The following is a 72,089-nucleotide window of genomic DNA, read 5'->3' on the forward strand; positions in this document are numbered from 1 at the left end:
TCCTGCAGTCTCCGCCACCCATTGGAATTCTGGGTTGAGCTCCCAGTGCTGCTGGGGCAAAAAAATTGTTGTGGGTGGTTCTGGGTACATGTCGGCAGGCCCCCCTCCCTCCGTGAAAGCAACAGCAAAAATCGTTTCTCACCTTTTTTCCTGGGTTACCTGTGCAGAAGACATACCACGGCAAGCATGGATCCCACTCAGCTCACTGCCACCGCATGTCTCCTGGGTAGACGTGGCACTGCAGTGCTATACAGCAGCATCCCCTTGCCTTGCCTTGCGGATGGCAGATGGTGCAATATGACTGCTAGCAGTCGTTGTCGTCCCATGGGTGCTCCTGGCTGACCTCGGTTAGCTTGGTTGGGGGCACCTGGGAAGACATGGGTGCTCCGGGCTGGCCTCAGTGAGGTTGGTCGGGGGCGCCTGGACAAAAATGGGAATGATTCCAGGTCATTCTCTTCTTTAAGTTTCATCTAATGGAGATTCAGTCCTGCCTGGAATATCATGCCAGCTGGAGGCTTCTGCCTCAGGCTGCTCTCCCAGTCGGCAGCACCACGCGGTCGCACCTACCCTAGCCTACCTCTTGCTCTCATGGCTCATGAAGCCTGGACAGTAGTAAGGAGTAGTTCAACTATAGGCTGAGCAAGTGCATAATGGTGGTAGAATGTGCCTTTGGATGTTTAAAAGCTCGCTGGCGTAGTTTACTGACTCGGTTAGACCTCAGTGAAACCAATATTCCCATCGTTATTACTGCTTGCTGTACTACACAATATCTGTGAGAGTAAGTGGGAGACGTTTATGGTGGGGTGGTAGGTTGAGGCAAATCTCCTGGCCACTGACTACATGCAGCCAGACACCAGGGCAGTTAGAAGAGCACAGCAGGGCGCGCTGTACATCAGAGAAGCTTTGAAAACTAGTTTCATGACTGGCCAGGCTACGGTGTGAAAGTTCTGTTTGTTTCTCCTGAATGAAAACCCGCCCCCTTGGTTCACTCTACTTCCCTGAAAGCCAACCGCCCTCCCCTCCCCCCTTTGATCTCCACTTGCAGAGGCAATAAAGTCATTGTTGTTTCAAATTCATGCATTCTTCATTAATTTGTCACACAAATGGGGGGATAACTGCCAAGGTAGCCCGGGAGGGGTGGCAGAGGATGGAAGCACAGGGATGGGGTAGTTGTAGGGGCACCCCCTAGGATGGCATGCAGCTCATCATAGAAGTGGCATGTCTGAGGCTCTGACCCGGAGCGGCCATTTGCCTCTCTGGTTCTTTGTAGGCTTGCCTGAGCTCCTTAAGTTTCACGCGGCACTGCTGCGGGTCCCTGTTATAACCTCTGTCCTTCATGCCCTTGGAGATTTTTTCAAATATTCCAGCATTTCGTCTTTTGGAACGGAGTTCGGATAGCACAGATTCGTCTCCCCATACAGCAATCAAATGCAGTACCTCCCATTCGGTCCATGCTGGAGCTCTTTTGTGATTCTGGGAATCCATGGTCACCTGTGCTGATGAGCTCGCCACGCTGGCCAAACAGGAAATGAAATTCAAAAGTTCGTGGGGTTTTTCCTGTCTACCTGGCCAGTGCATCTGAGTCGAGAGCGGTCACAATGGAACACTCTGGGATAGCTTCCAGAGGCCAATACCGTCGAATTGCATCCACACTACCCCAAATTCTACCCAGCAGGGTCGATTTCAGTGCTAATCCTCTCGTCGGGGAGGAGTACAGAAATCGATTTTAAGAGCCCTTTACATTGACAAAAATGGCTTCGTCGTGTGGATGGGTGCAGGGTTAAATCGATCCAACGCTGCTAAATTTGACCTAAACTCGTAGTGTAGACCAGGGCTAAAAAACATGGACTGAACAGAGACTCTGTATTTATGGCTTATTACAACAATCTGTAACCTACTAACAGGTCACTTAGAATCATCCCTTAGAATATGTGCTAATTGCTTGTGCTAAACAATCTGTTCGACCTTGCATTTTGCTGTGATGCTGGGAGTTCCTTTTCTAAAACTGAGGAAGAGCTTAGTGTGTCTTGAAAACTTGTCTCTCTCACCAACAGAAGTTGGTCCAATAAAGGATATTGCCTCATGTGCCTTGTCTCACTACTTTAGGATGCAATTCATCCAGAGAAAAGGTCCCCTACAATATCTGAAGTGATACATGACATAGAATCTTATGCAGGTCCTCTACATGGTGGGGAGGGGTGAAATTAATTCCCTGACCACAGTAATTACAAGGCTTAAGGCTTACATGGGACTTAAGTGGAACATACGAATTGTGAAAGTGTACTTGGTGAAACTGTGAGTTGTAACTATATGGGTTCCAGGATAGAAGAGAGACAAGGTAGGAGAGGTAATATATTTTATTGGACCAACTTGTGAGGGTGAGGGTGACAGAGAAAGAGAGAGAGAGAGAGAGAGAGAGAGAGAGAGAGAGAAAAAATCTTTTGAGCTTACACAAAGCTCTTCTTTAGGTCTTATGTTAGCTCGAATGTTTGTCTCTCACATGAGCAGAAGTTGGTCCAATAAGAGATATGATCTCCCCAACCTTGTCTCTCTACTTGGTGAAACTGATATTCAATCAGTGTGCTATTTATGTCATGCATACAACAGATTTGCTTCATAATTTTCTAAGCAAAGTCTATAAAACAGTGGAAGCACAAAATGCCCATATTTAATCTCATTTTGCAGCTGGTGGAGAGCTTTTGATTTTTACAAAAGTACAAATAGATCCTTCAAAATAAGCCTTAGCTTTTCAAATGTCTTTTTAATACTACAACGTATATTTGCACTTCGGATAAAGGAAGAATGAACTAAATTGTGTTATAAATTATAGTAATTTAATGCAGCATACTTTAATGTTAATAAAGTGCACAGCATAGAATTATGGTGATTAACTTAAATTCCAGAAAAGTTGTGTCATTAAAGAGACATCATAATACTTTATGTAATTGGTTCTTACTCTCGTATAAAAATCAGCTTTTAAAATGCACAAAATTGTATTAAAATGAAAGCTCCAGTTTAATGAATATATGTACATCTTTAACTTCCAATTGTATTTCATGAAGGTCTAATTTCTTCAATGCTAATGTAAAAGTGACTAAAAAAATCTGTCACTTTGCTACAATAAAATTACATTTGTGAATAGGAAAAAAAATAAGTTATTTCTTCTTCTTCAGGTATTTTTTTATTGTGGTTAAGATCCTCAGCAAAACAAATAAGAATTATTTAAAAGAAAATTGTAAATAATTCTATAGCAAGCAGGCTTTAGCACTTCTTACTCATATTACTTACAATCTGAGTTTTGCATGAACCACGAGAGCAGGATTTAATCCATTTTAATTACAGATGGTCCCAAAATCAGAAGCATGAATCTGAATACCACCAATCTTTGTAGAAGTTTTAGATTCATCTTTGCAGTTAGCTTTTTCTCTGAACCAAATGAACTGAAATAAAAACCCCAAAAACTTCCTTGCTCCCCAAAAACTTTAGAAAAAAATTCAGATCCAGATTCAAACATATGACTCTGGTCCATCACTAATTATGATAGGCTTTGTAACTTAATTTCAGACTAAAAATGCTATTGATGGGCAAGTGTTGGTACCGTTGAGTCATAGAAAGTGTATGACTTAGTGATGCAAGTTTTATCTGATTTAATGAAGACAAGAAGCTGAACCCACTCAAAATGTCAATGTTAAATGAATGTCAATGAATTAGATTAATCCTAAACTCAAATTGGAATATCATGTTTTCTAAATCAGGTGAATCATAGAATATAGATATTTCACATCTGTTCTCCAAAGACTGTGACTTGTAGGGTAAGAGAAATAAAGATTTCAGTTAATGCTACATTGTATATTGGTTGCTGCCTCATTTTGAGTTTAATGATTAGAAACAAGCCATAATACCCTGTGAGAGATAACTCTAATGGCATGCCACACTTTTTGAATCGTGCCAGGGTGACTGGTTCATTTCTCCTGTGTCTGAGAAACGTAATTTCTGATGAAACCTGGTGTTATTTAGGGTTAATAGAATTCTCATCTCATTAAGTGTTTGTGAATTATAATTTTCAAAATAACTAGTTTTTTGAGAATTATCCACAGATTTTTTTTACTAAAAGATATCATCTCCATTTTCTTTGCCATTTGCCTAAAATTGATAACATGATTTTTCAAAAAGTTATGCTCCACCATAGAAATATTTTCAGCACCTCTCTCAGTAGTGGCCCTAATCCTTCAGCAAGTTCTGCACTGGTGGGCCTCTGCCAGTGAAATAAATGGCTCTCTGCACAGGCACAAGGGTCATGTGTCTGTACAGTGCCTAGCACAATGGAGTTCTGGTCCATGACTATGACTCCTAAGTATGACCAAAACACAAATAAAAGAACCATAATATTTGCAAATGCCTACTTCTGTTGTTGCTCTGGAGCATGGAACTCCAATTGTCTGAATTTTGGATTCAGTTGAAAATACGTGAATGTTGCAGAGAGTATTCTCATATCATACCTGCCTACAAAGAGAAATTGAACAATCAAAGGTTTTCCTTTGGACTGAAATCCCCACCTTCCCACCCTCAATCTCCGTTTTCCCTGCTGAGTTTTTCCTCCACTTAAAAATGTTCCAGGAAGTATTCTTGATTTTAAATCTGAAAAACATATTCCCTCCTTTATGGAAATATGGAAAACAGCAATGGGGAAGAATTTGTGATCTTTGCAACCAGCTGGAACAGGGCCCGACTGCCTAGTCAACATCACTTTCATGGTTGTGAAATTCATAATACATACAGCCACGCAGCACCAGAAGTCTAGAGATTTTGGAGGTATTCTCAAGAACTGACGAAATTCTCGGTCAGTGTCAATGATTTGTAGAGGAATTGGTCCATACTGTTGGCAACAGATTCACAGTAAAATTACCTATTTTATAAATTTAGCTCTTTCTGTGTGTGCATTAACTTCTGCAAATTGCAGTTCCTTCAAATTCATGTGTTATTCAGAATTACGCCACACACTTTTTGTGAATTTCTTTTCACTGTAGATCAGGAACAATTCAGTAAGTATTAGATACCCAGTATTCAAAATCTGAACACATAAAACAGAAGTAGAGAATCTTAGAAAGCTTTAAACGTTGCTGATTCTGGGACACAAGGCATTATGCACAAAGACTACTGTAAGAACTCCTGGTGATTTCAGACTAGTATAAATTGAATTTTCTATTAATAGATTCACACAAAGTAATTGCACATCTATGTTTGGTCTGAGCTGTGGTTATATCAACAGCGGAACAAAAAAATGATGTTTTCGATTTGGTAGCCTAGCCATAATTTTTTTAAAATTGTTTTGTTTTGAAACGAAACTGTATTTTTTTGGTTTTGCTCATCAAAATGAAAAACTAGGACAACCCACAAAATCTTTTGGGTGCGATGAAATATTTTCAATGTCAATGTGTTTGTTTTTTTGGCCAAAACTATTTGCTGAATTTGCCAATTGTTTTGGTACCCCCCTAATATGCATTTTTCAGCAAATTTAATATTCACCAAAAAATGCCCAGCTCTAGTTATATCTGTCTGGTTTATTTAAAGCAACTTTGAGAACCTTATTTCCCTGCTGTGTTAATGTCCCATTTCTAAAAGACCAACTACCTTTACTTTTCCTCAGCACACAACTAAGAGAAATACTCACAGCAGTGCAGAACAGAGAAATTGGTCTTTCAAACAGAGGGGTTTGTGATCTAGGCAAATGACAAGGGACCATTCTGTGTACTGGCACCTGAATTATTTAGCCATCACAACCTGGCTCTTCTGCTAACGGTGACTACTACATAGATTCTACCATTAACAATTCTTGTGATTTTATTACAAGGCTCAAAATATTTGGTATTTTTCCTAAACCCACTTTAGTCCTGAGTCCTGAGATTTCATGAGAATTTCAGCTTTCATTTAAAAAAATAAAATAAAATAAAGTTTCTAACCCTCATGACAGGAGAAACAAGTTTCAAAACAGGAAACCTCAAACGCTCAAAAATCAGAAGGCAAATAAAATATACTTCAAATTTACTATTTTTAATCAAATCTCATGATTTTGTGGGGCCTGATTCATGAAGATATGGCAATACTGAGATGTTACAGCCAGAAGGGACAACTGACTCCCTGCATACCAAACACTGGAATTTCACCCCAAAATTTCTGTATTTTAGCCCAAACATGTAACCCTGAAATTCATTTTTTTCAGGCACCAGAGCAATGAAAATTCAATTGTTTGAATGTTTGCAAAAAACACTCATACAAAGAGTGGCACAAACACCACTGAAGCAAATTCATTTTTAAATGCCAGTGAATACTCACAGAAACATACTTGTGTTAGTCATCTGGTTCTACTATTTGTACCACAGCCACCACCTATGGCACTGATTAGAAAAACAGATTGGTGGTTGGGATCCCTGAAGTGTGACAGGAGGACAGAAAAAAAATCTATTAGTAATAGACCAGAGTGGTATTGAAAATTGAAAAAAAAACAAAAAACACATTTGTCCACAGTCAAAATATTTAGCCTTTTCACAAATTTGAACCATCAGCCTATTGCAGGTGAAAACTGTCATTTTAGACTATTTAATTTCAGAGAGCACAGAGGCAACAAAACTAGAGGAACATATTGAACACGGGGCTGTCGTGTTAAAGAGAACTGAGTTATGCACACCTCCTACAAAAACTCTCTGCATGAGTAGGAGGCATATTTGATGAATGTAACTTGACAACCAAAGTACTGACTTATGCATTAGTGTAGCTGCAAGCACGGGTTAGGAGTGAACAGATATACATAAAAAGTTAAATGTGGGTAAGGGAAAATACTCATTATGACCCTCATAAGAATGAAACCTTATTAAAGATTTTTGGTTATAGCTCATTGAGCCTGAAGTAATTAGCATTAAATATCACTTAGGGAAATTGCTAATCTGTGATATCTGACATGGTAAAAGAATTCATTCAAAGCTTTGAGATTCAGAACTTTCCTTTGAAAAACTGTATGATATTTAAAATCTGGTGGCAAGTAACCCATATACTGAAATACATCCCTAGGATAATGGAGTGTTGGACAGGACTTCCAGCTCCATGGCAAAACAGGGCTATAAACTCAGTCTCAGGCTATGTCTACACTAGCACTTATGTACAACTTATGTTGCTCAGGAGTGTGAATAAGCCACCCGCCAAATGACATAAGTTGCACAGATAAGTTGCACTGGTGTGGATAGCGCTATGTTGGTGGGAGAGCTTCTCCCATCGACATAGCTGCCACTGCTCGTTGGGGGTGGACTAATTAACTTGATGAGAGAGCTCTCTCCCATTGCCTTAGAGCAGCTACATTAGAGAAATTAAAGCAGCACAGCTGCACCGATGCAGCTGTGTCACTGTAAGCTCTCTAGTGTAGCCATACCCCGAGTGTGCACAGTTTCTCGTAAACTGGCCAAGTGCTGTAAGACAGTGATCTCATTGTAAATCCCTGTAGACTGACTGTTCCTATCAAAATGTCCAAGACTGTGGCCAGCATCTGCAACAGAGTGAAGTGGTAGGGCAGCAGGGTCATGGCCCTATTTATATCTAGGCCAGCCTGAGAAGCTGCTTGCAGAGAGGAGCATACATTGCACCACCTTAAGGGCTGTATCAATCGCTGTGCTCCTTAATGCCTCTAGGGGAACTGGAAGGCATTATGCACTGCCCCTCACAAAGGCCAATGCCATAAAGAGGCATTTGATCCCAGAAGGAAACACTTGCAACTTGGTATTCCTAAACTAGCATCTGAAAGGTAATTAAAAACAGTATTAATGCACTTGAGTTAAAAAACCCTTTACTGAAGAGTCAGCTTCTATTTTAGAACATAAATTTACAGCATACGAAAAACAGATCACCTTTGATTTAGAACAAAACTGGTAATTCTGTTTATTGGAGGGAACATTGTTCTGCATATGAAGTATTCATCTGAAAGTTTAAGAGCCAGCAGGTGAGGCTGATTTAAATCTTTAAAAGTGTTGCATGGGATTTTTACTGTGAGACAACTATTACAGAAATCTACATATATGATATTTGTCCCACCATATAATCATTTTCCAATTGTTAATGAAAGGGCACCCTCCAACTATTTGGGAATTTGGGTTCTGATTAGCATCCAAAAGTTACATTATTTAAATTATTTCCAGCTTTTGTGCAGATCTCACTCTCCAGTCCCCACATAACACTATTCTTGCAGCTCCTCACTACTTGATGGCAGGTATTTTCCAGGTAAGAAGCTATTCAGACTTCGATTCCCCTTCTGTATTTGTTTCTTTTAACAAAGGGTGACTGGATGGCCGCAGATCTCATTGGCATCATTAAGGGTCCAGCTATTACAACAATAGAAATAGCTCATTTTAGGGCTTCAACTAGGTCTTTGGAAGGGCTTTCTCAAAAACTATCACAGGTTTTTGGGACTAGGCCTGTTTTACTTTTGAGAGTAGTAAACCTAAATCCTGGTCCTACTGACATCAGAAGCAAAACTCCCATTTTCTTTAATGGAACCCAAATTTATTCTCAGTGTTAAAAGATGTTAGAATATCAGCAGTACTGTCTTTTCCATTTTAATTCACCAGAAAACTAAGAGCAAATGAGATTTATCAAAAACCAGAATTGTTTACAGGTCCATACCACAGTGACTCATAGGAAGTTTGATGGTTTTATTGTTGTTTAGACTAACAAATTAAATTAAAAAATGTAATTTCAAAAAATTAAATGTTACTGTTGGAGAAAACAATTCAGTTGACTCCATGGAGACAGACTTTTCTACATCTTCTTACTGATGTTTAATGAAGGCTTTTGTCTACACTAATCTAAACTCAGATTTTCCAAAGTGACTAATGATATTTGGATGCCCAACTTCAGTCATCTTTAAGGGGCCTGATTTTCACAGGGAATTTCTGAATTCAGACCCATTTAAGATGTCACAAGTTGGACATAGAAAATCATTAGTCCCATGAATTACAGACATTACAAATTCTCAAGTAAGTTGGTATCAAATTACTTTTTAAAAAAACTTTTGAAATTGACACAAGTAATACTTACCTGATATTTGGACACCACTTAAATTGTTTGGAAGGCAATGATAATAACATTTTAGATTCTTTAAATACATTGGAAAATAATAGTGTGTGGAAACATTAAAATAAATTACAAGACAAGGGCCTGATCCTGAAAATACATATACATGTAAATAATGACACTCATGTGAGTAATCCTGTTGGCTTTACCAGGACCACTCATGTGCAAGTAAGTATTTAAGTATACTTATAGCATAAGTAGTTGCAGAAGCAGGCCATACAAATAAATTAGCATCATTGTTGTGATATTCAGGACATTTCCCCAAACCATAAAATAAGCTTTTCCACTGAGGAACAGAGAACAAGTCTGTCTTCTTAAATGTAGGGTCCTGTGAACAACCACTACATTTCTTTTTTTTAAACAGCACCCATCTCTGATGTATTATACAGAAACACTTGAATGTTGCAGTTGCTGGCTTTATGCAAAGACCATTTTAAAAAGTTATCCATGTACCTGGTAGCATTTATTTAGGTTTGATACCTGCAGGGCAAAGCCTTCTTGTATTATCTTTGACATTTGTACCACATCATTTTCATGTAGGGAAGTGGCAGGCTAATATAACACCATGTCATGACAATGTAATGACACCAAGGGCTTGTTTAGGGTCACCACATGTTAGGCCAGATCCTTAGAGGGTGGATATTGGCACTGTCCCATTGAAAACAATGAATCAATTGAAATCAACTACCTGAGGAGCTGGTTCTTTGATTTTAGATGTGCAAAGTATGAACAGGCTAAACTATTTTAAATTTAGGGGAGGAGGTTTGCATTTTATAACACATGAAAACAGACCCATTTCCTTAAAAAATATATTGACACTTCCATGGTGGAAATTCTCATCCCTTATAGCAGTTAGAAAACAAACAAACATTTCCAAGCAAAAAGTGAGTCCATTCTCAGAAAATGGTGGTTTCAAAGCCATATTCCAAACTGAGACATTGAAAGTCCAAAATTGAAACTCTGCAGGCATTTCATGTGAAAATAGTTATGTTCACAGAAAAGCAAAATTTGATTGGCACAAAAATGTGAAATAAATTTGATTGGCACCCAAAGTGAAATAAAATGGCAAAAACTTCTATGCAAAGTGTCCCAGAAAACTTCCCACAATGCCACTGTATCAGCCCAAGTGGTTGAGAAAGAGTGAAGCTCACCTCTTACTATGAATATTAGCTCTCTTTTCCCACCATTTCTCACATGAAACTAACTTGGAGGGTGCATTTGAACTGAACTTTCCCTAAAATCAGGGCATGGAAGTAAAACTGCCATGCAGCCCCTAAATTTCAAGTTTATTTCTTGTCCCTCTATAGGCTTCAACCAGGCCAGCAGCAAATTAGAAGTCAGCAGATTGAAGAACTTTGAAATATATGCTTAAAACAAATGGTGTCTTCTTAAATATAATCAAATGTCATTAATGATGCATATGTAGGTATTATGTCTCACAGAAACAAGAAAGTCTTACGTAGCCTCAAGATAAGCATAAAAATGTGACTCAAAAAGGTCACTCCCCCCCCACCCCGACAATAGCAGAAATGAGCCACTAGGTAATTATAGAGCAGAAAATGTAAAGCCCAGGAAAATCCTTTTGAGATCTGCTATAGATTTTCCAAATTCCTGAGAACTACTATACCAGGTCAGTACCTATATGTATTACTCACCAGGAAAATCAACAGATAAAATGATTACTACAGCTTACTAATTCAAAGGATAAAAGTATATATTGCCACAGCCAATCCAAAAGCACAGGACTTTTTCAGGGTCCCATCAAGGTGAATAGCAATTTTGCCACTGACTGCAATGGGACCACAAAGATGATACACAATAGCTTGCAAAATACCTTCAACCCACAGTTTGTTAAAAACAAATCTCAGTATCCTGCATCACTTTCAAAACAATACTATTTACAATCCTGGAGCTTTCTGCAGGGGATTTCTTGTTCTGGAAGTGAGTTCCATTGATTAACACTGAGTTCCCGTAAAAGAAGTCAGGCAAATTTTTAAATGTAAAATCATTTAAATGTATCTTCATTTAAAAAGAGATCCCTACAATTAACATGTAGCTAGACAGGATTACAAAAGAAAGAGATGGAAGGAATTAGAGCCCTGCTTTAGAGCCCCGCTTAGATAATAGCCAGCCTAAGACAGCCAACTGTCAATGTATATAAAAATAAATAGACACCACTTCAGCCCTGAATAAAGTGATCCTGACCATCCAGGAAAATGCAGCAGTCATGCAAAACATCCTAAGTGCCAAGTCATCTAGTGCCTATGGAAATCAATAGGAATCTCTTGGTCTTCAGAAGGAGTTGGGTCAGAGCATAATGGCACTATAACAAACTAGGCAAGGAGAGGAAGGATAGCCCAGTGGTTAGGATCCTAACCTGGACCCAGGTTCAATTCCCTGTTTTGCCACAAACTCCTTGTATAACCTTGAGCAAGTCAGTCACTTAATCTCGTTGTGCCTCAGTTCCCCATTTGTAAAATGGGGATAATGGTACATATATGGCTCAAGGATCAGGTCCAAGTTCTCTATCTATGTGGGATTTATATATTCAGTAAAAGTCAAAGCAACCCCTGAAAACATAACAGTCCCTGCATCACTTGCAGCGCATATTATTTTTGAGTCACAGGATATTATGTTGATGCTCAGACATGACCGTGACTGTACTTTATAGGGACAGTGTGAGGATAAATACATTCAAGATTATGAGGCACTAAGGTACGATGGCAATGAGGGCCATATAAGATTCTATATGCCTGCGTGCTTACACATTATTGCACCACATATCAGTTTTCCTACTACCATCATAGGAATGACTTAATATAAGTGGTATTACTTCCTGTGCACCTCATTTATCTGTATAACCTTAGGTATATTCCATATACTTCACTGTTTACCCAATAGTGTGCCAATCACACATACATTACTAGGGTAAAATCATGTTTATTTCTCTCTATAAAGCGAGTCCCCTATCAGACCTTTACCAATGTACACTGGGACTTTAATCTCTTCCAAAAGCAAATCTCTTGTGATGTCAGATAACAGTTTCCCTGTTGAAAAAGTCAATCTGGGCATCTGGGTTCACTTTTGCTTTTAAAATTTCAGTTGTTCACCAACAGAAACACAACCAAGAACAGATTCATTTGAAGAAGAGAGAGAACAGATTTTAACCAGAGATACCATGATCTATGAAGATGACATTTGTATGCCATATACTCATGTTTAACAAGGATAAATGACAGACAATAAGGAAAGCTAAGGTGCAAATGTAGCAAGGATTATGACAGATTATTATAATAAAGAGCTAGAATAACAGCATTAACCATTAGGCTTAAAAGAGCTACCGCTCTGCCACCACCAGCAGAAAAGACAGCATGGGGTCAGATACCTCTGGTTGTATTCAACATATCAGTGAGCAATTATGTGTTAGAGCAGAGCTCAAGAATGGTTCTAAATTTAGCAACTGCTGACATAATGGATACAAATGAATCAATATATCAAAAGAAAATGGAGTACCATCTTTTGATGTTTAATACCATCAATTCTTGATGTTTAATACCATCAATTCTTGAGCTATGAGCTTACAAACACATGCATTGCAAAGCCTAATTGCCTTCATTAATTCTACCCCAGGAGCTCCTTGTTAGGTTACTAAAGAGTAAATTAAGGTGTGACTTAGACTGATCAAGTATCTATATCCAAGCCAGCACTTTCACTCAAGTGGAATGCATTTTCACAGAAAATTTGAAAAAAAATGGAGTAGTAGCTATGGGAACTCTGACCAAACCGTCAAAAAAGCAGCTGTCTCTGCAGTCCTCCTGAGCCACCACCACACAAAGAAATGCCTAAATGTCACTTGCTGCAGCACAACTCTCAGGCATAGGAGTTCCTGAAATATCTTGGAGTGGTTCTGGATCATAGCTTCACATACCACCATCATTTGACGAAGACCACTACCAAATTAAAAACGAGGAATAATATCACCCAAACACAAACTGAGAACAGTTGGGGAACAGACACTCAAATCTTGAGAACAGCCATCTTGGCCCTCATCTTCTCAGCAACAGAATATTGTGTGCCAGTATGGGGAAGTAGTATACAAATGAAAATGTTTCAGTGTATAGTTGAATACTTCTATGAAAATTATCATGGGAGTTTTGAAGTCAATACTGACTGCTTATTTTCCTATCCTCATGCATCTGAACCCCAACCCCCGAAGATTGTTGGCATCCTTTCATCTGCGAGAGACAGTGGGAATTGCAGCCTATGATGTAGATGGTTTTCAATGTCTCATGTGACTGAGTAGTTCAATCTGAGACTTGCATGATCTTTGGCAGTTATTGCAAATAGTATATTGGTTGGAAGCTGCTTGCTTCCTACAGGCTTTCTTCTCTTCAAGCTGTAGGAGCCGGCTTCTGTCATGGACTTTGATACCCTGATGGAGACGATGGCGCCACTTGTTCCGAAGAGAAAAGGCAATAATATGAGAACATGACCCTATGATAACAAATCCAGACTTGTCCATCTATGAATATCTCTGACCCCATCTCCAAACAGCATTAGAACCTCAAACAGGTGTGGAGATTAACTACTACATAAATGGAAAAATGAAGGATGGCCCAATATGTGAATATGGAGAGGACATCCAAACCACGGAACATCTAGTGAACTGCTGCTTCTAATTGCACTAATATTGATACACATGCAGGAATTAGTATGCTTAAAGCCATACAAAAAGACACTAATGCTTATATAGATGGAGAGTAGTGTTTCTGACAACTAGGAAATAGCTACAACAGGCTTAAATCGACAGAAAGCTATTAAATTTGTACACAATATAGCAGAAGAGCTACTTCAGAGTTCTGCTTTAAAAGACCCTAAAAGTAAACCATACCCACAACCCTGTGGGAGAGAAATCAATCCATTACTAATCTCTGTGTTCCATAAAGGGTTGTCAGGCTTATTCAAAGTCATCCTACTTTCCCTGAAGCAAAGCAATAAGTCTTTCAGTTGCAGTAATACGCCCAAAGTCCTGGATCCCATATCCTTCTTTGGGAAGCATTTCCAAAAATAAGTCTCTGTGTAACATGCTGGTAAGTATCTGATGTTTTGTCAAGCCTTTTTGATTTGAGGAAAGCAATCTATATGGCCAATAAACCCCTGCAAAAAAGCTCCTGGATCTGAAGGGAATAAACAGTTCAAAAAGTCTTGTAATTTTAGAAAATTTAAGTTCTCAAAAGAATCCTCATGATTGTGCATGACCCATCCTGCCAGTTCTTTGCTGCTTTGAAAATCTGAGACTTACTCCAATACAGGAAGTTGACTAAAAAGTCATATAAATACATCTATGAAGCAAATCTCTTCTGCAATAACATATTGACACCAACCATGTCTTTTCCCAGTTAAGTTTCCAATCTCACTTTGTAACAGAGATATCCATTTCCACATTTCATTTAACTCTTATAATCTAATCTGCACTTTTGTCATTGAGGGAACCCTCTAAAAAACAATGGAATGAATTTATCCTAAAAATAAATATATGGGGGACTTTGCATGACATAATTTGTCCTGGCCTGTTGAGGCAAAATACACAGGGCCAGATAGTAATCATTTTATGTTGTGGACTAAACTGTCATAGCACTTTTTCAGGCACACAAGAAATAAGGAGGACTAATGCCCCTGCTCCCCACATTCAGATTGTGACACTGGCTACAGATGGGAGAGCAGGTGCTACCTCCCTGTTGTAAGTGAACATGGAGGGGTGATGGTGGAGAAAAGCAGGAAGTGGGAGGAGCAATGGCTCTGTTTTGCCCCCATCCCTATGTGCAAGTGAAAGTATCCAAATGGGCATGGGGAGGGGGAGAAAGGGGTAGACTGCTCCATTAAAAGAGTAAAGTAATTTACTCCCCAGCATCCCCTCATCATCCAAAGTTAATTGGGAGCAAGGGAGGCATCATTCTCTGTTCTTCTCCTACATGCTGCCCTGCACCTAGAGTAGATTATAAACTGACCATCTAGTCCTGTGTGACCTTGGACAAGTCATTTTGGCCTGATTTTCAGTGGTGCTAAGTTCCATAGTTTCTACAGACCTCAACACCACATTATCTCCATATGTCCATCTGTAAAAAGAGGGTAGTAAGGATTACCAACCCGTATAAAATGCTTTAAATGAAAATCGCACCATAACTGTTAAGCAGCATTATACTTATGACTAAAGCAAGCAGAATTTGGCCCAAATTGGGATGTATGAAGTTGTCAGACATCAGAAGCAAATCACAAGATCACTGCACAAATTCAGCTGTATTGGCCAGAGAGTAAGGGCAATGTGCAAGAGGTCAAACTATGATCATGATGGTCCCTTCTGACAAAGTCTCCGAGACCTACTTCAGAGGGGAATGGAGGCAGGAAGCAGGCCTGCACCTACTTTTTCCTGCATATCAGGACCCCAAATCCTCTTTTCCAACACAGATACAGAGCAGTACCGCAAGATAACTGTGCAACCACTGCTATTCCAGTTTATAGTCTGAAACAATGGCTGTAGGCCACTGATCTCATGGCCAATTTTGCCCTTTCCATCAGCCCATGTAATTTGCATTTTTCAGGCCAACCTTGGGCTTTAAGCAGTGCATAGGACTGTGTGGGACTTACACACCAGAGATTTACCCTGAAAGTACGTAAGAAAGATGAGAAACTTGTCAAACAAGTAGAGTTGCTGAATTGTCATTGCAAACACTCGGGGCATCAAGAGACCTCTAAATTCCTAGCACAATTGCTGCTCACCTTCATATTAACTAATTAAATACTGAACACTCCCATGGATGAATTTAACCTTTTCATTGGTTTTCTTCCATTTCTTAATATTCCTCATATGCATCTGCATAATATTTCCAGACTTAACTTTACATTTTAAATAGATTTTATTACATTTAATTGAAATTATTTAAATTTGTTCTAACTCTCGCATTTGGTTCCAACTTCAAATATAAAAGCCCTGTATCTGAACATTTACTTTACATTACAATAATTACAGACTTTGCCATTGTAAAATAAATTGTTTCTGATTCTGACCCAATGTATAACTTAGTGGTGTCTTCATTGTTGTCATGTTTATGTGGGTGGGAACAAATACTTCTATTTCAGCTGGCTGAAAACACTTGCAGCCTTCAATTTAATGTAACAACAACCTTCAGAAACAGTCCCAAGTATTCAGCTCAGAAAGGGTTTATCGATATTTCCTAAAGCCTTAATACAAGGTATGGTATTTTGATTTTTCTGCAAAACAATTTCTTGTTGTTCAGAGTTGGGTTAAAAGTATTTTCTAATCTTTTTCTCCCCAGAACTACCAAAGCTGATTCGGATTTAAAGCTTAGCTTTTTAGATTATTGTTTTAATAGTATTTTCCTTTTATTACAGCTTTAGTATGGGATTTGGGATGTGCCAAACCATTGCAAAAAAAATTGTAAGGAAGTTAAAAGTGGAAGGCAGCACCTTGAGACAAATGTGATGGTATATTTTACATTAAACAAATAAGCAATATATTTCTATACCTGTTACAAGAGGATAAGAGGCATTCTCTAATGCCTTATCACTCTTGAACAATAAATGAGCCCAGGGAAGCAGAGCTTAACTATTCTAGGTGCTTGTGCATTAGACTTTCTGCTTTGGCTAGCCTTTTTCTCTCTCAACTTTTTCTTTACTTTCATTGTTGAGAACATTTGGATGGCTATGATTTGAAACATCTTGTTTAAGTAATTTTAATTAACAAATTATCCTGCCATGTTTCTAATTCATTTGGTTAATTTGCATAAGAGCTGAGGAATATATTCAAGGCTTATAAATTCATATTAACCCATACACATTTTAAGAACAGAAATGAGTGTTTAATAAAGCTTGTTCTGTGATACTGCTGATACATTTTAACTGACTCTAACAAAGAATGTTAAAACTTGTAAAGCAATCAATGAAGTTACAACAAATCAAAGTTCAATTGCACAATAATAAACTTATTCCAATTCTATCATTGTGTGGTGGTAATTTTGGTACCAGTATAGAGTTATGCATCCTTAATAAAGGGCCTTGTTAATTTGTCCAACAAGCTTTAGACCAATTAGAGGTTATGGGGCAGTTGGTGCCAACTCAGTCAAATTTAGAAATGCAAGCAGTTAACTGCAGAATGTCAGTTTAATTATAATTTGCATTACCAAGACAAATGAGAATTCAGAATAAATACAAATCAGGATACACACTCTTCCCATATTAATCTCAAGTAAATATGAAGAATTATATGGAACTTTACTGTCTAGGGAAGAATAGTTTTTGGATAAGGATGGTCAGGAAATGTTTCCGTGCAAAAATTAGAATGAAAATCAAATTATTTTTTGTCAATTTTGTCTCCAGATTTTTTGGAGGTTTCATCTGAACACTCAAATGGTTTTGGTTTTTAGCAACCAAAATCTGAAAACTTTCCATGACTTAGGCTGAGAATTTTCAATATTTTGGCTTTTGGTAACCAAACCCTAATATGTCTGGATACCCAAAACCAAACACTGTGGGCAAGGGGATCTGATGAAAACACAACTTTGTAGAAAACAGACATTTCCTGCAGAAATCAGAGTTCTGATAAAATAGCCATTTTCATTGAACTCTGATGGAAATTTTTCCACCAGCTGTACTATTGGCCCTCCCAGAGGCAGCGTATCCACTGCTATGCTCCTTTGTTGTGTGTAGCTTATCCTCATCTGTGTGGTCAGAAAACTTTGTTCACTGGTATGTAAGAAGTAGGTGAAGCTATGGCTAAGCCTTTCTCCAACCTCTTCTCTAGTCTCTTTGTGGCACTAACCCTTACAGAGTTCATGCAGAGGGAAGGTTCCTTAACTCCTTGTCCCCCTTCTGTTCAGTGTGCTGCATGGGCAGTGCGTGAACCGCTGGCTGGGGGAGGCTAGCCCCCAGCCCTGCCCCTTCCACCCAAAGCCCTGCTCCTTCCATGCCCCCCCACCCCAGCCAAGAGCCTCCCCACTGCAACCAGTGTTCCCCGCCCCAGGCTAGTGTCCCCAGCCTCCCCTCCTGCCCCAGAGCAGTTGATGCTGCCCCAGCATGACAGGAGGGTGGGTGATGCGGCCCCAGCCTCCCCAGCCCTGGAAGGCAGGGAGCACAGCAGAAGTGGGGTGGAGGAGGGCACTGGGGGCAGAGCATGGGCAGGGCCATGCCTGGCTGTTTGCGGAGGCAAGCCTCCCCCTGCCCATGGTACCTGCTGCCCATGGTGTGCTGTAACCTCATTATCTAATATTGTACAAATACGTTCCTTTGAACAATGCAGCATCTCTTCTCTGCAAAGCTCATTTTGAACATTTCTAGTGTTTATGTAAAGTGTCTCCCCATTCCTTGATGCTTTTATAAAACTATTTAAAACCGTCCAATTTAGAGCCAGCTAAAGTGACTTGAGTAATCTGCCTGCAATAGTCTTGACTTGGTTCAACATAAACAAGATGAACCCCTGTATAAATATTTTATTTCTAACCTTTAGTAGTAAGAGTTTATTTTCCTTATTTATTCTTATTTGATTTATATGTTGGAATCACTTAATCATGTAATTCTAATCAAGCAGTTGAGCTGCAGAGGCAGCTATTAAGCAGCCTAAAACCCTTAGTTTGGGTTTGCCGTGAAGATATTCATTTCAAATTCACTTTTTGGCAAATAAATGTTGTGCCTGTTCTTTGGTATAGCATGAAAATTTGTGATCCCTTTCTTTATTAGTGGTTAGGTACATTAACAAACATTAATTTACTATTGTTTAACTTACTTGCTACTTAAAATTGCTCATTTTTGGTTTTGGCCTCATAAGAATTTCCTCATAAGCTGACCCTTGTCTTTCAAGGGACTCTATTACCATCACCTTACTTTTCTATGGAGTTACACTAAAACATGTGATCGATTCCTTTCTTTGCCATCAAAATTATGTTTGCCTTCTCTCAGTCGGCTACTATTACATTAAAAAATATAAAGCACAATTTTATATCTTTTTAGTATTAACATTTTAATGATCATTTAAACCAGTTCGTGAAAAAGGGAAATTCCTTTTTCATGAATGCACCAAGAATCTGTAGTTTGGAAAGCTATTTCTCAGGGAAAGTTTAGAAACCCACTATGAAGAAAACTAGCAAAAACTGACTTCCTGTAGGTTTGCTCTGCCCAAGCCTGGGCCTATATAACAAACCTTGTTTTATGAATTATTAATGTGAACCACAGAGCTAAAAGGCTTAAAAAATAAAAACCCCAAATATCTCTCTGCTCTCTCGTAGGAGAAAAGAACAAGCTATCTCTGGCAGCCTTAGTTAACATACGTTATTATTTTGCCCCAGTGCATTTCTACAGTGTTCTAGCATCTTAGGAGTTTGTGTTCTGTTTTTGGAAATATTACATAGTGCATGTAAATACATTTACAGAAGAGGGAGAAACTGTGAAAGACGTAGCCTGGGCAAAGTGGGTTGCCCTGAGATGACCCATATCAGACTCTGGTTGGGTAGAAATTCAGATTCAACAAGCAGATAATCTGAGGCTCTAAGAGACCAGAAGCTCCAGGAGGGGGGTCTTGCTTTGCTCTAGGCGTCTTACAGAGAGATTCTGAACATTATAGAAAGCTGACTTTGCAGTACTGGACCAGTAGGTTAGAGCAGAACCTAGTATTGCAAGATTGTCTGAACCAGAGGAGAGCCACCCCCAATACCCACTTGACTTTTTGCATTTGAGAGTCAGGGTTTAGGTGTACAGTGACTGTCTTGTGGATAGAAGTTCCAGGCCTCAGTATGCCCAGCAGTTAATATTTGGGGCATGGAGTCGGCCATAGCCCCAATGCACTGTTTGAGTTTTGCTCATCTTTATTTTTTATGTAAAAATAGGTATTGTGTTTTACCAAATAAAAGCTGTTTATGGTTTCATAGTCCCAAGGACACCTGTGTGCTTGCAAGTAGGGAAGAAGATATCAGTAAAGAGGGCCAAGCAATGTACATTTTAAGTTCCTAAAGCCTGGGAGCAGATAAGATTTTAGGTGGGAGCTGGAGGTACATGTTCTGTTTTAGAAAGCATCCCGAATCATGTTGGATCTGGCCCTGGTTGCTGCCAGTGGCACAAGGCAGAAGCGTTATATTAGTATTAGTCATGTATTTTTGGCTGTCCCAGGACCCATTTGTGGGAATTCCCAGTGTTGGTATTTTTCCTAATGGCATTTTTTTAATGAAAAATAGCAACATTCTTTGTGCAATTGTTTCCAACATAACTTTTGTATTGAAGTTAATTCTGAGACTAGGACAAATTCCTTAATTTTAAGAAATCCAGCATTACCTTGGAATGAAATAGAGGATGCATTTTAAAATTTGCCAGAAATTTCAGATAAACTTATCTCTGTCTTTATAGCATTCACTATACTTCTCTATAAGTACTGGAAATTCTAAGGTAATATTTAATTTATGTAAAGCAGCTAGAAAGCTTTTAACTACAAAGTTTGTACAGACATAATGGCATAAGTCAATATGCATGCAAGCCATAATTTATTTGAACTTACTGCATTTTTATGAATGGTGTTGGAAAAAAATATAAATACCCTCAGTGAAAACAGATAGATAATAATGTAAATTGGAGAAACTATGTGTTTGTACTGCAGTAGTGCTTAGGAGTCTGTCACTGTGATAGGTGCCGTAAAAACACTGAATAAAGACTGTCCACAAAGCTTAGTTTGGACCCCAATTCTTCATGGAGAAAAGGTACTAATGGACTCTCACTGAATTCTGTGGTACTCTGGGCAAACAAAAGGGTCTGCCTTCATGGTTCTCAATGAAGGATCGGAGTCTTAGTGAGTCTAAGATGCTATGAATCTTGTAAGTTTCAACTTCCAGAGGTGGTAACTTTGGAACAGTAACAATCAGAACCGACAATTTACAGTGTTGTATTTTGCGTAGTTTTCACATCATTTTGAGTTCCTTAAAGTTGACTTAAGGATGTACATAAATAGGGATACAATTGCACAGGCACAAGTGCAGTTGGGTGTTACTGCTGAAAATTCAATCCTCAAAATTAAGTGCTGGTTTTGTATAACTCACTGAAATTTGTGTTTCAGCTTTATAACTTTAGAATAATAATAATTATTAACAAAGAGTTATTAATTGTTCACCCAGTACTGAATTTAAACAAGCACAGATTACATTTAATCACCAAAATTATGTAATGAAACCCAGGCAGTGTACCCGGTAGCCTTTTGATTAAGCCTGACCATACATCCAAGTGCTTGATTTTGTTGTTACTCCAGAGAAATTTCATTGACATCTGTGAAGTTACTCCTGATTTACACTATTAAGAGCAGAACCAAGCCCACAATGTGACATAAAGCTAATAACATAGAGAAGAGTGTTGTAAATGCTCTAACTACAACAAATATGACTCTTTATTCTACTTAATTCCCATCTCAGTCCACATTTGTAAGGTCAAAACATTACTAAAACCTAAAACAGACTGCAGCAATCTGAAACAAACCTGCTGTTAAGTGGGGACTACATTGAGGCGTCATTCTGCATAAGACTCGAGTGGGTAATTGTATGTCCTGCTTCACAAAACAGGAAATCCTTCACTTTAAAAATTCAATCACCTTTTCTCTCTCAGTTTTTGTTACATGTGTGTAACATTAAAACTTCCTTAGGTGTCATCAGCTGGTTAAGTTGTCTGACAGCTGTCCACACTCCTCTTGAATCATAATGTTATAAAAAATGCCTTTAGGACCCCTTATAAACTTCACCTAAAAATAAATCAATCACAATTGAGATTTTGATTGAGAGTGCCTTTTCCAATAAAGTTTTTTAACGCTGGAAAATATTTAGTGTTGGGTCCATCTGTAAAAAGTGAACTGATAAGACAGGATGCCCAAAGATCTGTGTTAAAGGGAGTTGAGCCTGACAATTCTCACAAAATGCACAGAGCATGTAAACTTTAAGGCATAGTACAGTCTGGTGAGTAGAGCTCTCAGGAGACCTGGATTCGATTCCCAGTTTTGCCACTGAACTGCTGTGACCTTGGAAAAGTCTCTTCCCCACGCAGCTGTCTGGATTATTTAAATTGTATGTTTTCCAGGGCCAGGACTGTTTCTTACTATACATTTGTACAGCAGCTAGCGTGAGACCCAGCTCATGAGTAGGGCCATTAAGTACTACTGTAATACAAATGATAAACAACAGTGGTATAGTTCTGCCACTAAACATTATATCTCAGAAATATGCTGCAGGACATGACATTGTGCATTATTTTATAGGAAACTGAATTTGCCCTGCGTTAAACTCTTCTATTATGGGTACAGATCATGAGATTTGTGGGACTGATGCCTGTGAACTATTCAGAAAATAAGCACAATTTGTTAAGAGTGATTTACTGTGTGGAAACAAACACCTTGTACCAATTTCTCTCTTTGATGGTGTGGTCCATTGCAAATATTCCTGGACTTAACCGCCAGACAAAATTATTTGTGTGGCTTTTTGCAGCATTGAAGCTTTATAAAGATCTATATTCTGCAACTATATCATCTTCATGTATTATCAGATCGCACAAGGCAGGTAGGATCGGGCTAGAGCATTATTGGAATGGGAGACATCAAGAGAAAACTCAAGAGCACTAGGAAATGGTGCTGGTTGGCAGATAGTGCTATTCTCCCCTCTGACTTTGTATTGAGCCACAGAACCAGCAGAATGCTGTGGGGCACAGTGCAACAGGGGATGATGTTTTTCAAATGGGATTTAAAACAGAGCTCCTCATTGCTCGAAGACATTAAAGTTCACAGCTCTTTGAAGGAAGGAGGGAATCTGGCAAAATTCTAAGTTGTTCCTACCTGAATTCCTTCTCTTTTTTTAAAATCTGGATATGATATTCTTTACTTCTTGCATTAAACCTGCTGCCTGGTGTTCGGTTAGGTCACTCCAGAGGAAGCTAGTCTTTGCAAGTATCTTTATATAGTTTATGCTTGTCCACTTTGATACTGCGCATGGTAGGAAACTGAATCCAGCAGATCTGCAGTGAATGATATGGAAGAGAGGGAAGCAGTGGATCCGTAGCACTTTCCCCCCCTTTACCAAATCCTACAGGAAATCCTTCAGGAATCCACAGGTTTGAAGACTAAAGCCCAGGTCAGGAGAGGGTGGGCTGCATGACACCATCTCACTTCAGTCTTATAGGGACTATTAAACATAGATTACTGCTAATATTGCTGATGCTCCCATGGGAGTAAGGCAGTGTTTCTCAAACTGGGGTTGCCACTTGTGTAGGGAAAGCCCCTGGCAGGCTGGGCTGGTTTGTTTACCTGCCAATTGCGGCTCCCACTGGCCGCGGTTTGCTGCTCCAGGCCAATGGGAGCTGCTGGAAATGGCGCGGGCAGCAGCCCCCATTGGCCTGCAGCAGCGAACCGCAGCCAGTGGGAGCCACGATCGGCCGGACCTGCGGACGGGGCAGGTAAACAAACGAGCTCGGCCTGCCAGGGGCTTTCCCTACACAAGTGGCGACCCCAGTTTGAGAAACACTGCAGTAAGGCATGCTGTGAGGTGCTTTGTGGCAGCACTGTGACTCTGGATTGGATCTCTTCCATGGGCATATTGGAATCCTCCAAGGTCCTGGCACACCCCATAGGTTTAGAAAGCACATTCCTATTCTGCACGGACAAAGCCCACTTCCCTTGACAGAGTGATCAAGAGAGTTCTACAAGCTGAAACTCATGAAGTCTCCTCCCTAGGAGTTAATCCTACATAGGAGGAAGCACCTGGCTCAGAGCTGGCAAACCTTGTGGCAAATTTTATCACACACTTTGGTATTTTTCTTGATGATCTCTCGTATGAATGCAGGATCATTTAATACTTCTCTTCTTGATACACGTGTAATTCAAGTCATATCTTACTTGCTAAAGATCAGTTGTGGTCAGTTAAATTGCGGGAAAGAGTGCTTAAATATACTTTAAACCAAGGTTGCCAAGATTTAAATGTTGTTCTGCTATTGAAGTGGCATAAACTCCAGGAAGCTGCAATTCATTATGAGGGAAGGGAAACTAGCTTTCTTGTAATTAACAAACAATAATGCAAGTTGTATTTTTCTTAACTATTGGTTGTGGGAGACAATTCAATAAAAGTAAGCACTCTAGCCCTTTGAGTCAGTGCCTATTAGTCTTCTTACGCTATTGAATGAAAGAAGGCAATACTACGGTCACACCATCTGGAGTGGCTCGTGACCATGAGTGCCTACCATAGGACAGACTGTCAAAAACAGGGCTATGAAACTAGTCATATGTTCTATGATTAGATTTGACCAACCCAGTAATGTGAACTCCTGGATCACTATATCTGTCTTACCTTGGAATCATAGGCAGTTCCCTTAGGCTCTCCTGTCTATCTTGCCACCCAAGCAAGCTGGTCTTAGTGATAAATGGTCACTTACACCAAAAATCACACCATATTCAGATTGCTTCTAGTCCCAAGAAACCAATAAGTTACTTACCACCGATCAGTTGGTACCCTAGATTTTGCACCAAAGACAGCCTGTAGCCAATCCTGTAATAAACTATCTAAAGATGTATTAACTGAGGCTATGTCTATACTACCGCGGTAAGTCGACCTACTCTACGCAATTCCAGCTACGTAAATAACGTAGCTGGAGTCGCTATACCTTAGGTTGTGTTACCATGGGGTCTATATCACAGGGGGGTCAACAGGAGAAAATCTCACGTTGACTTACCTTACACTCTTCTCGTTGCGGGTAGAGTACAGGGGTCAATTGCAAAGCGATCTACAGTCGATTGGGCGGGTCTTTACTAGACCTGCTAAATCGACTGCCAGTGGATCGATCTCAGAGCGTCGATCCGGCTGTAGTGTAGACCTGCCCTAAGAAAGAGAAATGAGAGTTATTTACAGGTCAAAGCAAGTGAATTTATACACGGGCTATCATCTATGGTTCCTAAAGGTGACAGAGATGCAATAATCTGTCTGCTCAAAGTATCTTTCAGGGTGAAGCCAGGTTGACCCTGGGACTCTGCTTTAGTTCAAGGTCTCTGGCCCTATGAGAGTTCAAACAGAAAAGAGTTGAACAATGTTCTTGTGACCCTGTTTTATCTTTTACATTGGACCTTCCAGGCCATGAGAGAAATTCTCTTGCACATAGTATTTCCAAGATGTGATAGGGCCATTCACCAATCCTTTGTATTGTGATGTTTCTTAATGGCCCATTTAATCTTGATAGGCCTCATTAATGGGTGGGGACATGGGGACGATTCCTATACCTGGGTTCACAAGTTCTGAGCAAACAAGTTATAAAGCAAAAAACTCCAATATTTCTTTACAATATGGAATACAGACAAGTGAGATTAAGGCAGGCATCAACTTACAAGCATTCCATACTGTCTAAACACTAAATACATACTAACATACAGGTGAGCTGGTTTGGTTTCCAGCTATGAGTTTGTCAGTTCTTAACTAATGCCTGTGGCCTTGGCAAGAGATGGCACTTGATTTACCAGCATCACAACAAATTTAAGAGCCAAACAAAACAAAATCAATCTTGCATTGTTTACAGGTCAGTCTTTTAGGGCTAAACTTCTTTGGATCACATCCTCAACAAATGTAAATTAGCATAGGTCCTGTGACTTTATGTGAACTATCCCAACTGATATTAGCTACACATCTGGCTCTTTATCTTCACCTCTCTGTGTAAAATACAGCATGAATGAGAGTTCCCTGACCTTGTTTTGTATTTCAGTAATCACAAAGATATGATCCCAAGTAATGGCCCTTTTTTAAAGCTGATGTATCACAATTAAAAAAGGTATTGCGGTGGGAGAAGTCTCCAAAGGGAAGATTTCTTTCCCCAGTAATTCAAGGGGATTGTGTGTGGGGTTGAAATCAACATAGGAAAGATCAGGTAAATGCATTTCCCAGAAAGGATAACAGTTTGAGCAATGGTGGAGATAAGCATCAAGGACAGAGAGAGGTCAAATCTGGCAATTAGGTCTCCTTGTATCCATAGTCAGGAGGTGTTCATCATAGAGATGAAGTCAGTGATTTTTAAAAAAGTCTGCGTAAGTTTGCAAAAAGATCAATGCAGAGCCAGATTCCTGGGTTTTAAGCAGCATGAAGTGGTAATTCTTAAGAAAGAAAAATGCGACATCTGCACAGTCCTTAATAGAGCAAGGGAAGGAGAAGGAGAGTCTGTTGGGAGGGTATAGCAGGAAGCCAGTGTTTTTTGAACAGACACTCAGAAGTGAATGTAAGTGAGTCTAGGGAAAGTCTGGAGGGTGTTGAAGGGGGTGTAGCTGGTAACTTATTCTGACCCCCCTCAATGTGCATTTTACATCAGCTTGGATTCTCCTTCAAGACTTCCTTCAACTCAACCATTTGCCAACATGTAAGCAACACTGCGACCACTTACATATCATTTCTAAATTTGGCCAGCTGAGTCCAACGGAATCTAAAATGGTTTAGCTCACAAGCCTAGGGCCTAGAAGATAGGATTGTAGCAACAGAAGCAGCTAACAGAATGATAATTCAATATGTAAATTAAATTAGGCCACACACTATTTTCACCTTCAAGCAAATCTGCTCGTAAGTTACACCCAATTAAGACTCACTTACATTCATTTTCCATTCAGTAACTGAGTGTTTATTAAGTACATTAATGAAGCATATTGGAATTTGAGTTGGTGTGTTTATGTATGACTTTATTTCTGAAATTGGCCCCAACTCACAAGTGACATCAATGAATGACAGGAGAAAATGGGGCTTTCCACTTACAGGAGCTATGGACAGTGGGCTTTCTTAGCGGACATCAATCTTCAAGAGGTGCCATGTGTCTCCCAGGTCTACCTCTTTTTTTTCAGATGCTAGGAAGTAGACTCGAGTCCATGGTGGGGAGCCACGTAGACAAAAGGGAAGGGGGAAATGGAGGGAACTACATGAAAGTAGGGGTGCCTGTTGATTAAGATATGGAGAGAGAATAAGTAGCACAAAGTAGAGAACGAAGCCTCAAGAGAAGTGGAGGGTGAGTGCTTTGGGGTAGTAGGTAAACTCAGACTGGACTGTCAAACAGAACCATCGTGATCATCTAGTCTGATCTCCTGCACATTGCAGTCCACAGAACCTCCCCCACCCCCTCTGGTAACAGACCCCTAGCCTCTGGCTTTGTTACTGAAGTCCTCAAATCATAGTTCAAAAACTTCAAATTACAGAGAATTCACCATTTGCACTAGTTTAAACCTGTAAGTGACCTGTGCCCCATGATGCAAAGGAAGGCAACCCACCCCCCAAGGGTCTCTGCCTGTTCCTTCCTGACCCCAACTATGGTGATCAGTTAGACCCTGAGCATGTGAGCAAAGCTCGCCAGGCAGATACCTGGGAAAGAATTTTCTGTAGTAACTTAAGTGGCAGTGTAGACAAGTTGCTGTCAGGTATGTCGGTCAGGGATGTGGAACCCCCCCCCCCCAAATGAAGCAACTTGCATCGACTTAAAGTGGTGTCTACACCACACTATGTTGGCAGGAGATGCTCTCCCACTGACATAGCTTCCAGTTTTCATTGGAGGTGGAGTAACTGGGAGATCGTTCTCCCATTGATAAAGTGCATCTTCACCAGATGCACTACATCAGCACTGCTGCCAAGAGCAAATTGAACAGATCAAGAATGCCCCAAAAGAAAAATCAAGCTAGATGCTAGGTTGTCAGTCAATCTTCCATGGTTCTAGAATACATTTTCTTAATGTTCCATATGATTTCAATTTTATGCATACATGTTCGGTAACTATCTTGAACAGTAATGGATACAGTCCAGCATGATATATTAGCAAGTGTGCTTAAGGTACCGGGCTGGTACAAGAGGCCTGGATTTAGTTCCGATTTCTGCCAGGCTTCCAGCATGGCCTTCATGTTTCTGTCTGCCTTAGTTCTGTAAAATATTTCATTTCTCCTACCCTTCCCTTGTCTACCTGGGTTGTAAGCAAACTCTTTGGGATCCTCATTGAGCCCTGGTCTCAGGAGGGACTTCTAGACATTATTTTATCATAATTAACAGTATTAGTACAGTAGTGAATTGGAGCAATGTATTCATGAAACTTTCAGCCAGGCCAGTTATGCAGCTACAGGTGGTAGGGCTAAAGTTTGAGTAAGCATCTGATCTTCTATGAAGCATACTGAACCTCCAAAGTTTGAGCTTCACCCGTTATTGCTCTTAGACCAGAGACTTTGTAATGGACTTAGGAAATGACAGGACACTGGTTAAGATTTAAGCACATGGAATAGTGCGCTCCCCACTTCCACATATAGACAAGGTGATTAAGAATTGGAAATCTTACACTATTTCTCATGAATCACTGGTAATATTTTATGGCCTTCAATGACACATAGGCAAGACAAATAGAAAGTAGTATGGCTGTTAAAAAGGCAATTGTTTTGGCTGAACATGAATTTCTTTTCTGTTTATAAATATTTACTGCTAACAAGTTTCTTAGAAAATGGATCACGGCAATTAAGGAAGCACACCTCCACTGATTTCAGTAAGACCTAGATCCGTCTACGCTAGCTGATGACTATAAATGTGCTCTTCAGGCATGATATTAGTGGATGATTTCTAATTTTGGTCAAAATGCATTTTAGTCTTTTGGTATTAGCTGCTCAGAGGGCCATTGCTGCTCACTAGAATAAAACAAGTACTCCTACACTTGACAGACGGCTTATCAAAATTTGCCAAGTTTTAGCTAGAGCAGGTTTAAAAGAATTTCAACTTAGTTGTCCTGCTGAAAAATGGGGTTTAGTCCAAAGTTATTTTAAAAAGGAAAATGTCATTGATTGCACTTTAATAAGAAATTTTGAACTAAAGAACTATGGTTTTTCCACAAACCAAATTGAATCCAGTGTTAAATTTGGAAATTTCAGATTTGTTCTTCCTCTCTCTCCTTCCCATTTTGCAATTAAATGTAATAGAATTAATATCTAAATTCCTCCCCCAACCCTTTCCTTTTGTCACTAATTTTTCCCAAGTGGGACAAGTTGTGAGAAACTGGAGAGGAGGAAGGAAAATGTTGTGTCTGATAGGAGAACCCTGAACATTATTCATTTGATTGCATTCAGAGGCAAAAAACTAGAAAGGAGAGAAAAGAAAAATCAATTCCCTCCCCCCACTTTAAACCCTGTAAAATGGAAACAATTCTGAAATGTTTCACAAGTCTGCTTTCCATTTTCAAAAAGCTCTAGTTTAAGGAATCGAAACATTACTTAGTATCAATGATACATGACATGTTTTAGCTACCCTGACTTACTTACACTGAAAGAAGTTGGCTGGTGAACTCTTTTGAGCTTTCCTCCTTACTGACATTCTCATGCTTCAGGGTGTAAGTCAATCTGAATGGGTTAGACAGAAATGACTGCTATGGAGAGCTGTCCCATAACTATACCTTGCTCTGAAGCATCTGGTACTGGCCACTGTCCTGGTCTTTGACTAGATGGGTCTCTGACCTGATCCACTACGGCAATTCCTATATTTCCTGCTAGTAAGCTAGAAAATTGAAATAGGATCAGTTGGATGCTGCATTCATATGATATTCTCAGAAGCACCGTTAATTCTTCGGCAGCACATACCAATCTCTTTACTGATGGCAGGTTTGGGTCAGGATCCAGTTGGAAAAGAGTCTATACCAGTTAGCGAAACAGTATTTCTTCTTAATGACCTATTTTTATCTCCCATCTTTCTCAGCGGTGGTACTGAATGCTGATAAGTCACTGTATGGCCCAGCTCGAGCAGTGATTTTCATATAATTAGTTATTTGAGGTAACAATCTGCCAAAGGTGGGTAATTACTTTCTTGTACCCATACATATTAAGGAAATTGACCATCACTTACCTTTCAATCAAAGGTATTTTTTCCTTGGGATCATGGGAAGACTCCTTTGATATCAGTACAGGGAAACTCCATTGAGCCTGCCTGCACCATTAATGGCTTAAGTAGAGGATTTGGGTTTGTAGCACATCCGGTTCTTTTAACACTGCAAACACAAAATGGTGGTGTACTTAAAATGCTGCTGGCAGCTAATGCTTGTTTTAGAAGAAGCCAGTTTATGGCCTTTAAAGGTACAGGATGTCTAAAAGTTTCGACTCTGTCACCTCCAAGTGAATCTCAATTGCTACTTGAATGCTGAGATTTCATTTGCTCTTGAGATTTATCTGGCACAAGTACAGCACAAGACTGATGTAGAATGTATCAAGTGAGTTATTAGTCCCATATACAACTCTGTCAAGTGTGAGAGCACTTACAAGTATTGCAGATAATGGCCCCGCACACACCTGTTGATGTATCTAACTGAAAAGCAGTACACAACATTGCAGAGGCAGGATCTTTGTAAGTTAATATGAACACTATTTTTGATCACTGTCTTGCAAATGTTGCTATATTTAGTGACTTCTCTTGCCTCTTCACCATGGAAGTTTACAAATTAAGTTTCCTTACTGTTGAGGCCATTCATTGAAACTCTAACTTTTATTAAACTAGCTCAGACTGTTAAATCAACAATATTCCCTTCTCTACCTGACAGTAAATCTTACCTATTTGGTCCTTTGTACTTACGCTCTCTGTCCCCAAAACAAGTGTTACCCCTGCCAGCATCCCTTTATTTTCCCACCTAAATCCTGTTGAGTCTGCATTTTGTTCAGTGAATTTTTGTAGTGCCAGAAATGATGCTTCATATATGTGGCTGCTAATTGCATATGTAGAGCAGAAAGTTGAACTAGCAATAAGAAGAGATCTGGACCTGAACTCCCTGTTTTCATCAATGTACCTTGTAACACTATATTAATATAAGAATCGGTAGAAAGGGACACTGCAACATTTTCAAAAGCTGAGTGCAACAAAGTGGCATTATTGCATCCTCTTATTCAAACTTGCTGCATTAATACATGGAATTTTACTGTTCTCTTGTTTAAATAGGCCACTGTGTGGAACTGCTCTGTAATAATTTATTAATACAGTTTGTTGGCCTTGTTACTGGGATGTTGACTTATGACGATATTGGTTTAGCTTAAGAGGGAGCTGTCAGGAAAAACGTGCAGGAATTGAAAGAACGGCTCAAGATGAACTAACCCTCAGCCAACACTTGAGGTTTGTTAAGGGAGAGTGACATGAGTGTTAGCTTTGAAATTTACCTCCTCCACAGCCAACCTGAACATCTAATTTTGTCCAGCAGTGCAAAAGCCTGGGAACACAGAAGAACAAAAGGACATTTGGCAGCTGATAAAGTATCTCTGAGAAGGTGTGTGGGGATTGTTCTTGGGAGAACCAGACTAAAGTGCTGGGTGAGGAAGTTAGGCCTGACTAGGTTACCATCAGGGCACGACTAGCCTTAGATGCATATAGACTATTGCTTTTAAATCTTCTCTAAATGTTTCGTTCCTATTTTTAAAATAAAACACCACTTTTGTTGTAAGAAGGCTTTGTTGTCCTATTCATATAGCACTGGGTCATAGACTCCTGAAGGGAAGAACTGCAGGTACCAGAACTCAGACTGGCTGGGTAAGAATGGATGATACATAGGCTACTGTAATACAGGGCTCAGTCTAAAAGTGAGAGAATTGCAGATTTCCACTGGAGGAGAGATAACGGCGGGGGAAGATTTCCAGCTAGCCCAGTAAGCATGAAAGCGCCTTTCCTGTGGACACATACATAAAGTGTTTGAGTGTTCTCAATTTCGCATACATAAATACTGAAACAAGAACAGCATGAATCATCTGTCTTTGATAAAAGGACATCAAAGGGGTTTCAAAGCAACATTGGTTTGTCATATTGATATTATAGGACAGCAGGTTTTTGTGTAAGGTCTTTTGCAGAAAGGAGACTTAAGCTAAAAGAGCCATCCCTGTATTTCTCTATTAGTCCCTATCTATGTTTATTTCATTTTGATGGTAATGGGAGGTAATGGGTTTCCAACAGGCAGTAGGTTTTCAAGCCCTAGCCCTATCAGCCTTTCATCATATCATTACAATGGTATTGGGTGAATCGTGGGTCACAAGGGAAAAATCCTGATAAAAGATTCACTCTGTTTCATTTCTTCCTTGCTGTATTATTGAGTCATCATCCTTTGAGCTGCTCACTATTTATGATATGCACAAAATACATAATTAATTGTCCAATTCAACACTACTAGCCCTGTGGCCTCTGACAGACTTTCATTTATCAAAATTGTGTTGTTTTTTCTTTGGATTTATGGTGTTGCTTAAGAAATTAATTTGGTCAAATCCCCCCAGAGGCTGAAGGCAGCAAGCCACTCTTTCATTTTCATTGAAGCTATTGTTAGTGGATTTAAAATTTTCTTTTTAAAAAAGAATTAATTTACATACATTAGCAGTTAGCAAATTCTAAAACTAGGAAGCCAGGAAAAAAATCATTGTAATGTATTTCTACATCTTTTGAACAAGTGCATCATGCCCACTACCTAACCCCCAATTTGTTATCCCTCCTATCCTGCAAAGGATCTTATCAACATGTTTTCCAGTCCTTTTCACTCCAACAGTGTTTCCAGCCTTGTCTGCTCCTTTGTCAGCCTCTCAATCACCTCTGTGCCTTTTACCACACAGCCCTGTACGTACAGTACAACCTCCCAGAACTCAACTGCAAGGCCCCTCCTTTCCACATTTGAGTCCCTCATAGGTGCCTACACTTTGAGCTGGGGGGTGTAATTCCCAGTTTGATGAGATATACTCTCACTACCTCTGAATGTGCTATTATCCTAAACATAGTATAGCTGGAATGGCACGAGGAGCTAGCTGTCCCAGGTACGTACCTGTCTGGGATGCTAGGCATGTACTCAGGTGGCTAGCCTCTCCTGCCATTTGCCCTACTGCAGTTACACACTATTTTAAGTACATGTGGGGAATGTCTCCTGAAGCTGGGAATCACACCCCTAGCTCAAAGTTTAGACATACCCCAGGCCCACTTGTTATGCAAGTCAACTTAATTCACTATTTGCACATAAGTACCTGTTGTTCCCCTTCCTCCTACCTCTGTCTACTTGTCTGTCTGTCCTTGGATAGCAAGCTCCTCAGAGCCGGGACCAGCCCTCTTCGGTATTTGGAAAGCACTTAGTACATCATAGGTGTTACTGTAAACAAAATAGTAAGTAATAATAACTGATATATTGGAGGGGTTGATTTGACAAAAGTCAAAGTTGGATTTTAAGGCAGAATAAAAGGAAAGGTGGATGAAAAAGTTTTGGGTACTTAGTACTGAAAACTACTGCCCACACCACGAAGTCTCACTAAGCTGAATGGTGTTAGAGTTTGTAGTACCAGACATCATACTGTGAATAGTACAGAGCAGAGAGATAGTTTTAATATATGGAACACAACACATAAAAGGATGTACTTTCCACTGATAGTTCCTAGAGCACTGGCTATCAATGGAAAGTACATCCTATGTGTTGTAACAGTTGAAATATTATGTCATGTGAGGAATGGAAAATAGCATGAGATTATCTAAATTTGATTTTTTGTATTTATTCTATAAACAGCCAACATGAAGCAGTTCTTACAAATTTTGTGGTGGTAATGAAAAATGCTGCAAATATCACATTAACAGCTGTGTTTACACAAGGTAGGAGAGGGGGTCAGGGAGGTTCCTTTATAAAGAACTAGGGGGGCTTTGGCAGTTCAGAAGACTAGATCTCTTTCTGTACATGGGGAGGAGGGGCCAGGTAAGTTTATTATTTGGGGGATAGAATGGATCAAAAGCCAAGCGTATAGGAAGGCACATGAGACTACAAAACAATAGAAAACAGAGGTGTACAGAGATCAATTACAGCTGTGGCAATCGTTCAAATGTTTCTTCTTATATTCAGTTCAATAAAATCAATGATTCCCCTTTAACTGTGTTCATGATCCTTCTGATAATTGCTTTCCTTGTATATTCTCGTGAAACCAACCCCAATCAGACTTTGAATTTCATATATCAAATAGTTCCAAATGCTCTAGAGACCATGAACTATGTGTTGCAATAGTAAATATTGACTAATCAATAAATTTTAGAAAATGGTATGCCCCTTTCAGACAGACAGTAGAAAGCAGTTACATTTGCTCCAGCTGATTCTCCTGGATCTAATGAATGCTAAAGTTTCTTAACATCTGGTACTTTGTATCAGAACCCAAGCGTCAGGGACACATAAGGGACATATTTGTCAATAAAGATGTTTAGAAAGTAGCAAATCTTAAGGGAAAGTGTGTGGTTACAGCTGATAGTGGGATTATAGTTAGCCAATCCAATCCAAAGGAAAAAGGAGCCTGTACTGACTGTGAGATGTCAACTTTTACTTTATTAGGTTGTGAGAGTGGCAAAGAGGTATTTCATGTGTAAATGATATGCTTGTTTGTTTTTTCTAAGTGGCCAATTGCATATTTGAACTTCAGAGACATCTACGTGTGTTTTTTGTCTTGGGCAGCTACTGAAAGCTGAACAGAGTAGGTAGTTGAAAGAGATACAACAGAAAAGCAAGAGAGAGTTCCTGGGGAGAAGGAGCACTGACTACTGCTGAGCTCACTGCAGGAAGGGTTGTAGTGTGCTGACTATCTGCTAAAGGTACATTTCTCTCTGCTGTAAATCCGACCATCAGCCTTGATACAGCCAATGCAAACTGATATTCCCCACAGGTAGTATAATATTAACTGAAGCATACCGTACTGCCCTGTTAAACAGTTCTTTGTTGTTTTGTTCTATGGTTTATATATTTAAATGGCAGTCAAAGCAGAATCCTAATATAAGAATCTGTACATATCCTTACGAGGCAGGACACAGAGTAGCGCCGGTAAGGGCTCAGTTCTGCTTCCACTGAAGCTAATGACAAACTAGATTCAGGGGGAACAATAGGATGTATCCCCCAAAACTTCCATATAACTATGACCGTGCGATCTACTTATCTCCCAAGGGCCTTGTAATGAGATACTGTAGGCTACCCACTGGTGAGTGTGACAACATCGGGGGATTAATTTGACCCGTTCTGACACGCTCTTCCTTCACTCTGACGGAGTCACAGTGCTTTCTCTTTGTGGTTTGGCTCTTCCTCTTCATGATTTGGCCATCCAGCAAGGCCACTATACAGTTCTCTCCTTCTGGGGAGAAAAGTCTCCCTGGACCAGCTGTCTGGGTGTCATTCCAGGCATTTTTCTTATCCAAGATTGTGCCACTTTCCTAGTGGCAGGGGAATCCAGGTGTCCACTACTCTGGATTCCAGCCCAGGGACCCTACATCAGCAGCCAAGGTCTGCACAGTCTCAACACTGGCTCCTGTTTCCCTGGGCTTCTTCCTATTCTGCCCTCTTCTGGCTGTCTTCTCCACCACCTCTCTGGGTAAACCCTTTCCCTCAGGGTCAGGATCCCAGGACTTCTGCTTCTTCCCTGGGTTTCCTTCTTCTCCTCAGTAAGCCCAGAGAAGGACTGAAGCCCCCTTCTGCTCTCCCTTTCTGGCTTTATACAAGCCCTGCCTACTCCTGCCCACATGGGCTCCATCTTCAAGTAGTGCTTATCAGTCAAGCCTAAGTTTCCCTCTGGTGCAGCCTGTTAGGTTAGTTAGCCCCTTATGAGACATCTTCACCCCACACCACCCCAAACAGATTAATGCCCCATCACAGACCTGTTCTAATATTCCAGCCCCTGGTTACTTTCAAACAGGCACCATTAAAAAAAATAAATCAGCCTGCCTGAGAAATAGTTTCTCCTTTCTCCCCCTCCATTGCCAATTTTATTCCCAAATTACATTTGCCTGAAGCCCAGGACAGAGAAGATTCTCTCATTTCCTACATTGTACAGGAAGTGTTTTCTTCCAAAACGTAGATCTGATGTTATATTCCTTCCAAGTATCACTTTCTCAGCAAGCTGAAGCTTTGTGATTGTAACCTCACATGACATCATCAGAGTGGTAGCCATGCTGTATAACTGTAACATACAATAGTAGTTCAGAATAGTTAATATTGTGTTGCATTCACAAGAGAGAATTGTGTGCAAAAAAGGAGTCCAAGAAATGGTTCTTTCATATATTCAGTAAAAAAATATTTGACTGTGTGTCAGTTGGCTTTAACAACGGAAGGGCATCAATAGAGACTGAAGGTCCTTACAAGGTTTTATTTGCATTATGACAGTATGATTGCTCTTATCCATTTATCATGGCCCTTGTCGGACCTCTGCAGGAATGAGATAGGGCTCAACCGATGTCCATATAAAACATTGCTCTGGAACCGAGGGCACTTTGTTCTCATAATGACAGTACTTGAGAGATAATGTTGATGAAGCCTGACGTGGTTGTGCCATGGAGAACATTGCACTATAGATGGGGAATTTAAGGTGAACAAGTGTTTGGAAAAATAAGCCAATTAAGAACTGCTTGAAACCTGAAACTATTACCAAATTATGCAGATCCCAAATTAACAGAACCTGGGCCAGAAGGTGATGGTCCTTTACATGGCCATATTATTGTGGCCCTCCTACATTAGCAATTTCTGTGCTCTGGAAAACATAAGGATAGGTTATTCCTGCTCCCTGCCCTTACACCAACTGGACAAGGTGGCTGGAAAAGGAGGAGTTAAGGTCATGACTCTGGCCACCTTCCTTACTAGCTCACAGAATGGGACCAGTACACCAGAGGGAACAATCTTTGCTAGCCAATTCACAAGTGCAAAGCATGCAATCCCCGTGTACACAGACTATCTGGTACAATTTCCCCAGTACTTCTCCATACAACACCACCCTCTAACTCAGGACTGTGGGGTAAAAGCTGTGCTCTACCTCTAGTTTATAGATTTTTTTCAATTTTAACAACATATTTAAAAGGAAAAACATGAAAGGATTTTTACCTTTCAAGGTCCAATTCCAAGCTTGTGTTTTATCTTCGGTTGCACAGAGCGTTCCTAGCACCTAAAGCAGAGCAGGATGCTGAATTCCACTGCACTGCTATCACCAGCTAGAGGGGTCAACAGCTCTTCAACAGAAACCTAAATGGAGATTTCATTCCAAATTCTGTTTCCATTTAAGTTGATGATACTTTTGGCAATAAACTCAGAGGGTGAAGAGGTACTTAGCAGGAGAGTAGCTAATTTTGGAAGACGTTATGCATATTCTTCCAAAATGCTCAAGAACTTTAGCTTCCAGCAGGCAAATGTTGCTATTGATCTAATCAATAAGAGCTCTCCTCAGAGCCAATGGACCTTTGTTCCACTAAAGACAACAGAATTTTGGTCACTGATTTCAGTAGGAGCAGAGTTCTAATTACCTCACAGGTTTGAACACTAAGGGTGTGATCCAAAGCCTACTGAAACATATGGGATTTTTTCCCACTGACTTTAATGGACTTTAGATCAGGCCCTGTTGGAGGGAAGTGATTTTTCCACTATGTATTTTGTTAGAGTGGCACAGCTAGAGTACACTATAACCTTGCACTTCTACCAGGCTGATAGAGGACTTTAGGATCCTCAAACTCATTTTTATTACATCCTTAATACAGAAGTGACTATCTGAAAGTAATTGCCAAATTTGTCTTGTTGGTGCAAATACAAATGACAAGGACCGACTCATGCCAGCTGCCATAGAAGTGGTGAAATTTTCAAAGTTTAAGTTTCATTTGCATTATTCAGAAGCCTTTCAATATATTCACATTTCCACATTTGAATAGACCTCTGTTTACCAAAGCAATGAAATAAACATTTGGTTTAAAAATGCAGTTCTCACTTGATTTATTGTATTCATTAAGTTTTGTCTGCCTCAACAACAAAGCCAGCACACATCGTTATTGTTTTTCTCTGTTGGTAGAATTCAACCACTGTCAATTCATCTGAAATTGAATACGTTTACTCAAATTGGTCTGTAAACCTGTGTAACCTTCCTATGTAATTTAGGAAGTTGTCTACCCGGCTATGCAGAGAAGGTGGATTTTTTATGAATTATATTGTTTAACCTACTAAAACCACTTCAGATTAAAAAGGCAAACAATGAGAAGTTGTTTGTCTTATTTAACATTATCCTTAATGTTCATTGACAGGGAATACATGCTCTATCTGTAATGTTCTATAATGCCTAAAATATGGTAAACACAACTCAGAACATCATATTGACTGCTTTTCACATTTTTCCCCACTTGCACATTTACGTTTGGGTACCCCTCTATTTTCAGAAGAAAACAGACAAAGTTTAAGGCTCTTTGGGGCCTGTTTTGCTGTTTTATTGTATTTTTACTAACTGTTTTGTTTTTAAACTGTAAAAGTTAGCCACCCCCAAAATAACAAAAATATATATACCTTAAGCAGTCCATCCCCAACTTTGTGGCAAATTAACAGTCCATGAAATTAGAGTGGATGCCTCTGATTTTAAAGCAGAAGGCCCAAGAATCTAGACTTGATGTCCAGATTAGTGAGATTTTCAGCTAGTAATTACTATGTCTGTGGAGTCAGACTGGCACCAGCTGTTGGGTGAGAGTATATGGACATGTAAGTTTGCCTTCCAATGGGTGGACTACATTGAGTATCTGATACTCTGATTAATGCAGTTACTCCTTTCGCTTATAAAGCACAGAGCTTGCGTTTGGTGTTGAACGTCTCAGGGTCTGTCATTGCTGAGAACCATGATGTCTATATGCTATCTGGCCATGGATTCATTACAACAGTAGGAACCTAAGGACTAGCCATATTCATTCTGTGGAAACTGACAAGAGTACTCAAGGAATGGACCTGAAAAGACTCAGAGCTATACAACTCAAGAGACCTGAAAAGCTAGCTGTGTGCAGCAGAATATCGAAGTCCTGGGGAACAGACGAAAAGGATAGCAGACAAGCTGAGCAGAGCACTGGAGAAAATGTGAAGCCTGCAAGGATTTTTCTAAATCAGAATATATTGCTGGCCAGGCCAGCAGCTAATATGCAGAAAAGAACCAAAACAAGACAGGGACTTGTGAGAGGAGAAAAGGTAGGGGAAAATAGTTCTGAAGTATCCTTTCCATCCCAGGACTGATTTTTTCTATAGAAGAGTGTCCTGTGGGAATGGAGAGAGACAGCCATTCTTTATTCTGTATATCCTTATATATGGAGAAACAAATATTCTTTCCTATAACAAAGTTAAACTGCTGGGAAACTGAGTTAGTAAAAAAATGGGGCTGGGGAGAGAGGGGGGAGCTAGACCAAGTAATAATAATATTAAAAAAAAAGTAGACCCTAGTAAGTTTAACCTTCAGAAATCTCTATCTGGTTTAGAGCAGGATAGATTTTCAGCTAAAAAGTAAGTTAAGGGAAGTTACTTTTCATGGTGTGGAAGCCGAATTAAAAGCAGGGTAAATGTTTTAGTCAATTTAAGGATAGAATGAAAGATAGCCCTAACCCTAACAATGCAAGAGTTGTAAGAGGTGCTGTTTCTCGCCTCGCTTCTCTGCCTCACTTTTAGTTGATAAAGATGGAATGCTGAATTAAGCAGAAACCTTGCGATAAAGTAGTGTCTGAAGGGAGTTTGTATAAACAAAGGATAACCGTTAGTCATTGATATATGTAATGGGAAGGTATAAATACTTGTCTTATACTGCTTGTCAGGAGAAGATCTGCCTAAGGTCAGGGGGGCCTCCTGTCCAACTGCAGTCTTCCCTTGCAATTGCTTGTAATAAACTGTCTCTGTCTTGTTGCTAACAAACTCAGAGTGAAGACTTGTTTTCTTCCACAATGGTGAAATATACTATAGAAAAACAAAGTATAGATGATTTGGATTTTTGTTTCTATAAGCCATTCTGCCTGTCCACTATATGTAGAACATATGTATTAGGTTTGGTTTTGGTGAGGGAGAGGGCTCCATTTTGGAGGAGTTTGAAGAGTGTAGTGCTTGAAGTTCATGTTGCTAAAAGTTCTGGAGAAATCAGCTACAAATTGGGAAATAAAAGCTGGCCTCAGATAATTAAATAAAAACAAATGAGAACACTGGGAATTTTAAAGGGTAAAAACCTGACCTTCATTAATTGTATGCTGATGACAAACCGAAAAGTGGAAATTTTTTTTTAACCAGATGTTTGTTCTAATACCATTCAACCATTAAAGAAATGTTGCCCGCTGAATATTTAACAAATGAGAATAGATAAAGAATATTAAAGATGCACTACACCCTTCTTCTCTGGCAAACAAAAGTCTCAAAGCTCACAAGATGGCTGCCATTTGTTCAAGAGGTTCAATTTTTTTATTGCAAGCATGAATGCACACATTAGACTACAGGGGAAAAAAATCCTCAAAAACAATCTTAGGACCTAGCAGAGAATTCAAAATTTCACAAGCACAAGGAACTTCGAGATTTAGAACACATCTTGTGAATCAGAACCACATATCGAAATGGTGATGGATAATTCTGAAAGAGTTCAGAGTTGGGACTCAGATTCAGTATCGAAAAGTTCTGAAGAGATATGAATTATCCAGGCCAATAGAATCTTCAAAAAAACTGTCTGGCAATGGCACAAGAAAAGGTTTTATTTCAAGTTTATGCAAGTGAGGGTTTGGAGGAGAGAGCTCTAATAGGGATTGCCTTCAATTAAGCTTAACGTGGGGATGAGAAGGAGGAATAATATGAGAAGTAAAGGAAGGGAGGCCTAATGGGGACACTACCATTTGAAGCTTTACAAGAAGTCTCTCTATGGGGCAGATCCAAAGCCCACTAAAGTCAATGGATGTCTTTCCATTGACTTTAGTGCACATTGGGTCAGGCCAATCTATATTCCAGACAAGCATTACATTAAGTTGAAGCTGGTTGGGAATTTTCCAATGAACCCTGTTTTGTCAGAAAATGCCCACTAACTGAACCCAAAATGTTTAGCAGAAATATATTGGATTTGATGAGCTTCTGATGGAACCCTGCCTGCCAGAAGTCTGCCTTGTTTCCTGCCAGCACAACTGCTGGGGAATCCAGGCCTCAATGTCTGCAGCTCTGGGCAAGCCCTGGCAGGCTGGGAACCCCAGGGTTTCCAGGCTCCTTGATACAGAGGAGGAAAACCTGGAAACGCTGGCCCTAACTGGGGCTCAGCCTCTGGCTTTGCAGATAGGAGTCTAGACCCATGGGAGATTCCAGGGCTTTCAGGTCTTCTAGGCTTCCTGCTCCACAAGGGTACTCCTCCTGCTGCCCCCAAATCCCTGGGAGCAGATGATTTCTTTGCCATTGAAAATTTCAGCTTTTCTGAAATGTAACAAACTTTTCAAAAAAGTTGCAATTACCTTTGAACAAAAACTCCCCCTTTTCAGCCAGCTCTGCATACCGATAAGTTAGGGTGAAGTAAATTACAGAGATGTTGTTGGAAAATTCAGTTATTGGGATAGTTACGTTTTATAACATATGGTTAAGAAGAAATCCAAATATGTTAAGGGCACCAAGAGTATCTTAATTCTACACTGTAGTAACATCTGGGGGGTGGGGAGAGAGGAATAAAACTAATACTTAAAAACACTTTAAAAAAAATAAAACTGGGTTCACAAATACTGAAATGTCTGAATGGGTTTTGCATGGTGCCACTACAGAATACAATGAAGGTTTCTGTTGAAGGAGAAACTTTCAGCTGTGGAAATAACAGGGGGAAATTACCTTTGATCCCATATAATGATATCATGTACTCAAGATTTCAGTGAGATTTAACTACATGTGAAGTTTGAAGAGTCTGTGACAGGGCAGAGATAAAATTGTTTGTATGCCTTAACCATTCATTTCTAGACCTTAAACTTAAAAAAAAAGTGTTAACCATAACCATAAGCTTCCTTGGTTTACCATGCTTGTTTCTTGGATAATTACAATGCACCTGTAATTTAGTTTACTATAAATACGTGTTCCATTGGTCATTCAATTAAAAAACAAAACAAACCTCATCAATGACCATATTGCTTACAAAAGTAGGGGCTACATGTTTCTCTCCCATGGAAATCTCTTTAGAAAAAAAAATGAACTTAATAAGCCAAAAACCTAAGCTAATGAAGTTTCATTGCGTTGTGAGTTTGAAGACTTTCAGAACGGTCAGGGGAACTCATTCCAACTAGACAGAGCTGAGGACTTCAGTGGAGGGAGCCAGCCCCACTTTGTGGACTCCTACTGTTGCAACTGCACCCTAACTTGCTCAGAGATGGAAATAAAACTGGCATTATATCCCACTCAAAAATCCAGAGTGGCTATTCTCAAGCCACAAATAAATCCCAAGAAAGGTACAATAGCAACCCCTCTGGAACACTGCTCAGCATTTTTATTTTATTTTTTTTAAATGGCCACATCGTCTGGTATGGATGACTTGTGGATGGCACAAAAATTGCCTCCTTTATTCTTGTTTCCCCCAAAGAAGATGAGACAAGGCTGAGGATTTAGCCTTTTATTTCTAAATATGTTTTACTTGCAATCTGTGGCTTAAGAAGCTCATACAATGAAATATATTTCTTGAATAGGCTTAAATATAACTACTGCAATTTCTAACTTAAGTCAACTTCATCTAGTTCTAGGACGAACCTCTGCCTAGGAAGTTAGGACAGTCTTGAAGATGACTGGAGGAGTGAGAGAACTGCTGATGATACATTGAATGATGTAGACGATAAGAGAGTTCAGCCAGCTTGGACCAATGAACCAAGGGACCCAAGTGCATTAAATGCACTCAGATGTATATTAGTATAATCTAGATGTGTTTTAATTGGGATGTAAATTCATGTTCCATTATGTGACTAAACAGAGTTTAATCTTAAATGGTGTCTTGATTTGATTGGATAGATTTGAAAGTCAAACATACCTTTAGTCTCAGCACATTTTTCATTGGTAAACCAATATTCTATTGCTTCAGTATCTTTTCTTTGTATTTGCCTTTTTGCCAAGTGTAATTCACATCACTATAAACTCAGGTTTAGCTATCAGTGAGACTAAAATGCTGAAGTTTTTATATATCTGTCATCATCAAGTGTCATTCGTCCACTATTAGCACATAATGGGGTATTCTAAGTTATTCATATGAGGAAATAACTGAGGTAACCGTGTGGTGGTGTAAGTAAGTGTTAACATTTAGTAGAAATAACCATGTTCCTGCAGGTATTCTATACATAATGATAATATTCATGGTGCTAGACAGGAGTACTCAGTATTCCTGTAGCTGGAATGACTGGCTGATGTATCATATAAAAAATATACATCCATCCATCATATAGGATGGAAATAGCATTTAACTATTAGAGTATCATAGCAAATATTTTTACCACCCTGCAAGAATATTTTCTATCTGTAATTGGGTCAAAAAGTCAAGATCTTGAAATTTTTTCAACCCCAAATCGGAAAACTATTTGATTTTGGTCAAAATTTTTCAATTTGACCACTTTTATTTTTTTTTAAAAAGTAATTTCAAACTGTAAAACCAGAATATTTTGAAAATGTGAAAAAGGATGTTTTGACAAAATTCTGAACTTTAAAAAGACGAAAAAACTTTCAAGTTGAGAAATTTGTTGAAACGGATTGTTTCCTTTGAGGCATTTTGTCTTAGACAAATTGGCATTTTTGAAGAATGCTCTACCTGTAAAGGGTTAAAAATCTCACTGCTATGCATAGGTAAAAGGAAGTGAGCACCTGGCCAAAAGAGCCAATGGGAAAGCTAAAACTTTTTAAAATTGAAACAGACTCCCCTTTTGTCTGTCTGTTGTGGTTCTCCAGGGGAGAGGGGACAGGGCAATAGCTATGCTGTAAGAAGTTTGGGGCCAGGTATGAAAAATCCTCAGTATCATACCTAAAAACTACTAATTTGAAACCCCAGATATGTAAGTAGATCAGGAAATGTCTAGGAAGATGCCATTATCTTTTTATTTCTTTATGGTTTGTGGACTCCTCTGGGCTAACCCCAGGTGCTTTTGTTTTGGTTGTAACCTTTAAGCTGGACCTCAAGAAAGCTATTCTTGGTGCTTAATTCTTGTAGGTTTTATTTTTAAAATCTATCAATAGCCTGAGTTCCCAGATGTATTTTTTATTAATACAATTTACCTTTTTTAAGAACAGAAATGAATTTTTTGTGTCTTAAGAGTTCGTGCACACGTTATTTAATTAGCTGGTGGCAACAGTTAATTTCCCTCTTTTTTTCTTTTCTTTCTCAGCTCTTCCCTGTGTGTGTGTGTGTGTGTGTGTGTGTGTGTGTGTGTGTGTGTGTGTGAAAGGGCTTGAGGGTACCCCAGAGGAAGGAATTCCCAAGTGCGCCTTCCTGGGCTCTGAAAGGGGTTCTGCACTTGGGTGGTGGCAGTATCTACCAATCCAAGGTAAAATAAAAAACTCTTACCTGGGGAGTTTAATACAAGCCTGAAGTGGCCAGTATTAATTTTTAGAATCCTTGCAGGCCCTCACCTTCTGCACTCGAAGTGCCAGGGTGGGGAATCAGCCTTAACAAAATGGAATAAATGTCTTTAAAATTCTTGTATCACTACCATCGTAGCTATGTTGGTCCCAGGATATTAGAGACAAGGTGGACATGGTAGTATCTTTTACTGGCCCAACCTCTGGTGGTGAGAGAGACAAGCTTTTGAACCTACACAGAGCTCTTCTTCAGACCTGAGCTCTGTGCAAGCTCAAAAGTTTGTCTCTCTCACCACCAGAAGTTGGGCCAATAAAAGATACTACCACATCTACCTTGTCTCTCTGGAGAATTTTTGTATCTCTTTGTTCTGAAGTTTCTTATGCAAATTGTTTGATTTGGTTGAATTGTTAATTTTTCTCTGTACAGTATGTCTCCCTTAGACATTTATATATGGGAATTGAGGAGAACTCAGACCCTCCCATTTTCTTTTCCATAGTAGGTACTGCAAGCCATGCAACTTGTTTATTGGCTTTCCCAAGGCTGGGCAGTATACAAAAGCAGTACAGTTGAAGTCAAGGGCTTGAATAATCTTTTTTAATAGATGTAAGATTCAGCCATAAACACACAGCTTACTTGTAATATCTTGCTGTGATCTGTAGTCTAGCTACAGCTTGTCGACAGGCTGTACATAAGACAGAACTCTGTATCCATTTGTGCGTGACAGCTGTGAAAAGACGATTACAAAACTTTGCTGAGCTGTCAACTTTCTTGTAGGGAAAAGTTTTAAATGATGCAGTAGATAAATAAATACATAAACACTAAATGAAGATTTGTGTATCAGTCCCATTCCTTTGTCCAATTTCTGGTATAAATGGCATATATTGCCTTGAAACTTTTCAAAGTCTTGACATTTCTATGACTTCAGGTTCCTGTCTAGATTAAGTCTAATCGCTATCACCTACATTTAAAGTGGGATGTAGGGATGTAGCAGCATGCCTCCCATTGATGTTAATGGGAGTCACTAGGCTAAATCCTCATGCAAAATACTTTGACGATTTTCTCCTTGTGTGTTCAAAGGCTCTAAAGTAAATAAATGGATTTCAACTTAGTACACAGATGAATTAGAATAATCCATAAAACTAAACACTTGACTATTTTTGCTAATAAACTAGATTTTCTGTGACTTGTGATGATATTTGTGATAATTGCCTAAACAAGATCAGTTTTTAAAAGAAACAATTCTACAGTCCCAGGACCACTTTGTTTTTTAGCAGTAAACAGAAACATTTTCATAGGTGCAGTTATCACTTTAAATACACTGCAATGTTCCAACATCTAGTTAAGGATTTTTCAAGTTCCTGGAAGATCCACAAATCTTGTCAGTTTAGCTGCTTCACTCTTTGGCACCCAGCCTGAAGTCTCTGGATTGTGTTTTCGGAATAATTCTCCTTCCTAGCTATTGTGCTGTAACAGCTGCTCTGCAGTTGCTACTCCTGTCTAATACGTAGAGTAATAGATTATAAGGGGAGAAGGGACCATTGTGATCATCTAGTCTGACCTCCTGTATAATACAGGCCATTGGAATTCTCTGAATTAATTCCAATTTGAACTAGAGCATATCTTTTAGAAAAATATTCAACACTGATTTAAAAATATTAACTGATGAAGAATCCACCACAACCCTAATTTCTATTCTGACTTTGTCTAGCTTCAATTTCCACTCATTGGTTCTTGTTAAGCCTTCACCTGCTAGACTGAAGAGCGCGTTACAACCAAATTTCTGTTCCCCATGTAGGTACTATAGACTGTGATCAAGTACTCCAGAACCTTCTCTTTGTTAAGCTAAACAGATGGAGATCCTTTAGTCTTTCACCATAAGGCACATTTTCCAATCCTTTAATCATTCTTGTGGCTCTTGTCCAAACCCTCTCCAATTTTTCAACATCCTTCTTGAATTGTTGATGGCAGAACTGGACACAGTATTCCAGTAGCAGATGCACCAGTGCCAAATACACAGGTAATATAACATCCCTATTCCCACTTGGTATCTCTGTTTATGCATCCAAGAATCACATTAGCTCTTTTGGCCACCACATAACACTGGGTGCTTATGTTCAGCTGAATATCGACTACGATCCCTAAATCTTTTTCAGAGTCACTGCTTCCCAGGTAGGAGTCCAGTAAATATCATCTATGTTCTTTGTTCCTAGCACTTTACATTTGGCCATATTAAAAACATATATTGTTTGCTTGCATCCAGTTTACCAAGTGACACAAATCACTCTGCATCAGTGACCCGTTCTATTCATTATTTACCACTCTCTCAATCTATGTCTCAGCTGCAATTTTTATCAATGATTATTTTATGTTTGCATACAGGTCATTAATGAAAGGGTTAAGTACCATAGGGTCAAGAACAGATTCCTCTCGGATTCCACTTGAAATATACCCATTTTGTATTTTGAGACCTAGAAATTAGCTAGTTTTTAATCAAATTAATGTGTGCTGTTGATTTTGTATTACTCTAATTTCAAATCAAAATCAAAGTGCTGTGCAGCACCAAATTAAATGACTCAGAAAAGTCTAAGTATATTACACTAACACTATTACCTTTATCAACCAAACTTGTAATCTCATAAAAACACCCTCAAGTTAGTTTGCCAGGATTTATTTTGCATAAACCCATGTTGTCTAGCATTTATTATACTACCTGCCTTTAATTTAAAAAAATAAATAAAGTTCTGTATCAGCTGCTTCATTATTATGCCTGAGATCAATGTAAGGCTGACAGGACTATAATTACCTGGGTTGTTGTTTGCACAACATTAGCTTTCTTCTAGTCTTCTGTAACTTCCTTAGTTTTCCAAGATTTATTGAAAATCAACATTAATGGTTCAGAGAACTTCTCAGCCCACTCGTTTAAAACTCTTGGACACAGGTTATCTGGTGCTAATGATTTAGAAGTGTCTAACTTCAGTAGCTGCTATTTAACATCCTGCTTAGTTGCTGATGCAATGGAAATTTTCATAATCATCAGCCGACTTTTCCCAAATACAGAGCAGAAATGTTATTGAGCACTTCTGCCTTTTCTACATTATTTTTGACAGTTATACCTTTTATATCTAGTAGTAGATCAATGCCATTTTTGCTTCTCCTATACTTTTTAAAACATCCTTACTGTTTATAGCTTCACTGGAATTCTCCTTGCATCCTTTGCTTCCCTTATCAATTTTCTGCAATTTCTAGCTTCTGATTTATATTCATTATCATTAACTTCCCTTTGTTATAAATGGTTTTCCATAGCTGCTTTCATTTCCAGTCTAAGCCAGTTTTTTTTTTTTAAAGAAAAAAATCAATGTGGCCTTCTGTCTTGATTGCGAGATGCCCCAAAAGCCACAAATTGTTCTTAAACAGTTCCCAATCATCATTCACATATTTCTGTTTAAATTCTCTCTCACAACAGATTTGGCTCATAGTTATTGCAAGTTTCGTGAAACTGGCCTTTTTAAAGCTATATATTTATATTACTGGCTTGGATTTTATACTGTTTGCAAGTCATGATCACTTGTACCTAAATTAGCACTAATTTTTAATTTTGTGATCAATTCCTCTGTATCTGTCAAAACTCTAGCACAGAATTGACCCCAGGATGGGTGCAACACTGAGAATTAGGAAGTTGTCTAAAGACTGCAGTAGTGTGCATAGGAAGGAAAAACTAGTGCATTTGCTTAGCAGTAGCTCCTAATCCTTTCCCTAATCCTCCCTTGCCTGACTCCCATCTCCCTGTGAGGCAGCAGTAAGGAATCTGCACAGAAATGGGCCTCACTCCATTGCAGAAGTGCATAAACAGGACACAATCAACACAGCCTTCCCAGGTCTTGCCTCTCATTTGCAAATCAGAATGGGCTTTGGTAGTAACATGCCTATTCAAAATGCAACATGTTTTGTAGAACTTATTGGGTTTGATAAACTCTGACAAGCAATAGGTAGGATTCCAACAGAACCCTGATCAGTTTCCTGCCAGCTTACCTGGAGAGTTCAGGAGACCAGTCTCCATGTCTCTGGGATGCAGCCTCATGACGCTGAATGCCTTGGAGCCAGAACCCCAGGGCTGCCAGACTCCTGGGCTAGCTGGCTCCCTGGGCTGCACAACTCCCACAGTCTGGAGATCCAGCTGCTCAGTGAGTCAGGCAACCTGTGTTGAATAGAGGATTGCAGGGCCTCTAAACTCCCTGTAATGTTGCTGGGAGCCTAGACCCTAAGACACCGACTTGAGCCAGTCCTTCCAGGTTTTCCAGGCTCTCAACTCTGTGGCAGGGAGCTTGGGAGGCATGGCAGCCCTGGTCTCCAAGACCAGCTGGTCAGTTTCACTGCAGCTATTCAATGGTAGGCAGCAGTGAAACTGCCAAGAATCACACCAATTTCAGTCAACAAGTGCTGGTTCCTGGGAGCATATTTCCTTTCAGAAACATGAGTCAGTGGTTCTAAAAAGGGGGAAAAAATGTTATGAATCTCTGTTTCAGGGAAAGCTTGAAAAAGTTGTCAAAAAAAATTCCCCTGAAACAAAAATGCTGAGTTCTGGCCAACTCTAAGAACCACACCAGTTTCACTTGTTCAAAGGTCCTCTACACCCACAGAGGAATAGGCAAGATTTGCCTCTTCATGAGGAGGAAGATCCAGCCTGAGTTTTTAAAGCCTCTAAAGGCTTTATTTTCCTTTGCACAACCATATTTAAATAGTGAGTCTGATACCCCTCTCTTGGAAGTCGGTGACAAAAGTTCAGTGTTAGTCAATGGTAGCAGGACTGGGCACACTATGTACATTCGCCTTTCTTGGCAACACTGAAGCAGTGTGTTTCTCAAACTGTGGGTCAGGACCCCAAAGTGGGTTGTGACCCCTTTTTAATGGGGTCACTAGGGTTGGTCTTAGACTTGCTGGGGCCTGGGGCTGAAGCCCAAGGCCCACCGCCAAGGGCCGAAGTTGGGTGGCCGGGCTCAGGTTACAGGTCCCCAACTGGGGCTGAAGCCCATGGGCTTTGGCTTTGGCTCCCCTGCCCGGGGTGGTATGCCTCAGGCTTACGCTCTGGCTCTTCCACCTGGGGCTGCGGGGCTCAGGTGGGCTCAGGCTTTGGTCCCCCGTCCTGGGGTCGTGTAGTAATTTTTGTTGTCAGAAGGGGGTCGTGGTGCAATGTAGTTTTAAGATGCTACAGCAGGGGTTCTCAACTTTGGCTGGGAAGAGCTAGGAAAGAGTAAGACAATATTAGTTAGCAATGATAAGCAGTGGTGTCATTGCACCACGGGCCTAGTAGTAGTCAAGGATCTACCTGTTCAAAGCCCTTGATCAAGATAGCAGAAAAGAGCAGTTTTGGGCCCAGTCTTCCAGAAGCTGAACATCCTCTGCTGAATGCCTTCAACTTCCATTGACTAGACCAGGCCCAGGCAAACTAATGGCCCAATCCTGGATGCCATACTGAAGCTTAGTGAGATTGTTTAATAAATTACTTACAATACTTCACACTTACGTCTTCCACATGACAATCTCAAGCATTAGTGTAATGAGCTTTGCACCACTCTTTATCTGAATGAATTTACCAATATCTAATTTCTATAGCCAATAGTTACTTTGAAATGTCCTTCTAAACATGGACCAAGTTCAATTCTGCCATCATTCCATTGACTTTAATGGAGTGACATCAGGGATACATGTGAGGACAGCATTTTTAGTGATGATTCAAATTCAAATTAGAATATTCTTCAGTGCTGTTACAGACTGAAAGAGTTGGACCCAGTTCTTAACATGCCCAACTCTGAGAGGTTCAGAATAGAGATACAAACCATCGTTCTGAGGGGAAGAGTGAAATCCAGCTCCCACACCCTAAGTGTTGCAAGCTTTAATTCATATTAGATTGAAAGCTCTTTGGGGCAGGGAATATCTCCTTATCTGCATTGCACTGAACACTTCAGCTGCTCAGTAAATAATAATTCATGTTCCTTCTTCAGACACGCTAACACACTCAGCAAAACAACAACAAACCCCCATCCCCTAAAAATTGAGAAATAAAACCCTTATCTAAGAAGCATCCTGGAAGTCTAGGGGAGAAAAAAAAAAGCCCACATACAAATATGGAATAGTAAAAAGGCAATCCAGAGAGAGACTGATATATCTGATTAAGACCTTCTGAAAACCAACACAGACAGTGAGATGAATAATAAAATATTCAGAAGGAAAGAGCTTAAGCAAATTATTTCTATTTATGGCAACAGGGATGTGTTATGAGATATAAAGTCAGAAAAATCCTGGCATATGGGATGAAGCAATTAGATGCTGACAGATTTATTCTTGCCATTTACAAACAGAATGGGAATGTTACTTCTAAACCCAAATAAACTGTGCAGTTTTTTACTCCTGTCTAAATGACAGATGTTTATAAATCATATTTTAGGGTGCCACTCACTGGAGTCTGATTTAAATAGGAACCAATATCCTTAACACATGAGAAAAAAAGAGTGAGGAATCAATGGAAATTAACTGTTATGACTCAGATCATCAGGTAGTATAACTGGAATAGCTCTATTGACTTCAATGGAGCTATGCTGATTTAGACCCTCTGAGATTTGATCCTTATTTTCTTGCTGCCTTTGATAAAACAGGGCTTTTAAAAAAATGCAGGATGTGCAATATCTATGAACAACTCTTATCTAATGTACAAACAGGCTGACCGCAAGCAAACTAAACCTGTTGTTCCTTCATCTGAAGAAAACTCATGCAATTTGATACAGAAGTCTCTTCTCTTTGTAAATTTGTTCCCAAACCACCATTTGAACTATACATTATTTTCAGTATTTCTTTCAAACACCCAGACAAAGGAAATATTTGTGATTACTGGTACTGGTAAATTTTTAAAATCTAGCCTCTTGAATGGGAAAAAACCTCATACTGAATTAGAAAGAAATTGGTTAAACTGAAGCTGTAGAGCCATTCTAAGTTTATTTTTCAAATAAAACCCCTTCCATTTTCTAAATAAATACCCAATTGTTTGTGAGTAGGAAGCACCTATTTAACAATGGCAGCCTTAGACCAGTAATTCATTACGATTATAAGGTAATGTTGAGGTGCCAACATTATTCTGCCACCTGAAAATCTAGGATTGGGAGATTGCCCAAAATGCCAACCAACAAGCCAAATTGTGCAAGTGCGGCACAGTTTCTGAAGGATTGTATTGGACAATAGAAGCTTGGTCGATGGCACTGCCGGAACTAATATTGGGTTCTAGTGGGAACTCACTGAATTGTCATCACCAATTATGTGGGGAACAGAGGCTCAGTGCTGCTTCCATTGAAGACAATAGCTCAATTAACATCGATTTCAAGTGCTGAAGGACCAATGGTATCTTTTCAAAGAAACACTTAAAATGAAGTCATCTTACTGTACATAACTAAAAAGTGTTCTATAAAAATTGACATGTTTTTTAAATCATAAAAATACCTTATTTCTATCATGGTAATTTTAAATTTTAGTCCATGATGTATGTACACTTGCTGCTTTTAATCCAGTCACTGCTGCTAATTAGGGAACTGTAGTTTCTTCACCCTGTACTGCAACAAAATCTACCATATAGGAAGCCTAGGGAAACTCCAGAATAAAAGTTTAGTAGCACAGTTCAGAAAGTCAGAGGAAAGACAGTCTCATGGTTAAGGCACAGGAATGGCACTTGAGAATTCCTGGCTCTACCACCGGCTTCCTGTGCTACGTCACTTACTCGCTCCATGCCTCAGTTTCCCATCTGTAAAATGGGGATAGTAATAATTTCTCCCAGCCTTTATCCATCTTGTTGGTTTATAATGTGAGCTCTTTGGGCCAGGGGCTACCCACCTTTCAAATGTATCTGAACAGTAATGTATAACAGTGTAGAGAACATGATCCTGAAGAGTGCCGATTACCCCTCAATTCCCAGGGACTTCAAGGAGAGTGGAAAACACGTATTGCTTACAAGAACTTAAGAGAAGAATATTTTCAAGTTATTCTTGTACGTATCTGCCATCACTAAATAAGTTTTGTCCTTTTTATACACTGAACATCCAGTTCATCACACAGCAAATACAGCCCAAACTACATGCAGTAATCCATACAGGCGGAGATTTGAGATCTCTTCTGAAATTATAAAGTATTAGTAGCTAGAGTTGAAAAATGGAATGCCATTCCTGTGGGAAATGCAAATTTCAAAGCTTGGCTTCATCCTGAATTGGTATACACACAAAACAACCTCAAAACTTTTTCCAAGATGAAATATTCTGAAAACTTTTCATTTCAATAAAGTCAAAAAGTCATTTAGATTTGACTTTTAGATTATACATTTTAATCTACATAAATCAAAATTATAAGGTGAAAGTGAAATATTTTGACCTTATCAAAACAATTAAATAATGTCCTGCCAAAGTTTATGTGAACTCAATATCTTCCTGTGAAAAGTTTACATTTCATGGAATCAACATTTATTGACGGAAGACTGTTTTGATCAGCTCTGCTGCAAATTCCCTCCCCATTTAAAAAAAAAAAATCCTGCCACTACCATCATTACCTTGGCTTAAAAATCGTGAGGGTTTTCTTTTTTAAATCACTTCAGTCTTTGCTTTCTGTGCCTTTAGGGTACACTACCTTCATGGTGCCCATTGCCTTTAATGAGAATTCTTCCTGAGTAAGGAGTTCAGGACTGGAACCAAGAACATTCGTTTAAAAAATAGTAAGTGCACTGATGGAAAATACTTTGCCTATCTGAAATGATACCTCATTATCCTTCAGCTCTCATAGTTTATTGCCTTCTAATGGTACTTTTGAACAGATTTTTAGTGAATGCCATATAATTAGTTTATGTAATAATTAAGATGGTGCCAGATCTTGAGCTAATGTTAGTCAGACTAGCTCAAAGAAACAGTGTCAGTTTACTCCATATTAAGCTGAAATCACATATACTCTAGCTCAGGGGTGGGCAAACCTTTTGGCCTGTGGGCCACATCGGGGTATGGAAATTGTATGGCGGGCTATGAATGCTCACAAAATTGGGGGTAGGGGTGTGGGAGGGGGTGCGGGCTCTGGGGTGGGTCCAGAAATAAGGAGTTCAGGGTGCGGGACGGGGCTCCGTATTGGGGTGAGGGCTCTGGGGTGGGGCTGGGGATGAGGGTTTGGGGTGCAGGAAGGTGCTCCAGGTTGGGACCAATGGGTTCGGAGGATGAGAGGGGGATCAGGGATTGGGCAGGCTGTTAGGGAACAGGGGGGGTGAGGATTCTGGTTGGGGGTGCAGGCTCTGAGGTGGGGCTGGAGATGAAGGGCTTGGAGTACAAGAGGGGGCTCTGGGCTGGGGTTGAGGAGTTCAGAGGGCGGGAGGAGGATCAGGGCTGTGGCAGGGGATTGGGGCACGGGAGGGCGCTCAGGGGTGCATGCTCTGGGCAGCGCTTACAGCAAGCTGCTCCTGGAAGCATGTCCCTCCTCTGGCTCCAAGGCGTGGCCAGGTGGCTCTATGCATTGCCCGTCCGCAGGTGACACCCCTGCAGCTTCCATTCGCTGGGAACTGTGGCCAATGGGAGCTGCGTGGGTGGCGCCTGCTGATGGGGCAGCGCCTGTGGATAGGGCAGTGCACAGAGCTGCCTGGCCACGCCTCCACATACTACGTAGGAGCTGGAGGGGGGTTGAGCCAGACGTGGGGTCAAGGTGGCTGCTTCCTGGGAGCCGCGTGGAGCGGGGCAAGCCCCTGACCCAGCTCCTCATCTGGAGCGGGGAAAACCCCCAACCCTGCTCCCTGGCGGGCGCTGAGGGCCAGATTAAATGGTATGATGGGCCGGATCTGGCCTGTGGGCTATAGTTTGCCCACCCCTGGTGTAAGTGAAACCATGCAAACACAGTTTTTGATATACTTGGTTACAGTCTCCATTTCTTGCAATAGTCACCTATCACAGCTATATCACTTTTCAAATTCTCTTCAGCCTTTCAGAAATCATGGTCCCTTCAGGCTGAGCAGATATTTTTGGTGCACATAAATCGCACGGAGCTGATGTTTGATGTGTCACCATCAAACAGAAGAGAGTTCCAAGCCCTGGAGTGACATTGTTGAGCAGACTGATTTGCTGTGCCTCCTGTGGGGATTATATGCCTGATCCGGGAGTCATGTGACCAGTTCCTGGATTGTGGATTGGCTGGAGTCTAGCACTTTTCATCCCACAGTGTGTGAAGGTCTTGTAGAAAGCTCTAATAACTTACGCTCTGTCTACATGGGAAAGTTTTATCAATTATACTAGTATAATTACATAGGTATAGCCCCCTGTGAGGACACTCTTGCTATAAGCATGTTTTTATTTCTGTTTACCTTAAACCTTTGCCCAAAAACCATAAGCGAATTCAAAAGTCTCTTACCAGAATAAGAAAGTCCACTGTTATAAACTGATTTAAATTCACACCTGAGACAATACCAAAAAAATAATTTCCAGTGTAAGCAAGACCTTGTAGAAGTGAAAACTTGTAACTTAGCAAAGCAAAAGGTATTGACAAGGTGCAAGACTTTAAAGGTTTCCCATACTCAGTTAGAAATGCCATTCCAGCATATGTTACAAAAAGGAAAAGACGCTTCTGGCAGTGAAGTTCTGAGTAAATCTTTGCCTCTTTCTTTCTGCTATCCCTCCCTAACAGACATCCTGTTTTCTTATCACGTGGGTATGTCTGATTTCTGACATTTCCCATTAATAGATGTTGATTTGCCATTGTGAGTCTTGAGATTGGTTCTCTTCCAGCAAGTATGCACCTTCTTTTCTAAACCAACCACACACACTTGTTCAGCTCCTGCTACCTCTATCAGTAACCTTGTTAATGACATATAAGATATAAAAATGATAGCATATCAATTCATTAGACAAACTAACTGACATTCTGGTTAGGTTTTTTTTATTACTGACCTTGGCACAAAAAGTGGGAATGTACTAATAAAGTTTGCGGATGACACAAAGCTGGGAGGTATTGCCAATACAGAGAAGGACCGGGATATCATACAGGAAGATCTGGATGACCTTGTAAACTGGAGTAATAGTAATAGGATGAAATGTAATAGTGAAAAGTGCAAGGTCATGGATTTAGGGATTAATAACAAGAAATTTTGTTATAAGCTGGAGATGCATCAGTTGGAAGTAACAGAAGAGAAGGACCTTGGAGTATTGGTTGATCACAGGATGACTATGAGCCGCCAATGTGATATGGCCGTGAAAAACGCTAATGCGGTCTTGGGATGCATCAGGCAAGGTATTTCCAGTAGAGATAAGGAGGTGTTAGTACCGTTATACAAGGCACTGGTGAGACCTCACCTGGAATACTGTGTGCAGTTCTGGTCTCCCATGTTTAAGAAGGATGAATTCAAATTGGAACAGGTACAGAGAAGGGCTACTAGGATGATCTGAGGAATGGAAAACCTGTCTCATGAAAGGAGACGCAAAGAGCTTGGCTTGTTTAGCCTAACCAAAAGAAGGCTGAGGGGAGATATGATTGCTCTCTATAAATATATCAGAGGAATAAATACCCAGGAGGGAGAGGAATTATTTAAGTTCAATACCAATGTGGACACAAGAACAAATGGATATAAACTGGCCATCAAGAAGTTTAGACTTGAAATTAGATGAAGGTTTCTAATCATCAGAGGAGTGAAGTTCTGCAAAAGCCTTCCAAGGGGAGAAATGGGGGCAAAAGACATATCTGGCTTGAAGACTAAGCCTTGAGAAGTTTATGGAGGGGATGGTATGATGGGAGAGCCTAATTTTGGCAATTAATTGATCTCTGACTATTAGCGGTAAATATGCCCAATGGCCTGTGATTGGTTGTTAGATGGGGTGGTATCTGAGTTACTACAGAAAATTCTTTTCTGGGTGTCTGGCTGGTGAGTCTTGCCCACATGCTCAGGGTTTAGCTGATCACCATATTTGGGGTCAGGAAGGAATTTTCTTCCAGGACAGATTGGCAGAGACCCTGGGGGTTTTTCGACTTCCTCTGCAGTGTGGGGCACGGGTTACTTAATGGAGGATTCTCTGCACCTTGAAGTCTTTAAACCACAATTTGAGGACTTCAATAGCTCAGACATAGGTTAGGGGGTTGATACAGGAGTGGGTGGGTGAGATTCTGTGGTCTGTGTTGTGCAGGAGGTCAGACTACATGATCATAATGGTCCCTTCTAACCTTAAAGTCTATGAGTCTATGATTCTATGAAAAAGAATAGCCAAGTTGGAAACTTCTTAATTCCAGGACTGCTGGTAGAGTTTGTGTGACACCTTGTACATCTGAGAAGAAAACATGATTGAAACTGTGATGTAATTGGAAGGAGATGCCATTGCTTTTTCCTGTATTGATCCTTTAAATTAAAAAGTGGTCTCCCACAGAAGCAGTGAAAGGCAGCTGCTCTTATGTGTTTCAATTTAGATGTAGAAAGTTAGTGAATCACTGTGTTTTCTCAAGCAGAGCCTTTATATTTGTTCTTTATTTCAGATTAGGAAAACAAAAATAAAGAGCATAACCTCGGCTGAGAAATCCAGTTCTACTTGTCACCCCACCACAATCACGTATTCACCAATATTAAGGCTAGAAGGGACTATTAGATCATCTAGTCTGATCTTCTGTATATCATCACAGACCATTAAATTTCACCCAGTTACCCCTTCGCTGAGCCCAATAACTTGTGTTTGACTAAAGCATATCCTCCAAAAAGGCATATCACCTTGAAGACAACAAGAGATGGAGAATCCACCTAGTTTGTTCTAATGGTGTATTATCCTCACTATTAAAAATGTATGCCTGATTTCTAATTTGAACTTGTCCGGCTTCCACTTCCAGCCATGGGATCTTGTCATGCCTTTCTCTGCTAGATTAAAGGGCCCTTTAGTTCCTGATGTTTTCTCTTTGTGATGGTACCTATAGACACTGTAATCAAATCACCTCACAATCTTCTTTTTGATAAACTGAACAGACTGAGCTCTTTAAGGAGGAGCTAGGGGTGTGATTCCCAGCTGGCATACACACACTCGTGCCAGCTCAATAATGACCCTAATGTCAGTCATTGCTCTTGCACAATTATCACAACTCCATGAGCACTGTAAGTGGAGCCGGGCAGAGAATGGTAATTCTGTTTCATGGAGGATTTTGAGTGTTTGAAATCTCATTTCATTCCAATTCAGAACAGAAACAAAAACAATTTAAAATTTTCTGCAAAATGAAATCATCATTTTCTGCCCAGCTCTACTAAGAGCCAGGGCTCTTAGGATATGTCTACACAACAAAGAAAAACCAGCAGCTGGCTCATGCCAGCTGACTCAGGCTTCTGGGACTCGGCTGTATGGCTGTTTCATTGCTATGGAGATTTACAGGCTCGGGTTGGAGCCTGAGCTCTGAGACCCTCCCATCTCACAAGGTCCTAGTGCCTGGGCTCCAGCCCAGGGCCAGAAGTCTACACAGCAATGAAACAGCCTCACAGCCTAAACTCTGCAAGCCCAACTCGACTGGCACAGGCCAACCGTGGGTTTTTCTTTGCTGTGTAGACACACTCTTAGGCTCTCAGCTCCCTGTCACCCTGCAGAGTGGGCTGTCAAAGATCTGGGCAAACTGGTGGAACCCTACCTTCTGGGATTCCAGAAGAATGTTGTCAAAATTGACATGACCCCACAGAATGTTTCAATGTCACCGCATCGGCAAATTCCAACAAAAAATATTTTGTCGAAATACTTCTGACCAGCTCTAAGTATCTGCATGTGTAAATTACATGCATTTTTTGTGCAATTCTAAAATTCTGGGCTTCAAAGACAGTGTTAAAAAAGGAGCAATCTTAATAAAAGCATACCATTTTGCACTGAGTTTAGAGAAAATAAAAATGATTTAAGTGTAAAGACTACAAAAATGTTTTTTGAATATTTATGGATCGTGTTTTTGAAGTTAAAATATCATCTTGTATCACATCGTTACTTTAATCCAGGCAAATAAACAAAGAAAATACAAAAAGATGGTTTTAGAAAAAATCTTTCCCGAAAAGATCTGCTTGCAAGTCATCTTTACAGGAGGAGATCTTTAAAACAAATGTGAAAGCTACTAATTGCTGTCATGTTTGGGGCTGATTGTCACATCTCCTAATACCATGCAAGCTGCTTTTTTCACACTTCATTACGGCTATGTTGGTTAAGAGAACAATATTTTAACACATTACGGACAACTTCTTCAGAAACTTTACTCATTGTTTCCCATGTTTTATTAAACCACAAAGTACAGTAGAGTGATTAAACTACAGGTTCATTATACGTGAACAAATAAATATGGCATAATTAAAAATACAGATAGCAAGAAGTCAGTATTCATAGCAGACTGGGTCAAATTCATCACTGGAGTAAAGAGTGTAACTCTGCCTAGAAGAATTATAGTGTGATTGATTACAGTGGAGCTGTACCCAATCATAACACAACCGAATTTGCCCTTTCCTCTGTTTTCTAAGGCTCAAACTATTATAAAATAGAACCATCTGCAGAGATTTAAAGTGATCATATCTGTGGTCTTAAGGTATTTGATTTATGTTAAAACCTAAACAATTTTAGGCTCTCAGTTTCCCTAGGGAGCATTATCTGTGCAATTGGGGCCTGATCCAACTCCAGTGAAATGAGTTCCCATTGACTTCAGTGCCACTAGGTCAGTCCTCTTGAGCTCAGGAGACACAGCATGAATTGAGAATGATGACTTGAAAAAAAGAAAGCTCAGCAGCTCTTCAGAATCATTAACAGGCCTCTCCCCTCACTCTTTTTTGGGGGGTTGTGTTTATATTCTGAGTGTATGAAAGCATCCAGGATTGGTACTAAGAAGGAATGCTTGACTTAGTCAGAAAAGAGAAAGTGGAAAATACTAAACATGGCTGAGACAGTAAAGAAAACTGAGTGCAGTTTAAGAAGGTGGAAATATAAAGAACACGAGCTGTTCTCTGTCTTGATTTGACTTCAGGGACTCAATTAAGGGTTGGTTCTTTCCAGAGTCAGAGACAGGAATGAATGGAATGGTATATTTATCAACCGGGGGAATTCGTATCTGCACAAGAACTGCCATAATCAAAGAAAATATTTTTGCTATTTAAAACTAAAATGAAAGCAAAATGTCCAATTATACTTAGCAAATACTATTTTGGAGAATTAAGTCAGATTTAACTGGTGCACAGGGCTTGTGCTGGCCTCCTGGCCATGGGTGAATTTCTCCCATTATCCATAAGAGTGCTTTAAGAGAGCTTTATTCCCCCCCCCCCAAAAAAAAAAAATTGAAGAAAATACTGAACTGTTTGGCAATTTAGTATAGTTTGTGACATATCCACTCAATGATTGCAAATATGTATATGCAGTGTAGTTGTAGCCGTGTTGGTCCCAGGATATTAGAGATACAAGGTGGGTGAGATATTATCTTTTATTGGACCAGCTTCTATTGGTGAGAGAGAAAAGCTTTTGAGCCACACAGAGCTCTTCAAGTTTCGGAAAGGTACTCAGAGCATCACAACTGAATGCAAAGTGGGACAGATTGTTTGGCATAAATAGTTATCACATATTTTAATCTAAGGAATTCCAGGTAGAGTGGCCCATTAACATCTCTGCAATCATAGGACAAAAAGAGGGATTAGTGGCTTACAGGTTATTGTAATAAACCATAAATCCAGTATCTCTGTTCAGTCAATGATTTTTGGTGACAAATAGAGGTGCGTGGTCAGTACAGAAATAAAACTCGCTCTGACCACACATTCCTAGTTGTTATCTACCTCCCCACACTGAGTGTCATCAAAAAACTACAACCCATACTTAAGATTCTGAAAGAAATCTATCCTAAACCCCACTCTGGCCTTCAAACAACACGCCAACCTTGCCAACCTCATCATCAGATAAAGCGCCCCACAGACCAGGACACATCAACTCAAAGTGGCACCCGACTCTTCCAGAACAACAGATGCAAAACCTCCAGCTGTATCTCTACTGCTACAGTGATCAACATTCCCCCCCTTGACAACACACCTTTCAAGATCCATGGATCCTCACATGCCTATCACAACACGTGGTGTACCTCATCCAGTGCACTAAATGCCCCCATAACAGCTATGTGGGTGAAACCAGACAATCACTATGCTAATGAATGAACTCACACAGGAAAAAAAGAAAAGACAAAATCACCCTATCACCTGGGAGTGAACATTTTTCACAAAGTAATCACTGTATATTTGGCTTCTCAGTCCTCAAAGGAAACCTGCACAAAACGTTTGAAAGATGAGCTTGGAAACTTAAGTTCACTACTTGGCTAGACACCGAACATCACTCTCTACACCGATTTGCTCCTCTATGTACTGACAGCATAGGGAGCTTCCATCTTCCCTGAGGGCAGCTTGGCTTTACTCCCATTGGAAAAAAAATGGTGTGGTCAGAGTCTTCCCCAAGAATTGAAATTAGAGGGGGATGTTTGAATTTACGGGGGGAGGGGAGGAGTTGGAAAATGACTAAATTGGCAATACTGCATGTATATAGTTGACCACTGGAGGGGGGTTGGGGATGTTTTTTGTGGGGGGGAAGGGGATGCTGATGTGGCCATTTTGAAAATATGTGTCTTCTAGATATTTGTGTCAGCCACTTCTTTTCAAAAGCCACCTTTTTAACCCGACCTATTGAACAGAGAGAGGGCAGGCATGAAGGGAAAACTTGTGTGGGCATGCATACAGAGCAATGTGGGGCATGCAGGAGGGAATGGAAAAATGATGTACTCTCCAGTTGCTTTGCAGTGCTCTGGTGGTGCAAAGCAACTATAAACAACTTAACTGGCTACTACAGTCTGGTTCCTTTCTGCTGCTCCAGAGTAGCATAAAAGCAGCCATAGTGTATGGGCGAGTCAGTACCTAAAATGTTAAAATAGAGGGGGGAGGGGGAGGATCTTCAAGGGGGATACTACATAACCTTCAAATCATTAGAAATGTGGTAACATTTTCTTCCAGTTTCTTGTTTAGTGTTCATGTATAGACTTAATATTTTTAAAAATCCAAATGTTCAGACCAGGGCTGGCTCCAGCTTTTTTGCCGCCCCAAGCGGTGAAGGGAAAAAAACGGAATCGGCAGCACTTTGGCGGCAGCTTCATTCTTCGGTGGCAATTCGGCTGCCGGTCCTTCCCTCCGAGAGGGACTGAGGAACCTGCCGCCGAATTGCCGCCGAAGACCCGGATGTGCCGACCCTTTCCATTGGCCGCCCCTAGCACCTGCTTCCTGTGCTGGTGCCTGGAGCCGGCCCTGGTTCAGACTAACTACTGAGTTCAGAGTCTAGGATGTTTTTGTGCCTTAGCTGTGCCTTTCCAGGCTTTAACATGTTTGCATTTCTTTAAAGTCAACCTTAATTCTGAATTTCCTTGGTTTATAATACTGGTTTTATGGAAATTACAGCTTGCCTGTAATGTATTTTAAATGTACTCTCAATCTTAACTCTATAATCTATTTCTTTAGTTTAGGAATCAATCAAAATGTTCAGGTTTTTTGGATTTAAAAACTATTTGTTCAAGATCTATTGGTGCACCTAGCAAAATTTGCTATGTGTTTGCTCAGTGGAATGAATGTTCAGTGGGATGAACAGTGTTGTTTGGAGTAAAGAGAAAAGTTGCATTACCCTAGATAACTTCAAAAATGTTCTCAGAGTAAATGTTAACAACACTTGTTCCGTGTGTATATAATCACAGTGTATGTACTGTGACAGACCCAGACCAGTGGGGTACAGGAGTCTGGTAGAGGGCAAATATACTGGTCACTGGATGAGTAGTTTTCTGTTCCCTGAGTGACCAGAGCAGGGGCTGCACTAGAGTAATCAGGAACCTGCTAGAACCAGTTAAGGCAGGCAGGCTAATTAGAACACCTGGAGCCAATTAAGAAGAAGCTGCTAGAATCAATTAAGGCAGGCTAATCAGGGCACCTGGGTTTTAAAAGGAGCTCACTTCAGTTTGTGGTGGGAGTGTGAGGAGCTGGGAGCAAGAGGCGCAAGGAGCTGAGAGGGTGTGCTGCTGGAGGACTGAGGAGCACAAGCGTAATCAGACACTAGGGGGAAGGTCCTGTGGTGATAATAAGGAAGGTGTTTGGAGGAGGCCATGGGAAGTAGCCCAGGGAGTTGTAGCTGTCATGCAGCTGTTACAGGAGGCACTATAGACAGCTGCAGTCCACAGAGCCCTGGAACCCGGAGTAGAGGGCGGGCCCAGGTTCCCCCTAAACCTCCCAATTGACCTGGTCTGTGGGTTCTTCCAGAGCGGAAGGTCTCTGAGCTGTTCCCCAACCCACATGGTGAATCTCTGAGGCAAGAAAATCCACCAATAAGCGCAGGACCCACCAAGATAGAGGAGGAACTTTGTCACACTGGTGTCAGAGGTGGGATCTTGGGGTGCACAGCGCAGCGGAAAAAGGAGGGTGATTTAAAAACAAAAAAAAGGGAGAGGGTTTATTTTTTTTCACCACAATGGATGATGTACTGCGGGCACTGATACAAGCTATGGCGGCACAGCAGGAGGCTACCTGTGTCCAGGCAGCCACCCAACCGGAGGCAGTGCGGCTGTAGCAAGAGACTAATTGCGTGCTGATGGACCAGGCTGCTCAAGACCGAGCTATGTTGCGGGAAGTGGTAAACCAGGTAAAGTCCCTTACAGAGCTGAATCGTGGCCATGATGGGACGCGGCTCATACGGGCCAGCCATTGGCTGCAGAAAATGACACGGGAGGACGATGTAGAGGCACACCTTCTGGCCTTTGAGAGGACAGCCCTACGGGAGGCCTGGCCTCAAGATCAGTGGTCTGGCATCCTTGCCCCATTCCTGTGTGGGGAGGCCCAGAAGGCCTACCATGATCTGCCTGAAGAGGCCGCGGCAGACTACCCCCAGCTGAAAGCAGAGATCCTGGCCAGATCTGGGGTAATGACAGCAGTGCGGGCCTAGCAGTATCACAGTTGGAGGTACCAGGAAGACAAAACCCCGCTGTCCCAATTGTATGACCTCATCCATCTCGCACAAAGGTGGTTGCAAACAGAGTCCCGGAGTCCGGAAGAGATACTAGCGGTTCTGGTCATCGACTGATACATGAGGGGACTACCACCAGACCTTCGTGCCTGGGTAAGCCAGAACGAACCCTCTATCTATGACGAGGTTTTCGCCCTGGTAGAGAGTCGAAGGACAGTGAGGGAGCTGACCCGACCAGTTAAGGAAGAGGCACCCCGGGTTAAACTAGCAGCACCAAGCCCTAAAGTTTGGGTGACTGGGCCACCAGGAGGACCCAGGTGGAAAAAGAGAGAGGCTGAAGGCCCATCAGAGGCCACAAGGAGTCAGAGCACTGAGGGAGAAGAGGATCGTGGTGCTAGACTGCCCAAACCAAGAGACTGGGGAACGCCTAGGGCTCCATACAGATGTTATGCCTGTGGTGAGTGGGGACACATAGCTGCACAGTGTCCCAATGCTGAGGAGCCTATGCAGTGTAACCTGGGGAACTGGGCAGATCCATGCTCCCTAATCCACCTTCTGGGGGTCTCACTAACCCCACATATGTATACCAGACCACCTGATAGCACCACAAGATTTTGCAACGACTTCCGGCAACTAAACGAAGTATCCCAGTTCGACGCATACCCCATACCTTGCATAGATGAGCTAGTGGACTGTCTGGGTAATGCCCGGTACTTGACTACCCTAGACTTGACAAAGGGGTACTGGCAGATTCCCCTTGCAGAAGATGCAAAGGAAAAGACTGTGTTTTCTACACCAGATGGTCTTTTTCAATATACTGTACTCCCTTTTGGACTACATGGGGCCCCAGCTACCTTCCAGCGCCTCATGGACAAGCTATTACACCCGCACAACAGTTATGCTGCTGCCTACTTGGACGATGTGGTCATTCATACCCCAGACTGGGAAACCCACCTGGAGAAGGTGGAGGCAGTCCTCGATACCTTCAGGCGAGCTGGCCTTACAGCAAACCCTGCCAAGTGCGCTGTAGGGTTTACAGAGGCCAAATATCTTGGCTACATTGTGGGAAAAGGTCTGGTAAAACCCCAAGTGAAGAAGTTAGAGGCCATCCAAAATTGGCCCCGCCCAAGTCGCAAGAAACAAGTCCGGGCGTTCCTAGGTTTGGTGGGGTATTACCGATGATTTATCCCCCACTTTGCCACAAGGGCAAGCCCCCTGACAGACCTAATGAAAGCCTGTGGACCTGATCTGGTGAGATGGTCTGACGCAGCAGAGGAAGCATTCACAGACCTATGGACTGCCCTCTGTAGTAACCCCATACTGATAGCCCCTGATTTCACCAAGGAGTTTATCCTGCAGACGGATGCATCGGAAATAGGGTTGGGGGCCGTTCTATCACAGATGGTCGGGGAGGAGGAATACCCAATTCTATACCTCAGTCGGAAACTCCTTCCAAGGGAACAAAAATATGCAGTGGTGGAGAGAGAATGCCTCGCTGTAAAATGGGCCATGGAAACATTGCGCTACTACCTGCTCGGGAGCAGATTTGTCCTCATGACCGACCATGCCCCTCTTCAATGGATGCAGCAAAACAAGGAGAAGAACACAAGGGTGACCAGATGGTTCTTATCCCTCCAACCTTTCCAGTTCCATGTGCAACACAGAGCAGGGAGCCGTCATGGCAACGCTGATGGCTTGTCACGTGTGAACTGTCTGGCGTCCCAAGCTGCCCAACCACTTGGCGTTGAGCGGGGGGAGGGATATGTGACAGATCCAGACAGTGGGGTACAAGAGTCTGGTAGAGGGCAAATATACTGGTCACTGGATGAGTAGTTTTCTGTTCCCTGAGTGACCAGAGCAGGGGCTGCACTAGAGTAATCAGGAACCTGCTAGAACCAGTTAAGGCAGGCAGGCTAATTAGAACACCTGGAGCCAATTAAGAAGAAGCTGCTAGAATCAATTAAGGCAGGCTAATCAGGGCACCTGGGTTTTAAAAGGAGCTCACTTCAGTTTGTGGTGGGAGTGTGAGGAGCTGGGAGCAAGAGGCGCAAGGAGCTGAGAGGGTGTGCTGCTGGAGGACTGAGGAGCACAAGCGTTATCAGACACCAGGAGGAAGGTCCTGTGGTGAGAATAAGGAAGGTGTTTGGAGGAGGCCATGGGGAAGTAGCCCAGGGAGTTGTAGCGGTCATGCAGCTGTTACAGGAGGCACTATAGACAGCTGCAGTCCACAGGGCCCTGGGCTGGAACCCGGAGTAGAGGGCGGGCCCGGGTTCCCCCCAAACCTCCCAATTGACCTGGACTGTGGGTTCTTCCAGAGCGGAAGGTCTCTGAGCTGTTCCCCAACCCACATGGTAAATCTCTGAGGCAAGAAAATCCACCAATAAGCGCAGGACCCACCAAGATAGAGGAGGAACTTTGTCACACTGGTGTCAGGGGTGGGATCTTGGGGTGCACAGCGCAGCGGAAGAAGGAGGGTGATTTAAAAACAAAAAAAAAACAAAAAAAAGGGAGAGGGTTTATTTTTAAGCGCAGGACCCATCAAGATAGAGAAGGAACTTTGTCACAGTACATTATATGTATGTGCACTACATGGTGGAGCAGTTTAAGACATGGTAACTGTTTTATTTTGAATTAAGCTTGGAACACAGAAAGTAGTTGTTTATAGATTTGTTAGTTATATAACTTGATGCTCATCTATGATTAGACAACTATATTTAGCTTTATAAAAAGAAAGGTTGGGAGTTAGATTTCTGGCTTCACTGAGTTTATGCCTGGCAAATGAAAGAAGGGAAAAGCAGTCAGGGAGTCCTGTGAAGGACTCCTAATTCTCTGCCCAGCCCATGGCCCTGGCCAATATTAGAGAAATCTATGGGCTGCTCTAACTTGTGCCTGTTGCCTGTGGTCTTCAAGTGACCAACCACTAGCTAAGCATAACTGGAGCATAGCATGCTTCAGCCACTCCTCCCTGGCACTTCCTGAACTACAGAGTGCAGAAAAGATAGCACAGCCGGATTATACACCATCTCTACACCTTCTGGAGTCTCCCCTATGCTAGGAAATCCCCAGTTAGGGACATGTAGCCATTCTCCACTCCCATTGTGTCCCCTAAACTGTGGAAAAAATGGAGGGACATGTGGTGTTAGTTGTGAACATTCTAGAGATTTTCTAGTGGGCATAATATTTCATGTGCAAAGTGACCACAAACCACTGATCTCTTTTCTACATTTAAAAGAACCAAAATGAAATGTCACCTATGATACAAAGTTTTTAAAAGAGATTGATAAGGTTTCAGTTCCCAGTTGCTCATGTACCTGGGAAACATCTCATCAGAGCTACTACGCTCCCCGGTCTCAGACTCACCATAGCAAGAATGCAGACAGGAGCAGCTGCCTCTATAAGGTTTCATTGATCAAGTAGTAAGTACTGTATTTATCACAGAAAAATGTCTGCAATAACTGGAAAAAAAAACAGCAAGAACAGATAAATTACTGAGCCAAGTCATGACTCACTGCAAAGAAGGCTTGACAAAACAAAGAAGCCTCTATAATCTTACCATAAACCAAGGTCTGTTATTGAAGGGATCCAAACTGCTTATCCCTACATCATTGCAACAGGAAATCTTTGACAGACTGCACAAGGGACCCCAAGGCATTACAAAATGCAGGGCAAGAGGTAAACAGTCTGTTTGGTGGCCTGGCCTGAGCAAACATCTACAACAGAGAGATGAGAAACATAATATTTGTGCTCACACGAGAACCAACTCACATGGGCCCTTGCTACCATCTGTTCTACCAACAGGCCATGGAAAAAAAGTCAGGACTGATTTTTCCGCCCCCCCATCTGGATAATACAGCCTATCTTTTGAATGATTATTTCTCAGTTAAATCATTATTTCTCATTGACATTTCCAGGTTAATCAACACCACATCAAGTTGTACAGAAGATAAAACCATTCCCCCGCATTTTGGGATTCCAGAGTAAGTTATCTTTGACAATGGACCTCAATTTTCCTCTGAAACCTTTAAGAAGTTTGCAGATACCTATGTTTTCATTCCAGCCCATCGTTTACCCAGAGTAATAGTGAAGAAGAACATGCAGCAAAGCATACCAGTCTGCTAGACACCCATATATAATGAATTACAGGTAGAATTTGGGATGCAGGAGCACAAACAAAATGATGAACAGAAAAAAGGGAAATGATTGCAGTCTCACATACCTCCTTGATATCACTTTAAAAGTTTCAAGCTATTTTTCTTTCATTAATTTACATTTTTTTAAATAAATAAAAAGGTCAAACAGTTTTTCAAAGTTATCAGTTTTTCATTAGATCTTTCAAATAATGAAAAGCAGGCATAACACTATTTTGGCATTTCACTACCTACCACTGCCTTCAAACTTAACTGTTTTACTACCAGCAGAGACAGTACAATTATTTTTTGTAAACAATGTAGCTGTAGACGTTAGCCCTTTTTCTTGCCTATGAAAATTCATAAGCAGATCACGATTTTTTATGAATGTATCCATTATTTGAAATTATTTTTTGGACAAACATTTCACTTAATGATTGTTTACAAGCCATTCACTTATTTGAGTATTTGGAATTCACTGTTTGAACTGGGTGACTGGTCACCTAGTTTATCTGTTGTCTTTTTTAATTAGCATGTTTCTGTTCTGAGTGATTGCCTAACATTTCTAGGCAGGAAGGAATGCATGAAGAAATCTTGGGCCTTTGATTTTTTTTCTCAGGATAAATGTGGTTTAGAGAGGGATTATTTTACAGAGAGAGAAATAGCAGGTGTGAATAGGCCTAACTAATTTTAAGATTTAAAATGTCATCTTCTTAGATCTGGGTATGTATATTGGGCTAGATTTACAAAGGGACTTTTAGGTGCCTTGGTACACAGTGGAATCCACAGCCCCGAGTTAGGCACCCATACTCCCTACAGACTGCATCAGGAGAGTTAGGAACTTAGGAATGGGATCCACAAGAGCAGCTGAGCAGCCTTAGCTAGGCAGGAGGAAATGCCAAAGGGGATGGGGGTTACCTAAAATCTGCCCATTAAAGGGACTTAGGCCTCTAAGGCACCTCTCTCAAGCCTGGACTATCTCCAGTGGGATTCACAGCCATTAATTCTCTCCTGGAGTCAGGCAACTAAGCCCTTGTTTTGCACAAGACACAGGATGAGAGAGAAGTGGAGGTGATGCTGCCCCAGCTTTATAACTTTTAACCCAGTGATTAGAGCAGCAGTCGGCAACGTTCGGCACGCGGCTCGCCAGGGTAAGCACCCTGGCGGGCCGGGCCAGTTTATTTTCCTGCTGACGTGGTAAGTTCGGCCGATCGCGGCCCCCGCTGGCCGCGGTTCGCCGTCCCGGGCCAACGGGGGTGGTGGGAAGCCGTGGCCAGCACATCCCTCGCCCGCGCCGCTTCTCGCCGCCTCCATTGGCCCGGGACGGCGAACCGCGGCCAGTGGGGGCCACAATCAGCCGAACCTGCCGCGTCAGCAGGTAAATAAACTGGCCCGGCCCGCTAGGGTGCTTACCCTGGCGAGCCGCGTGCCAAACGTTTCCGACCCCTGGATTAGAGTAATCATCAAAGATGTTGGAGATGTTGGTTCAGTTCCTTCCTCTGTCTGACCTGGTGAAGGGATTTCATCTTGGGTTTTCCCCTCCAGGAGAGTGCCTAACCACTGGGATATAAAGTATTCTGGGGCAGGTCTCTCTCAGGGTATGGCTACACTTGCAGCTGTACAGCACTGTAAGTTAAATCTGTCTTCGTACAGCTGAGTAGGGAAAGCGCTGCAGTCTGTCCACACTGACAGCTGCCAGCACACCGTCGTGACCACATTTGCAGCTGCATTGGGAGCGGTGCATTCTGGGCAGCTATCCCAGCATTCAAGTGGCTACATACAATGTGCTTTTCAAAAGGGGTGGGTGGGGTGGAGTGTGACAGGGAGCGCGGGGGGGGAGAGAGAGTGGATTTTTGGAGTGCCGACCCTGTCAGCACCCTGCCTTGCAAGTTCCGACCTTCCTCCCTCCTCCACCCCTCTCTCACTCACTGAAAGCAAACAGCAGCTGTTTGTTCTTTTCTCACAGACCAGATAAGCAGCTGCTCGACGAAATGGACCCCCCCCCCGCGCGTCACCTCTCTCTTCAAGCAAACATTAGCTGTGGGCTTCCAAAGGGAGCCCCCCTGCCTGCCTCTACTCATTCACAGCAAACAGTAGCTGTGTTTGTTTTTTTGATAAGCAGCTCCCGGAGCATCCGAGTTCACAACAAAACAAAGAGGCATCACAACAAAACAAGGAGAGGAACCTTCACTTAAAAGGATTACGGGGAGTTTCCGGAGTCAATCACTGCATAATAAGGTTACTCCCCATTTATACTGGAGCACCAGCATCTCAGCCACTCCGCAACAGCTGTTATTCCTCTCAGGGAGGAGGAGTACCTGCAGTGCTGTAGCCACGGAGATACAGCGCTGTAAGTGCCCTGCCAGTGTGGATGGGGAGTGAGTTACAGCGCTGGGGGAGGCTTTATTTTCACTGTAACTCTCAAGTGTAGCCAAGGCCTCAGTCTCTTCTGTTGAAGCTGTTCCACTGTGTATAAATAATTAGTCATTACAGTAGGAAGACTGATTCTAGAAGCTGGATCTCCCACCTCCCAGATGAGTAACCTAACCATTGGGGTATACAGTCATTCATTCTTGCTCTTGCCAAATTAATATTAATACAGCATGAAACAGCTTCAAGAGAAGAGATGAGACACCTGCTCCAGGATGCCTTATATCTCAGTGGTTAGGACACGCTTGTGGGATGGAGAGACCCAAGTTCAAATCCTTTCTCCATGTTAGGCAGAAAGGGAAATTTAACCCAGGTCTCCTACTTCCTGCGTGAGAACCTGAACCACTGTTCTCACAGTGCTTCCCCCCAACCTCCGCCTCCTGCAATTGTTTTGTGTAGGTCTAGGCATGCTGTGAGAGTGCCTACCAGATTGGGGCATGGTGGCACGATAGGCAGAGAGACTCATTGTTTAGGCTTCGACTGGGGCTCAGGCATGAGGTAGGCACTGAGGTATTTAGACTGAGGAGGTTGTATATATGCACAGGGCAGACATTGAGCCACCCTAGGGGACTTTAACAGCATAAATGTAGGTGCCTAGGAACTTTAGGTTTACAGAGTTAGATGGCATCTGAGGAGGGATTTTGAGGATATCAGTAGTGTCTAAATGTTGAACATAGGTGCCTTAAGTGGTATTGGGCACTAGCTCTTAATTTATAGACTTAAAAATACCTTGTCTCTTTACTGGCTGAGGGTGAAACACATACACCTCTACCCCGATATAACGCTGTCCCCGGGAGCCAAAAAATCTTACCGCGTTATAGGTGAAACCGCGTTATATTGAACTTGATTTGATCCGCCGGAGCATGCAGCCCTGCCGGAGCGCTGCTTTACCACGTTATATCCAAATTTGTGTTAAATTGGGTCACATTATATTGGGGTAGAGGTGTGCCACATTAGTCATTTACACTGGGAACTGGACGAAAGGAAACAAGGTACCATACCTGCATTTGCATTTACATGTGCAGCACTAAAGGTGACAGGTCACTTTCCCTTCTCCATCTTGATGAATTGCCTGAGTTTCAGGAAGGCTCAGTGAACTGCTGTTCCTTTCATGCCATATTCAATAGGTTATATTGTATATCTGCCACATGCATTGTTTGAATCCAGTGGTCTTGCACAAACAAAAGCTCCTTCTCAAACACCCACATTAGCAAAAGAGTCTACAGCAATGTTTCAAAAGCAAAAAAACCCAAAACAAAACAAAACGGTGTGAACATGTCCAATGCAATTCAGAATTCAGCATTATTTCCATTATTCACCTAACTCCACTTAAAGTACCCACAGGAATTTGACACGCATTTTACCAAGATAGCCATTAATACATGGAATACTACAGAGTATGTCTTATTTCAAGAGCAACTTGCATAGACATTATTTTTTAGTCCTTCTAAATTATTCTCTTAAAAACCTTCCAGTGTTTCCTTCACTTGATCAGCTTTTCCAACCCATAGAGGCCTGTATTTAGCAAGGTACTAAATCACATGGCTAACTTTAAGTACATGTGTAGCCCCACTAAGTTTAATGAACATGGTTTAGTTCCTTACTGAACTGGGGTTGTAAACACACTTCTTCTTAATCACGCCAATAATCCCATCTCCAGTAAAGAGTGATAGTGACAAGCAGACTCTTCAAATTGATAATGATGTCCACACTTACAGACTGTTCATAAAGAGCTACGTGAGTGGCATACGCCCCCATAGACCAATAATGGCTTTTCTGTGATGTATCCAGTTTCTAGTGGTGCAAGAACTGGGAAGTAAAAAATTCATTTTAAACTTCTTTTTTTACCTGACAGTCATGAGCCATTACCATGCAATCAGTTATTTCAATCTATAATGTAAACATATTAAGGTCTATTCGCCCTTCCAGGCATACATATAACAGACTTATGAACATTCATGGATGGGAGACTAGATTTAGTTTATTAAAACTCATAATACAGTAGAATAGAATCATCAAGTTGTATTGATATGTGCGCTACACGAGATCATAAATCTGCTGCTAGGAATTTCCTAATGCTTTAGTTGAAAGCAGCTGGGATAGCAGCTGTACTTGCTG

General features: G+C 41.0%; 1 long non-coding RNA gene across 1 annotated transcript; it reads right to left on the reverse strand.

The window, feature by feature from the left end:
- Positions 1-26,921: 26,921 nt before the first annotated feature.
- Positions 26,922-33,286, reverse strand: LOC135983885 (uncharacterized). Its single transcript, XR_010601707.1, has 3 exons — positions 33,150-33,286; positions 30,003-30,144; positions 26,922-27,083 (listed from the first exon to the last, which is right to left on the reverse strand). It is a non-coding gene; the product is annotated as an uncharacterized LOC135983885 (long non-coding RNA).
- Between the last annotated feature and the right edge of the window lie 38,803 nt (positions 33,287-72,089).

Source organism: Chrysemys picta, chromosome 1, assembly GCF_011386835.1.
Source record: "Chrysemys picta bellii isolate R12L10 chromosome 1, ASM1138683v2, whole genome shotgun sequence".
In the NCBI taxonomy this organism is placed as follows: domain Eukaryota; kingdom Metazoa; phylum Chordata; order Testudines; family Emydidae; genus Chrysemys; species Chrysemys picta.